Source organism: Blennius ocellaris (genome assembly GCF_963422515.1).
Source record: "Blennius ocellaris genome assembly, chromosome: 5".
In the NCBI taxonomy this organism is placed as follows: domain Eukaryota; kingdom Metazoa; phylum Chordata; class Actinopteri; order Blenniiformes; family Blenniidae; genus Blennius; species Blennius ocellaris.
This window is the reverse complement of record NC_137654.1, coordinates 1,847,029-1,919,117: the sequence shown is the minus strand read 5'-3', so window position 1 is coordinate 1,919,117 and position 72,089 is coordinate 1,847,029. Positions and strand designations below refer to the sequence as shown.

At 45.7% G+C, this 72,089-nt stretch overlaps 2 protein-coding genes across 3 annotated transcripts; both read left to right on the top strand.

Moving 5' to 3' along the window:
* Positions 1-20,487: 20,487 nt before the first annotated feature.
* foxp3b (forkhead box P3b) lies at positions 20,488-31,251 on the top strand (the record flags this gene model as incomplete). The annotated part of the gene is made up of 9 exons (XM_080496327.1): positions 20,488-20,577; positions 21,241-21,323; positions 25,163-25,250; positions 25,530-25,589; positions 25,713-25,815; positions 29,888-29,964; positions 30,107-30,208; positions 30,318-30,439; positions 31,152-31,251. The coding sequence occupies 9 exons, from the start codon at positions 20,488-20,490 to the stop codon at positions 31,249-31,251; spliced, it is 825 nt and encodes a 274-aa protein (XP_080352453.1).
* A 2,257-nt stretch (positions 31,252-33,508) lies between these two features.
* On the top strand, positions 33,509-49,054 carry trappc6b (trafficking protein particle complex subunit 6B). 2 transcript variants are annotated; one of them, XM_080497373.1, is made up of 6 exons: positions 33,509-33,640; positions 33,867-33,934; positions 36,893-37,010; positions 39,286-39,369; positions 43,896-43,989; positions 48,385-49,054. In XM_080497373.1, the coding sequence occupies exons 1-6, from the start codon at positions 33,560-33,562 to the stop codon at positions 48,414-48,416; spliced, it is 477 nt and encodes a 158-aa protein (XP_080353499.1). In that variant the 5' UTR covers positions 33,509-33,559; the 3' UTR covers positions 48,417-49,054. The 2 variants fall into 2 exon arrangements, with proteins under 2 accessions (XP_080353499.1, XP_080353498.1); XM_080497372.1 differs by having other exon boundaries at positions 39,286-39,402.
* Positions 49,055-72,089: the final 23,035 nt, after the last annotated feature.

Sequence of the window (72,089 nt, the reverse complement as noted above, 5' to 3'; positions counted from 1 at the left end):
AGCTGCAGCTGTAACTTCCGTGTAGGTCCTGAGAGAGCCAACGCTCTTTATAAGCGTTATATAACTCAGACGCGATGCAAAGACAGACCCGGCGCGGCGTGGCGTGGCGTTCCGCCTGCCGGGCGCACTGACGCTATGCTGCAAACAGAAAGCGCCGACGTGATGCAAAGTCCCGAGCCCCGGTCTCCTCTGCCTCACATCCGCTCTTTCATAACCAACATGAAAATCGAGCAGCAAAGAAAAGAAAAGAAAAGGAAAAGAAAACAAACCACCAGAGCAAAGCTGAGCACATTAACAGCAGAAGATTCATCCAGCTGACATATTAACATATTGTGTAGTGACTCACTGACCAATCAGCAGACGGCTCCTCAAACTCAGACCTGTTCCATGGTCCTGGTACCCTGATGGAGGGGGGGGGGGGGTGACGGCCTTTGGAGTGGTTGTTTCCGGAAAATCACAAATTCTTGCGGTGGAAACCTGAACCGGACCGGACCGTACCGTACCGGACTGTACCGGACCGGACCGGACCGGACCGTACCGTACCGGACCGTACCGTACCGGACTGTACCGGACCGGACCGGACTGTACCGGACCGGACCGTACCGGACTGTACCATACCAGACCATACCAGACCGTACCGTACCGGACTGTACCGGACCGGACCGTACCGGACTGTACCAGACTGTACCGGACCGTACCGTACCGGACCGTACCGTACCGGACTGTACCGGACCGGACCGGACTGTACCGGACCGGACCGTACCGTACCGGACTGTACCATACCAGACCATACCAGACCGTACCGTACCGGACTGTACCGGACCGGACCGTACCGGACTGTACCAGACTGTACCGGACCGTACGGGACCGGACTGTACCGGACCGGACCGGACCGGACCGTACCAGACTGTACCGGACCGTACCGGACTGTACCGGTCCATTCCCACACTTCTTGTGTGGTGGAAACGGGGCTGTACAGTCCAGTTTCATCCTGAGTTACCAGACTGGTGAAATATTGCCTTAATAACCTTTAAATGTACACTTCAAAGTTTTTCTTTGTTGTGGCCACAGTGGATGTGTCACGAATACGGACAGGACCCAAGTGCAGGACTCTGGAGGCAGGCTGGGTTCAAACAAGTCTTTTATTTGATGACATCACAGACCGATGAATCGCAGGATGCTCCTTGACATGAAGAGCACAGCAGACTTGATTCCAATGCCCTGGACAGACCGGACGAGACATGGATGACTAAACACTGGACCGGACGGACGGGACATCGATAACAAACAAACCAACACTGAACAAACACAGACAGGACATATATAGAGCAGGGTGATTACAGAAAGTGGCCACAGGTGAGGTGCTGGACCGCCCAGACCTATGGCCCGCCCACTCTTAATGGAGACCTCAGCCTACACCCTGACAGTATGGAATGAGATCAAACAGTTAGTACTGAAAATGATTAGAATCTCATAAAGTCAATTTTAATTAAACATTTTGATGCAAAATACAATGAAATGTCAAACAGTGAAGATGAATGCGACCTCTGGCGGTGGCTTTTGGCCCACGGGCCTCATGTTCCCTGCTGACTTTGTGGCGTCAAACTTGTCCTCTCCCCTGTGCGCTGGGCAGCGACTGGACATCCTCCTACTCTGGTCCAGCCTAGTGTTGTGGCCATGAAAGTGTCCCTTCAGCTTCAGTCCGTCGTCTGCGTTCTGCAGGTGCCCCCTCATCAATCAACAGTTCAATATGCGTCCGTGCACAGCGACGTGTCTGCTCAGTACAGGTTGTCACGGTTACCGTTTCCATTCCTCAGAGGGTGGACTGTACGACTGCAGCCTCTGACGATAGTAGAAGTAAATGCTACTGTAATGCTGGCAGTGTGCACGCAGGGACCAGGAGACTCTGGAAGGCCTTTATGTGCACCCCCTGGACATGGCCTGCTCTAAGGGGTGTGCTCCCCAGCCACCTCCCCCCGGCGCAGGGGGTCTCACACACAACGCACATATATCCCATGTCAGACACACAAATACACGAAGTGTAACTGACTGTAAGAAAAGACGCACAACTAAACAAACTATAACCGACTTTGACAGTAAAAGTAAAACACGTAACTAAGGCAACACATAGTTACAAGAAGCACGTCACATGGTCCTTTGCTCCCCCCCCCCCCCCCCCCCCCCACCCCCTTCACTTCACAGTGGTCACTACAATACCTTAAAATATATTCAGAGAAAATAGATCATCTTTATTCACACACATACTAACTTACTTCATATATTTAATTAACATGCCTAAGAAGGAGCAGGATGAAGTAAAACGTATCAAATACTCCATAGTTCTACTTTATGAAACACACACACACACACACACACACACACACACACACACACACACACACACACACACACACACACACACACACACACACACACACACACACACAGCCTCAGTGACGTGATTTTGGGAGTGTGTTGTATTGAAGCAGTTTCCTGCTGTCCTGTGGTTGAATGTGATCTCCAAACAGGAAGTGCTTCTACTCACACAGGTTGACTCGTAGAAAAGCTTCCACGGCGTCGCAGTGTGACGAATTGATGAAGCGGAGACGTTGAGAGATGCAATCAGAAGCCACAAGCACGTGGTGCTCTCACTTTCTCCTGAATTCCTGTTTCTGTGGTTGAGCAGCAACGTCTCTGCTTTCTGGTATTGATGCATGCAGCCTTCATACACACTAAGACATGGAAATGACTCACACTCGTCTTTCTACTTCATGTTCAGAGCGACTCTATGGTTCAGAGACAGCATATGGGATCACAACACACTCTGGACTTGAATCTTGTGACAAAGGCCAAATGAACAATACTGGCCTGAGGGTGATGAACTCAGAGACACGGGAGTTTATACAAAGTACTCTGTTCTCATTCTCACCTGTTGATGTGTTGTGGGAGTCTGTGGGCGGAGCTACGAGTCGATGACACACCGTAGAGGTCACAGAGTGCCAACTCAAGGAAAGCAGCATTTAAAAGCAATCAGGAGCTCAGCTGCTCCTCAAGCTCCTCATTTCACTAAAGAAGCTCTGAACCCTTCAAAGTGATGAACAACATGATGCCTGGAAAAACCCCGGGGGGGCGGAGCCTCACTGACTGTCCACTGGCATGGCTTTAGTTCAGTCAAAACACAAATCTAATCAAAATACACAGTCTTAGATAGATAGACAGACAGATAGATAGATAGATGATAGATAGATAGATAGATAGATAGATAGATAGATAGATAGATAGATAGATAGATAGATAGATGATAGACAGATAGACAGACAGATAGATAGATGATAGATAGATCGTGTCACTGGGACAATTCGTTCCATTACTTTGTTCAATTCAAGCTGCGTTTCGACATATATCCATCATGAAGTCTGATTAAAATCCTAAAACACCAAATAGTTCAGAAGATGGCCAATTTGAATGAATGCAGTCATATTTATGTATTACTACATAATTGGCTGAAGTTATTATTTTCAATTTCACTTCAACTTAAATACTGTTTAAACTCATTTAATTATTGGTACTCTGTTATTGACTGATTATTTTCACACTACTGACCAGTTAGGGATTCATTAACTTTGAATACATTGAAAAAGGCTGAACTGCAGACATTTTCTGTAGATATTACATCACTGGCCATTATGACATCACTGGCAGCTTCATCTGAAAAAAAAGTGCTTCATGAAACTGAACCATAAACACATTTGGGACAGCGAGACGTTAGACTTTAGACTTTAGACTTTAGACTTTAGACTTTAGATTTTAGACTTTAGACTTTAGACTTTAGACTTTAGACTTTTCACTTTACACATTACACTTTAGACTTTACACATTACACATTACACTTTAGACTTTACACATTACACATTACACTTTAGACTTTACACATTACACTTTAGACTTTACACATTACACATTACACTTTAGACTTTACACATTACACTTTAGACTTTACACATTACACTTTAGACTTTATACATTACACTTTACACATTACACTTTACACTTTAGACTTTACACATTACACTTTAGACTTTACACATTACACTTTAGACTTTATACATTACACTTTACACTTTACACATTACACTTTAGACTTTAGACTTTAGACTTTACACATTACACTTTACACTTTACACATTACACTTTAGACTTTATACATTACACTTTAGACTTTAGACTTTACACATTACACTTTAGACTTTAGACTTTACACATTACACTTTACACTTTACACTTTACACTTTAGACTTTACACTTTACACTTTACACATTACACTTTACACTTTAGACTTTACACATTACACTTTACACTTTAGACTTTAGACTTTAGACTTTAGACTTTACACTTTAGACTTTACACTTTACACATTACACTTTAGACTTTAGACTTTACACATTACACTTTACACTTTACACTTTAGACTTTACACATTACACATTACACTTTAGACTTTACACTTTACACATTACACTTTACACTTTACACATTACACATTACACATTACACATTACACTTTACACTTTACACATTACACTTTACACTTTACACATTACACATTACACATTACACTTTAGACTTTAGACTTTAGACATTACACTTTACACTTTACACTTTACACTTTACACATTACACATTACACTTTACACTTTACACTTTACACATTACACTTTACACTTTACACATTACACATTACACATTACACTTTAGACTTTAGACTTTAGACTTTAGATTTTAGACTTTAGACTTTAGACTTTAGACATTACACTTTAGATTTTAGATTTTAGACTTTAGATTTTAGACTTTCGACTTTCGACTTTCGACTTTACACTTTAGACTTTAGACTTTACACTTTAGATTTTAGATTTTAGACTTTAGATTTTAGACTTTAGACTTTAGATTTTAGACTTTAGACTTTAGATTTTAGACTTTAGACTTTAGATTTTAGACTTTAGACTTTTGATTTTAGACTTTAGATTTTAGACTTTAGACTTTAGATTTTAGACTTTAGACTTTAGACTTTAGATTTTAGACTTTAGAGTTTAGACTTAAGATTTTAGACTTTAGACTTTTCACTTTAGATTTTAGACTTTAGACTTTAGATTTTAGACTTTAGACTTTTGATTTTAGACTTTAGATTTTAGACTTTAGACTTTAGATTTTAGACTTTAGACTTTAGATTTTAGACTTTAGACTTTAGACTTTAGACTTTAGATTTTAGACTTTAGACTTTAGATTTTAGACTTTAGATTTTAGACTTTAGATTTTAGACTTTAGACTTTAGATTTTAGACTTTAGACTTTAGACTTTAGATTTTAGACTTTAGACTTTAGATTTTAGACTTTAGACTTTAGACTTTAGACTTTAGACTTTAGACTTTAGACTTTAGACATTAGACTTTGGACTTTAGATTTTAGAGGTTTCCTAAAAGGAAATTCCTTCCAAAAAAGTTCCAATCAGTTCCACAACATTTTTATCCAGATGAAGAAATATTTTAGATGTGAAACATCAATAATGGAGAAAGTCATATTATTTATTAGAAGGACAGTTTTGCACTTGACTTACATCATATTTGAGATCACTGTGGGGGCATTGGGAATATGAAGTCATGATTAGCTTAGCATGAAGCCTCAGTGCACAAAAACACTCACATGAAGAGTAAAAGCTTCACTAAAGCTTCAATAAACTCTAGAAATGGTGAATTGCACCGAGACATGCAGACGTCTGCACCTCAGAACAACGTTGTAGTGGGAGACGGACATTCCTTGACTTTCATGACTGTTTGTTCATCCTGGCAACACGTTTCAGTAGCAGGTCTGCTCTGGTGCCTCTGCAGCTGTTTGCCCCTGCTTACAGTCCGGCTGAAGTAATCAGGATACAATCACCTTCGGTGAAACTACTGCTTACAGTCCGGCTGAAGTAATCAGGATACAATCACCTCGTGTGAAACTACTGCTTACAGTCCGGCTGAAGTAATCAGGATACAATCACCTCATGTGAAACTACTGCTTACAGTCCGGCTGAAGTAATCAGGATACAATCACCTAGTGAGAAACTACTGCTTACAGTCCGGCTGAAGTAATCAGGATACAATCACCTAGTGAGAAACTACTGCTTACAGTCCGGCTGAAGTAATCAGGATACAATCACCTAGTGAGAAACTACTGCTTACAGTCCGGCTGAAGTAATCAGGATACAATCACCTCGTGTGAAACTACTGCGTACAGTCAGGCTGAAGTAATCAGGATACAATCACCTAGTGAGAAACTACTGCTTACAGTCCGGCTGAAGTAATCAGGATACAATCACCTAGTGAGAAACTACTGCTTACAGTCCGGCTGAAGTAATCAGGATACAATCACCTAGTGAGAAACTACTGCTTACAGTCCGGCTGAAGTAATCAGGATACAATCACCTAGTGAGAAACTACTGCTTACAGTCCGGCTGAAGTAATCAGGATACAATCACCTAGTGTGAAACTACTGCTTACAGTCCGGCTGAAGTAATCAGGATACAATCACCTCGTGTGAAACTACTGCTTACAGTCCGGCTGAAGTAATCAGGATACAATCACCTCGTGTGAAACTACTGCTTACAGTCCGGCTGAAGTAATCAGGATACAATCACCTCATGTGAAACTACTGCTTACAGTCCGGCTGAAGTAATCAGGATACAATCACCTAGTGAGAAACTACTGCTTACAGTCCGGCTGAAGTAATCAGGATACAATCACCTAGTGAGAAACTACTGCTTACAGTCCGGCTGAAGTAATCAGGATACAATCACCTCGTGTGAAACTACTGCGTACAGTCAGGCTGAAGTAATCAGGATACAATCACCTAGTGAGAAACTACTGCTTACAGTCCGGCTGAAGTAATCAGGATACAATCACCTAGTGAGAAACTACTGCTTACAGTCCGGCTGAAGTAATCAGGATACAATCACCTCGTGTGAAACTACTGCGTACAGTCAGGCTGAAGTAATCAGGATACAATCACCTAGTGAGAAACTACTGCGTACAGTCAGGCTGAAGTAATCAGGATACAATCACCTAGTGTGAAACTACTGCTTACAGTCAGGCTGAAGTAATCAGGATACAATCACCTAGTGAGAAACTACTGCTTACAGTCCGGCTGAAGTAATCAGGATACAATCACCTAGTGAGAAACTACTGCTTACAGTCCGGCTGAAGTAATCAGGATACAATCACCTAGTGTGAAACTACTGCTTACAGTCTGGCTGAAGTAATCAGGATACAATCACCTAGTGTGAAACTACTGCTTACAGTCAGGCTGAAGTAATCAGGATACAATCACCTAGTGAGAAACTACTGCGTACAGTCAGGCTGAAGTAATCAGGATACAATCACCTAGTGTGAAACTACTGCTTACAGTCAGGCTGAAGTAATCAGGATACAATCACCTAGTGAGAAACTACTGCTTACAGTCCGGCTGAAGTAATCAGGATACAATCACCTAGTGAGAAACTACTGCTTACAGTCCGGCTGAAGTAATCAGGATACAATCACCTAGTGTGAAACTACTGCTTACAGTCTGGCTGAAGTAATCAGGATACAATCACCTAGTGAGAAACTACTGCTTACAGTCCGGCTGAAGTAATCAGGATACAATCACCTCGTGTGAAACTACTGCGTACAGTCAGGCTGAAGTAATCAGGATACAATCACCTCGTGTGAAACTACTGCTTACAGTCAGGCTGAAATAATCAGGATACAATCACCTTATGTGAAACTACTGCTTACAGTCAGGCTGAAGTAATCAGGATACAATCACCTAGTGTGAAACTACTGCTTACAGTCAGGCTGAAGTAATCAGGATACAATCACCTCGTGTGAAACTACTGCTTACAGTCAGGCTGAAGTAATCAGGATACAATCACCTCGTGTGAAACTACTGCTTACAGTCAGGCTGAAGTAATCAGGATACAATCACCTAGTGTGAAACTACTGCTTACAGTCCGGCTGAAGTAATCAGGATACAATCACCTCGTGTGAAACTACTGCTTACAGTCCGGCTGAAGTAATCAGGATACCATCACCTAGTGTGAAACTACTGCTTACAGTCCGGCTGAAGTAATCAGGATACAATCACCTAGTGAGAAACTACTGCTTACAGTCCGGCTGAAGTAATCAGGATACAATCACCTCGTGTGAAACTACTGCGTACAGTCAGGCTGAAGTAATCAGGATACAATCACCTAGTGAGAAACTACTGCGTACAGTCAGGCTGAAGTAATCAGGATACAATCACCTAGTGTGAAACTACTGCTTACAGTCAGGCTGAAGTAATCAGGATACAATCACCTAGTGAGAAACTACTGCTTACAGTCCGGCTGAAGTAATCAGGATACAATCACCTAGTGAGAAACTACTGCTTACAGTCCGGCTGAAGTAATCAGGATACAATCACCTCGTGTGAAACTACTGCGTACAGTCAGGCTGAAGTAATCAGGATACAATCACCTAGTGAGAAACTACTGCTTACAGTCCGGCTGAAGTAATCAGGATACAATCACCTAGTGAGAAACTACTGCTTACAGTCCGGCTGAAGTAATCAGGATACAATCACCTCGTGTGAAACTACTGCGTACAGTCAGGCTGAAGTAATCAGGATACAATCACCTAGTGAGAAACTACTGCGTACAGTCAGGCTGAAGTAATCAGGATACAATCACCTAGTGTGAAACTACTGCTTACAGTCAGGCTGAAGTAATCAGGATACAATCACCTAGTGAGAAACTACTGCTTACAGTCCGGCTGAAGTAATCAGGATACAATCACCTAGTGAGAAACTACTGCTTACAGTCCGGCTGAAGTAATCAGGATACAATCACCTAGTGTGAAACTACTGCTTACAGTCTGGCTGAAGTAATCAGGATACAATCACCTAGTGTGAAACTACTGCTTACAGTCAGGCTGAAGTAATCAGGATACAATCACCTAGTGAGAAACTACTGCGTACAGTCAGGCTGAAGTAATCAGGATACAATCACCTAGTGTGAAACTACTGCTTACAGTCAGGCTGAAGTAATCAGGATACAATCACCTAGTGAGAAACTACTGCTTACAGTCCGGCTGAAGTAATCAGGATACAATCACCTAGTGAGAAACTACTGCTTACAGTCCGGCTGAAGTAATCAGGATACAATCACCTAGTGTGAAACTACTGCTTACAGTCTGGCTGAAGTAATCAGGATACAATCACCTAGTGAGAAACTACTGCTTACAGTCCGGCTGAAGTAATCAGGATACAATCACCTCGTGTGAAACTACTGCGTACAGTCAGGCTGAAGTAATCAGGATACAATCACCTCGTGTGAAACTACTGCTTACAGTCAGGCTGAAATAATCAGGATACAATCACCTTATGTGAAACTACTGCTTACAGTCAGGCTGAAGTAATCAGGATACAATCACCTAGTGTGAAACTACTGCTTACAGTCAGGCTGAAGTAATCAGGATACAATCACCTCGTGTGAAACTACTGCTTACAGTCAGGCTGAAGTAATCAGGATACAATCACCTCGTGTGAAACTACTGCTTACAGTCAGGCTGAAGTAATCAGGATACAATCACCTAGTGTGAAACTACTGCTTACAGTCCGGCTGAAGTAATCAGGATACAATCACCTCGTGTGAAACTACTGCTTACAGTCCGGCTGAAGTAATCAGGATACCATCACCTAGTGTGAAACTACTGCTTACAGTCCGGCTGAAGTAATCAGGATACAATCACCTAGTGAGAAACTACTGCTTACAGTCCGGCTGAAGTAATCAGGATACAATCACCTCGTGTGAAACTACTGCGTACAGTCAGGCTGAAGTAATCAGGATACAATCACCTAGTGAGAAACTACTGCGTACAGTCAGGCTGAAGTAATCAGGATACAATCACCTAGTGTGAAACTACTGCTTACAGTCAGGCTGAAGTAATCAGGATACAATCACCTAGTGAGAAACTACTGCTTACAGTCCGGCTGAAGTAATCAGGATACAATCACCTAGTGAGAAACTACTGCTTACAGTCCGGCTGAAGTAATCAGGATACAATCACCTCGTGTGAAACTACTGCTTACAGTCCGGCTGAAGTAATCAGGATACAATCACCTCGTGTGAAACTACTGCTTACAGTCCGGCTGAAGTAATCAGGATACAATCACCTCGTGTGAAACTACTGCTTACAGTCCGGCTGAAGTAATCAGGATACAATCACCTAGTGTGAAACTACTGCTTACAGTCTGGCTGAAGTAATCAGGATACAATCACCTCGTGAGAAACTACTGCTTACAGTCCGGCTGAAGTAATCAGGATACAATCACCTCGTGTGAAACTACTGCTTACAGTCAGGCTGAAGTAATCAGGATACAATCACCTCGTGTGAAACTACTGCTTACAGTCAGGCTGAAGTAATCAGGATACAATCACCTTAGTGTGAAACTACTGCTTACAGTCCGGCTGAAGTAATCAGGATACAATCACCTCGTGTGAAACTACTGCTTACAGTCAGGCTGAAGTAATCAGGATACAATCACCTCGTGTGAAACTACTGCTTACAGTCCGGCTGAAGTAATCAGGATACAATCACCTAGTGTGAAACTACTGCTTACAGTCCGGCTGAAGTAATCAGGATACAATCACCTAGTGTGAAACTACTGCTTACAGTTCGGCTGAAGTAATCAGGATACAATCACCTAGTGTGAAACTACTGCTTACAGTCCGGCTGAAGTAATCAGGATACAATCACCTCGTGTGAAACTACTGCTTACAGTCCGGCTGAAGTAATCAGGATACAATCACCTAGTGTGAAACTACTGCTTACAGTCCGGCTGAAGTAATCAGGATACAATCACCTCGTGTGAAACTACTGCTTACAGTCCGGCTAAAGTAATCAGGATACAATCACCTAGTGTGAAACTACTGCTTACAGTCCGGCTGAAGTAATCAGGATACAATCACCTCGTGTGAAACTACTGCTTACAGTCCGGCTGAAGTAATCAGGATACAATCACCTCGTGTGAAACTACTGCTTACAGTCAGGCTGAAGTAATCAGGATACAATCACCTAGTGTGAAACTACTGCTTACAGTCCGGCTGAAGTAATCAGGATACAATCACCTAGTGTGAAACTACTGCTTACAGTCCGGCTGAAGTAATCAGGATACAATCACCTCGTGTGAAACTACTGCTTACAGTCCGGCTAAAGTAATCAGGATACAATCACCTAGTGTGAAACTACTGCTTACAGTCCGGCTGAAGTAATCAGGATACAATCACCTCGTGTGAAACTACTGCTTACAGTCCGGCTGAAGTAATCAGGATACAATCACCTAGTGTGAAACTACTGCTTACAGTCAGGCTGAAGTAATCAGGATACAATCACCTCGTGTGAAACTACTGCTTACAGTCCGGCTGAAGTAATCAGGATACAATCACCTCGTGTGAAACTACTGCTTACAGTCCGGCTGAAGTAATCAGGATACAATCACCTCGTGTGAAACTACTGCTTACAGTCCGGCTGAAGTAATCAGGATACAATCGCCTCGTGTGAAACTACTGCTTACAGTCAGGCTGAAGTAATCAGGATACAATCACCTAGTGAGAAACTACTGCTTACAGTCCGGCTGAAGTAATCAGGATACAATCACCTAGTGTGAAACTACTGCTTACAGTCCGGCTGAAGTAATCAGGATACAATCACCTAGTGAGAAACTACTGCTTACAGTCCGGCTGAAGTAATCAGGATACAATCACCTAGTGTGAAACTACTGTGGAACAGACTAAACTTCATCCTGTAGAACGACTTCTTAGATTTTTCACGAGGTATTTTGAAAGAAACATCAATCACTGTTCTGTAATCTCAACCCAAAGCTCCTTTGTGTTTAATTATGCATGAATAAACAAATATAAATGTTGGTACAAGTTTATAAGCAGTCATATTGATTTTGCAGGTGTAATTGATATTGAATATTAATTTGAAGGAAAACGGTAAAGAAGCATCTTTCAGTCATAAAGCCTGTTTGGCCCAGATGTTTGTAAACACACATCGTGACCTGCAGCTGCACAACCAACTGAGTCAGTCTGCAGCAGCACTTTCTGATGTTTCCACACATATATGTTTCCACACATATATGTTTATAGACACATATGTTTCCACACATATATGTTTCTAGACATATATGTTTCTGGACATATATGTTTCTAGACAGACGGCTCAGACAGAAAACAGATGTGTTCCACAGATGGTGGTTGAGTTTTCTTTGGTTTGACAAACAGGCTGCAGGTGGAGCCGCTTCCTGCTGCCTCACTTACTGCTGACGCTATCAGGCTGTGGGGGGGGGGGGGGGGGGGGGGCGGCATACAGAGGGGGAGAGAGACAGAAACACACAGACAGAGAGAGAGAGAGAGAGAGAGAGAGAGAGAGAGAGACCAACAGAGAGAGAGAGAGAGAGAGAGAGAGAGATCTTCCATGGGGGGGGGGGGGGGTATGATCTGCAGACTGATTGGTTAAAGCAGGACTTTATATTTTGTTAAAACAAAAGAGAAAACAACAACAAAACGAGTGGTTAAACAATGCCGTGCATTTTACACTAGTTACTTCATTGTCAGTTTGCCTGACTGGTGCAAGTCTCCCATCACCTTCTCAGGTGGGCCGCCCCCCCCCCCCGTCTGGCCAGTCTGCTGCTCATCTATCTACCGGGGGAACTGAACCAGCTTCCAGACTCCCTCTTCTGTTGACAGCCTCCACCGGGAGAGTGGTGCCTCCACCCAGAGGTGGTGCATGATTTGGAGTCTTGCAGGGTTCCCCACATGGAAAGAACCTATATGAGGATATATGCACATATATGAAACCTATATGCAGCATATATGCACATATATGACAATATATATGCTGTATATATGCACATATATGCACATATATGACAATATATATGCTGCATATATGCAGCATTTATGCACATATATGCTGCATATATGCACATAAATGCTGCATATATGCACATATATGACAATGTATGGGCTGCATATATGCACATATATGACCATATATATGCTGCATATATGCACATATATGCACATATATGCAGCATATATGCACATAAATGCTGCATATATGCACATATATGACCATATATATGCAGCATATATGCACATAAATGCTGCATATATGCACATATATGACCATATATATGCTGCATATATGCACATATATGCACATATATGCTGCATATATGCACATAAATGCTGCATATATGCACATATATGACAATGTATGGGCTGCATATATGCACATATATGACCATATATATGCTGCATATATGCACATATATGCACATATATGCAGCATATATGCACATAAATGCTGCATATATGCACATATATGACAATATATATGCTGCATATATGGAAAGTCCCACATGGACAGAACCTATATAAACATATATGTTTTAATATAGGTTTTGATATAGGTTTTGAATATATGTGACATATATAAAATTGGCCATTTTCCTATATTTTATGCACATATATGGACCTATATGCACAGATAGGTACATGTTTTTATATATATATATATAGCTCAGGTGGCAAGGCAACGGACTGGTGCACGGGAGACTCTGGTTCGATTCCCGCTAGGGTCACTGAGCAAATAACAGCATCCAGTGTGGGCCCACATGGAAAGAACCTATATAAAGGTTAGGATATATGTGGCATATATAAAATTGGCCATTTTCCTATATTTTATGTACATATATGTGTGCATACATGGGCACATATAGGTGTGCATATATGCGCATATAGGTGTGCATATATGGGAACAAATAGGTGTGCATATATGGGCACATATAGGTGTGCATATATGGGCACATATAGGTTTGCATATATTGGAACATATAGGTGTGCGTATATGCGCATATAGGTTTGGAATATATGTGACATATATAAAATTGGCCGTTTTCCTATATGTTATGTACATATATGTACATATATGTGTGCATACATGCGCATATAGGTTTGGCATATATGTGACATATATAAAATTGGCCGTTTTCCTATATGTTATATACATATATGTGTGCATACATGCGCACATATATGTACATATATGTACATATATGTATATAACATATAGGAAAACGGCCAATTTTATATATGTCACATATATGCCAAACCTATATCAAAACCTACATTAAAACCTATATGTTTATATAGGTTCTTTCCATGTGGGTCAATCTGTTTGCCCCGAGGGAATCAACTGCCCCCTTCTGCCACTCAGAATCCTCATGTTCCCGCGAGAAGATTCTGTAGGAAACAAACCTCGGATGACACCGGAGCTTATTACCTTTCTTGTGTCAGTCCGGGGTCACAGGTGACATCGTTGGTCTGGATACTCCAACTGTGCATGCGTGAAGGGAACCTTCGGTGCTTTAAGCACCGCCTCTGGCAGTCATTCGGGATTCATAGAACCGTAGTTACAGTCGTAACTTTCGTTTTACAGTGTAGTCCTTCATTTCTCGAGCTTCTTTAGGCAGTAGCAGTAGGAGGTAAAAAACCTTGAACACAAACAATCAGTCAATTAAGCAACAGAAGTGTATTTCAAACATTTCTAAATTAAATTATACCCAGATACTTTTATTTAATACACAACAAAGGTGGCAGCACATATTGAGCACGCCACATTTGAAAGGTCCAGAGCGTCCCTGGATGCACCATCAGACCAACATTGTAGAGGTGAACAGAGTGTCTCATGGAGCTACTGGCTCTGACCGACGTGTCTCCTCAGGTCAATGAGTCTCTGTACTGAGGGAAAGTCTTCCCAACCTGGAGTTCAGTCTCGTCTGTCCTCTCCTGTCTGCACTCCTGCTGCTGTGAGCATGTCAACCAGTCAGATGCTCTGCTTGTTACCTTCATCATGAGCACCTGCTAAGCAGCACACATGCAGCAGAGGTGGGAGGGAGGCAACAGAACGCCCACCGTTTGAGACAACAGTGGATATTGAAAAGTTATAGAAATACCTGCATAAACTCTGATTTATCTTTTTCTCAAAAAAATTTCAAGTTTTGGTTACAATAACCTCTGACTGCTAAGTACCTGTAGAAGTCATAAAGTTGATTAAAGATGATCGGCTCAGAGGGAGAGAGATTCTGTGGAAAGATGAGTAATAGGCAGTTAAACAATTATTCCATGACGGCCCCATTTAATATCATTGTGGCAGAGAGGTGATGAAACCCCTGATGTGAGTCAGATGTGCTTCCTCACCTCTCTGCCCATAAAGGAGGACACAAGGGGTAACAGGTAGGAGACACAGATACAGCACGAGGTCCTGGAAGAGGCTGTGTGTCTGTTTGTCCGGTTTGTTTTATTTAATAAAAGAATTATGGTATTCCAAAGTCCTGACTCCGTGCCTCTGTGGGTGAACCCTACGGTGGCTTGCACTACTGCCACAATCATGAATTAATTATTGTTGTGTAAGGTCCAAAGACTTGGTTTTAATTGTGATTGACCATTGTTGTCACAGTGGAGCATCATGGAAGACACACACCAGAAGCAGCAGAGACCGTCGGTGCTGTGTCGTGTTTCCCAAACAGCTTCCAGACGACAACATGGTACAGAAAGGATTTCAAAGTCAAACTCATTGTCTGAGTGGTTTCTAATGCTAACATTAGCAGCATGCATTAATTTGACGAGGTGCACTCTTCCCATGTGTTTCAGAAAGTAGAGCAGCCAGCTTCATTTGCAAGAGAGAGGCGGATGCAGCTCAACTTCCCCACTTGTCTTCACCACAAAAAAGCTCTTCCTCACGAACAAGCCGTCTCCTCCTCCCCCTGAAGACGGATGAAGAGAGCTCCAGAGATTCCAACCTTCATGATGGGTAATGGTCTCACATGTTATGACTCACACAATTCACGGTTGAAGCAGAGTTTAAAGTCCTAGTGAAATGTAAAACACTACTTTGCAAAAAGCGATAGTTGTGGTACTACTTATAAGGTTCCTCCGACTCTGCCCCACCACTGTTGTCGCATAACAAAGTTATTTGAATTTTGAATCTCCAGCCGAGGAAGTCGGGGGAATCCTTCTTCGTGAGCGTGACGTCAAGAGTTGTGCAGATCTCCATCTGTTGTGTTTATATCGGCTTGTTTCCTCTTAAACATCCAAGTTTTTACAGTGTTTTGAAGTTATAGTCGGCGTTTTATGAGCCTTGACGAAAGATTGAGCCTGGAAGAGACCAGAGAGGAGAAAGGAGCACAGGCGGCGGGAGCGGCTAGCGGCTAGCGGGAGCCGCTAGTTCGGGTGGCTAGTGCCGTTTATCAGCTATTTTCTCGCAGATTGCCGTGTTTTAGCATTTTACCCTTCAGCCAGTTAGCAGGAAAACGTCCCGAGAAGCGACAGCCAGAGGGTTTTGGAGGTCGAATTTGTATTTCACTAGGACTTTAATGGAAAAGTCCAAAGTAGAGTTATCAAAGGTGTGATCCAGGTTGGTGGGCAAAGTGAGAGCAAAGATCAAAAATCCAAAGAAAGCAAGAGAAAAGACAAGAAAGACCTCATAAACACAAGGTACAATGAGGACCGGGCACTGAGACAGGAGCGAAGGGAGACACCAGTGAAACACTGACACAGATTGGAACACACAAAGGGGAACCAACATGAAGGACAAGGGCACAAAGACACAGACAAGACAAACAGGCAAGAGACATGGACTTGACTATAACACAGAAGGAGACTTGACACCTCATTACTGTGGTGTTCCTGCAATGCAATGTTCAAATAGATCCAAATGTACACTGCTGAATAACTGAAACACACTGTAAAGGCCCTGCAGACGCCCTTTTTGAAGCCATCAGAACAAGAATAAAGTTCAGCAGCGACGTCAACAAGCTGCCGAAAAAAACCTTTGTTCAGCAGGACTGTTCATACTCCACAACACGGTGCTGACCACTGTGGCTGACCAGTCCTAGACCTGGGGACAATGTGGCTGACCAGTCCTAGACCTGGGGACAATGTGGCTGACCAGTCCTAGACCTGGGGGACAATGTGGCTGACCAGTCCTAGACCTGGGGGACACTGTGGCTGACCAGTCCTAGACCTGGGGGACAATGTGGCTGACCAGTCCTAGACCTGGGGGACAATGTAGCTGACCAGTCCTAGACCTGCGGGGACAATGTTGCTGACCAGTCCTAGACCTGGGGACAATGTGGCTGACCAGTCCTAGACCTGGGGGACAATGTGGCTGACCAGTCCTAGACCTGGGGACAATGTGGCTGACCAGTCCTAGACCTGGGGACAATGTAGCTGACCAGTCCTAGACCTGGGGGACACTGTGGCTGACCAGTCCTAGACCTGGGGGACAATGTGGCTGACCAGTCCTAGACCTGGGGGACAATGTAGCTGACCAGTCCTAGACCTGGGGGACAATGTGGCTGACCAGTCCTAGACCTGGGGGACACTGTGGCTGACCAGTCCTAGACCTGGGGACAATGTGGCTGACCAGTCCTAGACCTGGGGGACAATGTGGCTGACCAGTCCTAGACCTGGGGGACACTGTGGCTGACCAGTCCTAGACCTGGGGGACAATGTGGCTGACCAGTCCTAGACCTGGGGACAATGTGGCTGACCAGTCCTAGACCTGGGGGACAATGTGGCTGACCAGTCCTAGACCTGGGGGACACTGTGGCTGACCAGTCCTAGACCTGGGGGACAATGTGGCTGACCAGTCCTAGACCTGGGGGACAATGTAGCTGACCAGTCCTAGACCTGGGGACAATGTGGCTGACCAGTCCTAGACCTGGGGATAATGTGGACGACCAGTCCTAGACCTGGGGACAATGTGGCTGACCAGTCGTAGACCTGGGGATAATGTGGCTGACCAGTCCTAGACCTGGGGACAATGTTGCTGACCAGTCCTAGACCTGGGGACAATGTTGCTGACCAGTCCTAGACCTGGGGGACAATGTGGCTGACCAGTCCTAGACCTGGGGGACAATGTGGCTGACCAGTCCTAGACCTGGGGACAATGTGGCTGACCAGTCCTAGACCTAGGGACAATGTGGCGGACCAGTCCTAGACCTGGGGACAATGTGGCTGACCAGTCCTAGACCTGGGGACAATGTTGCTGACCAGTCCTAGACCTGGGGGACAATGTGGCTGACCAGTCCTAGACCTGGGGGACAATGTGGCTGACCAGTCCTAGACCTGGGGGACACTGTGGCTGACCAGTCCTAGACCTGGGGGACAATGTAGATGACCAGTCCTAGACCTGGGGACAATGTGGCTGACCAGTCCTAGACCTGGGGATAATGTGGACGACCAGTCCTAGACCTGGGGACAATGTGGCTGACCAGTCCTAGACCTGGGGATAATGTGGCTGAACAGTCCTAGACCTGGGGACAATGTTGCTGACCAGTCCTAGACCTGGGGACAATGTTGCTGACCAGTCCTAGACCTGGGGGACAATGTGGCTGACCAGTCCTAGACCTGGGGGACAATGTGGCTGACCAGTCCTAGACCTGGGGACAATGTGGCTGACCAGTCCTAGACCTGGGGGACAATGTGGCTGACCAGTCCTAGACCTGGGGGACACTGTGGCTGACCAGTCCTAGACGTGGGGACAATGTGGCTGACCAGTCCTAGACCTGGGGGACAATGTGGCTGACCAGTCCTAGACCTGGGGGACACTGTGGCTGACCAGTCCTAGACCTGGGGGACAATGTGGCTGACCAGTCCTAGACCTGGGGGACAATGTAGCTGACCAGTCCTAGACCTGGGGACAATGTGGCTGACCAGTCCTAGACCTGGGGATAATGTGGACGACCAGTCCTAGACCTGGGGACAATGTGGCTGACCAGTCCTAGACCTGGGGACAATGTTGCTGACCAGTCCTAGACCTGGGGACAATGTTGCTGACCAGTCCTAGACCTGGGGACAATGTTGCTGACCAGTCCTAGACCTGGGGGACAATGTGGCTGACCAGTCCTAGACCTGGGGGACAATGTGGCTGACCAGTCCTAGACCTGGGGACAATGTGGCTGACCAGTCCTAGACCTGGGGGACAATGTGGCTGACCAGTCCTAGACCTGGGGACAATGTGGCTGACCAGTCCTAGACCTGGGGGACAATGTGGCTGACCAGTCCTAGACCTGGGGGACACTGTGGCTGACCAGTCCTAGACCTGGGGGACAATGTGGCTGACCAGTCCTAGACCTGGGGGACAAAGTAGCTGACCAGTCCTAGACCTGGGGACAATGTGGCTGACCAGTCATAGACCTGGGGATAATGTGGACAACCAGTCCTAGACCTGGGGACAATGTGGCTGACCAGTCCTAGACCTGGGGATAATGTGGACGACCAGTCCTAGACCTGGGGACAATGTGGCTGACCAGTCCTAGACCTAGGGATAATGTGGCTGACCAGTCCTAGACCTGGGGACAATGTTGCTGACCAGTCCTAGACCTGGGGACAATGTTGCTGACCAGTCCTAGACCTGGGGGACAATGTGGCTGACCAGTCCTAGACCTGGGGGACAATGTGGCTGACCAGTCCTAGACCTGGGGATAATGTGGACGACCAGTCCTAGACCTGGGGGACAATGTGGCTGACCAGTCCTAGACCTGGGGACAATGTGGCTGACCAGTCCTAGACCTGGGGATAATGTGGACGACCAGTCCTAGACCTGGGGACAATGTGGCTGACCAGTCCTAGACCTGGGGATAATGTGGCTGACCAGTCCTAGACTTGGGGACAATGTTGCTGACCAGTCCTAGACCTGGGGACAATGTTGCTGACCAGTCCTAGACCTGGGGGACACTGTGGCTGACCAGTCCTAGACCTGGGGGACAATGTGGCTGACCAGTCCTAGACCTGGGGACAATGTGGCTGACCAGTCCTAGACCTGGGGACAATGTGGCTGACCAGTCCTAGACCTGGGGGACACTGTGGCTGACCAGTCCTAGACCTGGGGGACAATGTGGCTGACCAGTCCTAGACCTGGGGACAATGTGGCTGACCAGTCCTAGACCTGGGGACAATGTGGTTGTTACGCTGCAGCCTAGGACCTCCTGAGTGCAACATTAAATTACCACCACTCCATTGGCCAAGCAGCCACAAACTACTTCTTAGTGCAGTAGTGGATTTATTTACAATGTGCTCTAGTGTACAACTTCTATACAAAACAACAAACCAAAAATCACCCTATTCGGTCAGGGGTCAAACTTACTGAACAAACAAAAGGAAAACAAACACAAAGTCTGGGAGTGCCTGGTGGCCGGGCCATTGCCCACGGGACCCGGCCGGGCTCCGCCCAAAGGGACGACGCAGGCCCCGCCTCCATTATACATTCTGTAATTCAATCTTCACAAAGGCTTTTGTGCGGGAATAAGTGACTTATTTGGTGACCAATCAGAAGGGAGGGAAATTCCAAGTGTGTCGATGCAATGCCCGCTCCCAAAGTGTCAAAACTCAACATTACCATGCACGGAGAGATCACAGAGATCACAGAGATCACAGAGATCACAGAGATCACAGCGAGCGCACAGATGGAGACAACGCGTGAACAGAAAGGCACCAGAAAGTGGTCTAGCTGTACACAAAATGACGCCATCCAGATGTTGCAACATGCACAGATTTGACATCATATCGTGTAATGTCAGTAAATTCAAGTAAAATATAAAGTTTATTATTCCATGGAAATGTACTGCAAGAAACCCCAAAGTGGGGTAGGCAATTCACAAATGACTATTGATTCCTAGGTAATACTAATCCCATGCCAATATAGGGCTTAACACAGTGTCTACTTAAAGCACAGGTCTCAAACTCAGATCCTGGACGTACAGCCCTGCAGGTTGTCCACGTCTCCTCCCCTGAATGTCCTGATGGTTCATCACCACCGTCACAAGGCCAGACAACGAGCTGCTCATTGCAATCAGCCATGGTGAAGCATGGAGACATGGAGACATGGACAACATGCAGGGCTGCGGCCCTCCTGCACCGGAGTTTGAGACCCCGGATTTAAAGGCGACATTAAGACTTCTTCCTGATAAAAGGTAGTATTTGGAAGTTTCTGTTTCTTTTTTATTATATCTGAATGTAAATAGTCATGAGATGGCCATGTTAAATTGTCATTATGCTGTATAATTGAAAACTATTATGTTGTATCTGATAATGATCCTTCCTCCAGCTTTCCTCAGGCGACGAGCTCTCTTTTTGTGAACGGTGTCTGCCGGTGGCCTGGCTGTGATGAGTTTTCTGAAGATTTTTCAACCTTCTTAAAGTGAGTAAACTTATCAACATTTCTTCAGTTACTTGTCTTATTCTGGGCACCACATATTTATATTTGTGTATATTTATATATATCATATTATGTGACGTCATTGGCCAGTTATTGGCTCCTGAGTTTTTGGTGAAATATTAAGGACTCTGACTTTATAATTAAGCATTTTACCTGGTTGTATCTAGGGTTGCAAAATACCGTGAAGTATCAAAGGTAGAAACTTTCCATGGGAATTAACAGGAATTTATGGAAATTAACAGGAATTTATGGGAATAAAACAGGACAGCTGTGGCTACATCGCACAATTATGAATATTACTACAACTACTGTCAGCAGCCCAGGACAGCTGTGGCTTCAGCGCAGTTTACCTCCACCTGTGTGACTGCTGGGAATGAATAATGCTTTCTGTACACGCTTTTAGTCACCTCAAAAAAAGGGTTTAGTTAGTAGCTTGCTTTACTGTAGGAGGAATCCTGATTAATGGTGAGATTAATATATATATTTATATATATATATATATATACCAGAGGCCTGGGAGCTTGAGGGTCCTGGTCCTCTACCAGAGGTTTTTCCAGGGATCTGCTGTATCCACTCCTCCAGTCTGGGGGTCACTGCCCCAAGGGCACTACTGTCACCTTCACCTTCCAGGCCTCTCCAGCTCCTCTCTGAGCCCCTGGTACTCCTTCTTTCTGATGTTCCATCACTTGGTATTGCTACATCCACCACCACGGCTTTCCTCTGCCCTTTATCAACCACCACGATGTCTGGTTGGTTCGCCATTACCATCCTGTCTGTCTGTATCTGGAAGTCCCACAGGATCTTCATCGGTCATTCTCCACCACCTTTGGGGGGTCTCCCACTGTGACCTTGGGGTTTCCAGACCATACTCCACACAGAGGGTACACTATGCCAGCCACTTGGTTATGGAGTTCCATGTATGCTTTCCCAGCCAGCATCTTGCACCCTGCAGTTATGTGCTGGATGGTCTCAGGTGCCTCTTTGCACAGTCTACACCTTGGGTCTTGTCTGGTGTGGTAGATCTGGGCTTCTATGGCTCTGGTGCTCAGAGCCTGCTCCTGTGCAGCCAGGATGAGGGCCTCTGTGCTGTCCTGTAGGCCAGCCCTCGCTAGCCATTGGTAGGACTTCTTGAGATCAGCCACTTCAGTTAAGTTCCGGTGGTTCATCCCATGTAGGGGCTTGTCCTCCCATGATGGTCCCTCTTCCAGCACCTCCTCATCTCGCCATTGTCTGAGACTTTCCTTGAGTATGTCATCCGTTGGAGCCCTGTCCTTGATGTACGTATGGAGCTTGGATGTTTCATCCTGGATAGTGGCTCTCACGCTCACTAGTCCTCGGCCTCCTTCCTTACGGCTAGCATACAGTCTCAAAGTGCTGGATTTGGGATGGAACCCACCATGCATGGTAACGAGCTTTCGTGTCTTAACATCCGTGGTCTGTATCTCTTCCTTTGGCCACCTTATTATACCCGCAGGGTACCTGATCACTGGCAGGGCGTAGCTGTTTATTGCCCTGGACTTGTTCTTGCCATTGAGCTGGCTTCTTAGGACTTGCCTCACTCGCTGGAGGTATTTGGCCGTTGCCGCTTTCCTTGTTGCCTGTTCAAGGTTGCCATTTGCCTGTGGTATTCCCAGGTACTTGTAACTGTCCTCAATGTCTGCTATTGTTCCTTCTGGGAGTGAGACCCCTTCAGTGTGGACTACCTTGCCTCGCTTTGTCACCATCCTACTACATTTCTCGAGCCCGAATGACATCCCAATGTCATTGCTGTAGATCCTGGTGGTGTGGATCAGGGAGTCTATGTCCCGTTCGCTCTTGGCGTACAGCTTGATGTCCTCCATGTAGAGGAGGTGACTGATCATGGCCCCATTCCTGAGGCGGTATCCGTAGCCTGTCTTGTTGATTATTTGGCTTTGGGGGTTCAGACCTATGCAGAACAGCAGTGGGGACAGAGCATCACCTTGGTATATGCCACATTTGATGGACACTTGTGCAAGTGGCTTACCATTGGCCTCGAGGGTGGTTCTCCACAACCTCATCGAGTTTGCAACGAACGCTCTTAGAGTCCTGTTGATGTTGTACAGCTCCAAGCATTCAGTGATCCATGTGTGTGGCATTGAGTCATAGGCTTTCTTGTAATCAATCCAGGCAGTGCACAGGTTGGTATTACGGGACCTGCAGTGTTGGGCAACTGTTCTGTCAACTAGGAGCTGGTGTTTGGCTCCTCTGGTATCTCTACCAATGCCCTTCTGTGCTTTGCTCATGTATTGATCCATGCGCCCGCTTATCTTAGCCGCGATGATGCCTGACATGAGCTTCCATGTTGTGGAGAGGCAGGTTATTGGCCGACAGTTGGATGGGACTGCACCTTTGGTGGGATCCTTCAGGATCAGGATGGTTAGCCATTCTGGGCGAGTCCCATCTCTGAGCAGCTGGTTCATTTGTGCTGCCAGGCGCTCATGGAGAGCTGTGAGTTTCTTTAGCCAGGAGGCCTGGATCATGTCAGAGCCTGGTGCTGGCCAGTTTGTTACGGCCGAGAGCCGGTGCGTTGGGCTTGAACCCAGAAGCAGACCAGGAAGCAGAGCAGGTGCAATTAGCAGTGGCTTTATTGTGAACCAGGACCTGGGAGAAGAGGAAGTGGAGACTCCAGGATGCAGAGTACGCAGGCGGAAGGACGGCAGCAGGGAGGTGCTGCACAGCGAGGAGGCTGGCCGAGGACGCTTGTAGAGGGAGTTGTGGAATGCCTTCACTCCTGTTACTCCTCCAAGAGACATAATCTTCTGGCACCGGACCCGCCTCCCTGCAGGGTTTAAGATGTGGGAGCAATCAATCAGTTGATTACCTGCAGGAGCGTCAATGAAGGCGGATCCGGTGCTGGAGCGAGGTGTGGATCCTCACACAGTTTTTCATACCTGAGACTCTTTCTTGGATGTCTGCCGCTGTGATGGTAACTGGATTCTGTTCAGGGATATATATATATATATATATATATATATATATATATATATATATATATATATATATATTCAAGTTACATTACAAGCCATTTACTTCCTCTGATCCCTGAAATTAATTACTACCAATCTATGTGTAGGAAATATGAATTATGAGTTAAAATTCAGTCTGTTGTTAAAACATGTGATCACCTGTCCTGCAGGCCTCAACACAGCAAGCTGCGCTTGATTGTCGTCTCATTAGTGACTTTTCAAACGTATTATTGAAACTACATTTGTGCTAAAGTCATTTTATTCAGGTGGCCACGTGCATCGTCCGCTCAGTGACACTGCTCAGTTCATTTATAGATACTTATTTAATTTGAAGCATTTCCAAAATTCCCCAGCTTAACTTCCCGTGGAAAGTTTCCAGAAATGTTCTGCCCCTTTGCAACCTGAGTTGTATCTAATAGTGACACTGTGGAAGTCACCAAAGCAGAGACAGATGAACGAGTTATGAGTCTTTAACACACACACACACACACACACACACACACACACACACACACACACACACACACACACACACACACACACACACACACACACCATCTTTCATGAATGAGATGTGCTGCCATTCTTCAAAATGTCCAAATCATTCACTTCTGTATCTGTCATTGTTCCTTTGCTTATTCATGTACTTCTTTGTTTATGACACCATGTTTATGTTTATGTCTGGAAAGTGCTGATCAGATGAGTTTTGTTGTACAACAGTTGCCTGTTAGAAGGTGTATGTGTGTGTGTGTGTGTGTGTGTGTGGGGGGGGCATGAGGACGCTGATGAAGATGATGAGGATGAAGATGATGATCTCTCCCTCTTTCTTTACAGACACCTCCATTCTGAACACGGCCCTGGTGACCGGAGCATTGCTCAGTGGAGGGTTCAGCAGGACATTGTTCAGTGCATGGAGAGTCAGGTCTGTGGTTCAAAGTGTTATGAATAAAAGAGATTTATGTGTTTGAAACTGGATCCAAAAAAATGCATCAAGGTCCTTGAGCAAGACCCTCACCCCCTCCCGGCTCCCGCGGAGCACCATGCTATGTTTCTGTCCACTGATGCGTCAGTTTGTTGAAGAAATTTCCCCCAGGGGGTTAATAAAGTGCCATCTTCTTCAACAGATAATAAACCTTACCCACAAAACTTTTGAACTGAGTCAGAATAAAAATAAGTCTTTATACTTATGTTTCTTTTTCAGCTCATTCAGGAAAAACAGAAGCTTACCGCAATGCAACTGCATCTCTCTGAACACAGTCTGGTAGGGACTGTTTAGATTCTTCATTCAAAGCTTTTCCGCCTGGAGAGGCTGTCACAATGCCGTCCATCGATGCATACAGACGCTGTTAAGATGCTGTTCAGCCTTCCTCTGGTCCTTCCACAGCCTCCAGTCACTGACGTTATCAGAGACCAGCGGGCCTCAACACATCTGGAAGAAATGGTCCATCAGGGCTACAGAGCTGCAGGTTCTGCACTTGTTCTGCCAGGTAACACACTCAGCCCATTTCAGTTCAATTTGATTAATGTGGTCTTGAGGGAAATTATGTATATTTATATTCATGGCACCAAAGAGATAACCTGATAACAGAGGGAACCGTCACATGATATTAAACAGAAGCTGTCAACTCAGTTCATACTTCAGATTGTGCTCAACCAAAGAGAAGCATGTTGAAAAGCTTGGGAGTGCAGTGGTCCCTCACTATAACGCGGTTCAACTTTCGCGGCCTTGCTGTTTCGCGGATTTTTTTGTGTGCAATTTTGCATGCTTTTTTTTAAAAAGGCGTATGAACGTGCACAGTGTTGCACAGTGTTCTGCATGCTGATTGGCTAAGGGAGAACCTGCATATTGTATTCTGTGTCCTGATTGGCTAAGGGACTGTAGACCCTTGTCAATGCTGTGTTTCGTGTAAAGGAATGCATTCGACTTGCATATACATATACATATTGCAAATACATCAATGTCTGATCGATAGTGTAACTCCGAAGTGCTGTATGTTTGCAAGTTTTGTTCCTGACAAACTCCACAATGTCAACAAAACATTCTGCACCAACAAAGACACCTGCGGTCGCAGCCAAAAGGCAGAGGAATGTTTCTGTTTTAAAATCTACAAAGGTTTCAACTTTGGGAGTTTAAACAAGAGAAATGTGAGAAAATGTTAATTCCTGTCTGCGAAAAGTGTATAAAGTGTGTGGTGACGGGGTTTTACAGCCTTAAAACATATACAGTATAATACTTGTAAAAAACAAAGTTAACTACTTTGCGGATTTGGCTTATTGCGGGTTATTGTTAGAACGTAACCCCCGCGATAAACGAGGGACCACTGTATTGAACTCTTTATCCATACAAGCTTCCAACACTTCAGAAAGCTTCATATACCCATCATTAGTTTGTACACAATGAAAGGACAGCCATGCCAAGAGTCCACTAATCCTTGTTCACCCTGCAGGGAAATGAGACCCAATTCAGATTTTTTGGCTCACAAGTGACTCATATCCGACCTGCTTTGTGGCCGTTTGGTATGAAAGCTGCAATTCAACTTTTTTTCCACACCAGACCCAAGTCTTGTTCATATGTGGTACCAATGTACTAATTCAAATATTTTTCTCCATGTGCCTGCTTCCTTATCATGGTTTCAGCCAGCCAGTCATCCAGCCGTTAATTGGACGGTCAGTTTTCTAGAATGACGGCAGAAAAAAACAGCAGACGCTCAAAGCATCTAAAATATGAGTATAAATTCTATCACTACTTGTCAGCGTCTAATTTTGTGTAAATTAATCTTTTTTCGCCAAAATATAGCAAATGATCAGCTCAAATGAACAACTCCAACTGTCTTCCTGTCTTGTATTACGCCCAGGAACAAGCAATGTGATTGGTCAATTGATACCATGTGGTCTATACCTTTTGGAAGGTGACCTCTGATTGGTTTGTAATTCTCTGACTCATCCTGATGCTGAAGCAGAGGGGAGGAATTTGGAGGAATTTTTTCCAAGATGTTGAGGAATTCTATTGGCAGAATCCATACAGGTGTTACTAATTCTATAGACCTATGATCGAAAACATTGAAACGTTTGGATAGCTGCACATGATTCACGCTTTTCATTGAAGAATAAAATATTCTTTGCTGTGAACATACTGATTTTCAGATAAGTATTCCCTCACCAGTATTCCATGTTCCCTCACCAGTTTAATTCAGTGTGACTATGACATTCTAAGGTCTTGGGACTGAGATCTAGGCGGCCCGCAGAGAACAAATGAGCATTCACTATTCAATTAAAAGCTCATTAGAAGAGAATAGAAACTACTTCACAAGGTAAAGTGTTGTATTGAGCTATAGGACGCCTGCAGAGAACTAATAAGATCCAATATTCTATTGAACACTAATAAGAGGAGCTTCCGGTTGGGCGACAAGATGGAGTAGTCGCATTTTTCCATGCTCCCGCGAAATTAACTCCTACTATTCTGTAAAGCTCGCCTGAGAGCATTAACTGCTGCTGACACTGAACAATATGAATAACTCCTCACGCTGAATGACAAAATGTCTAGCAGAGCCAAGAGAAAGGCGCAAAAGAATGAGGACCTGGCTGGGAGCGCCATTATGGCTACGCTAACAACAATGCTAGCGGTTCACAAGACGTCTCTCTCATCGGAATTTAACACCGCCTTCTCCAAACTGGAGAATAAGCTAGACAACATTCAGGCCACACTTCTGGATCACCAGAAGCGTCTCTCTTCGCTGGAGTTATCCGCCGATACAACAAGCCAAGATGTGCTAGCCATGGAAACCAAGCTAACATCCGGAGCCAAGGAGAAGGCTCGGCTAAAAGCTAAACTTATAGATTTAGAAAGTAGAAGCCGCCGGAACAACATAAGAATTGTTGGTTTACCTGAAAACATCGAAGGTCCACCTCCAACAATATTCTTCTCTCAACTCCTGGTCGAGGTTTTTGGTGAACATACGCTGACGTCGGCTGACGTTAATTGAAAAGACAGAGAAGGATTTTGCCCGCTGGTCTGGCTTACCACTATCTCTCACTGGTCGGGTTAACTTGATCAAGATGTTCACCCTTCCTAAATTTCTCTACCTTTTTCAGCATGTCCCCATATTTATCACAAAATCATTTTTCGATAAATTAGTCAAGTTAATATCCACATTCCTGTGGGGAGCTAAGCTGGCTGGAATACGCAAGTCAATCTTACGATCTCCCAAGTGTGAGGGAGGGCTTGCACTCCCCAATTTTAGGCGTTACTAACGTGCAGAAACTCCTATACGGGATGGAAGGAGGTAGGGTGAGGAGCTCAGTCACCCTTAGAGATAGGGTGAGGAGCTCAGTCACCCTTAGAGATAGGGGGAGGAGCTCAGTCACCCTTAGAGATAGGGTGAGGAGCTCAGTCACCCTTAGAGATAGGGTGAGGAGCTCAGTCACTCTTAGAGATAGGGGGAGGAGCTCAGTCACCCTTAGAGATAGGGTGAGGAGCTCAGTCACCCTTAGAGATAGGGTGAGGAGCTCAGTCACCCTTAGAGATAGGGTGAGGAGCTCAGTCACCCTTAGAGATAGGGGGAGGAGCTCAATCACCCTTAGAGATAGGGGGAGGAGCTCAGTCACCCTTAGAGATAGGGGGAGGAGCTCAGTCACGCTTAGAGATAGGGGGAGGAGCTCAGTCACCCTTAGAGATAGGGGGAGGAGCTCAGTCACCCTTAGAGATAGGGGGAGGAGCTCAGTCACCCTTAGAGATAGGGGGAGGAGCTCAGTCACCCTTAGAGATAGGGTGAGGAGCTCAGTCACTAGGGAGGAGCTCGGAGTAGAGCCGCTGCTCCTCCACATCCAGAGCAGCCAGATGAGGTGGCTCGGGCACCTGTTTCAGATGGACGCCTCCCCAGGGAGGTGTTCTGGGCATGTCCCTCCGGTAGGAGGCCTCAGGACAGACCCAGGACACCTGGAGGGACTATGTCTCTCTGGTAGGAGGCCTCGGGACAGACCTAGGACACCTGGAGGGACTATGTCTCTCTGGTAGGAGGCCTCGGACAGACCTAGGACACCTGGAGGGACTATGTCCCTCTGGTAGGAGGCCTCAGGACAGACCCAGGACACCTGGAGGGACTATGTCTCTCTGGTAGGAGGCCTCGGGACAGACCTAGGACACCTGGAGGGACTATGTCTCTCTGGTAGGAGGCCTCAGGACAGACCTAGGACACCTGGAGGGACTATGTCTCTCTATGGCCTGGGAACACCTTGGGGTTCCACCAGAAGAGCTGGAGGAAGAGTCTGGGGTGAGGGAAGTCTGGGCAACTCTGCTCAGACTGCTGCCTCCAGGACCCGGCCTGGATAAGCTGCAGACAATGGATGGATGGATGGATGGATGGATGGATGGATGGATGGATGGATGGATGGATGGATGGATTGTTCATAATGTGCTTTTTTGTTTTTTTGTTTTTTTCCCAAAATGTGTCATTTTAAATGTGTTAATCTGAAGTTAGATTGAGATAATAGTGGTGGTCAACTCAATAATGTCTTCATTAGAATCAGGCAGTTTGATGAAGTATGATCACTGTGTTACAGATTTGGTCTCCAACATTGATTGTTACAAACACCACAACATCAGACCACCGTACACCTACGCTCATCTCATCAGATGGGTGAGTCCCTTCAGTCCTGCTGGGCTACTGGACAGAACACTTCCTGAAAACCACGCAACATATTTAGTATATCTTTGTGTGTGTGTGTGTGTGTGTGTGTGTGTGTGTGTGTGTGTGTGTGTGTGTGTGTGTGTGTGTGCAGTCCATCCTGGAGTCTCCAGACAAGCAGCGCAGTCTGAATGAGATCTACACTTGGTTCTCCTCCAAGTTCTTCTACTTCAGACACAACACGGCCACCTGGAAGGTGGGCGTCGCCGCGCTGCGCCTCTCATGTCGCCACAGCTGAGATCTGCTGCAGCCGCATCACATCTCACACTTCACCACCATGAAACCATGTCTTTATCTCTACCCAGAATGCCGTGCGGCACAACCTCAGCCTCCACAAGTGTTTTGTGCGTGTTGAGGGGGGAAAAGGAGCCGTGTGGATAGTGGATGAGAGAGAGTACCAGAAGAGGAAGAGTCAGAAGTACTACAGGTATAAATACTCTGGGCCATTGTTCTGGCACTGTTGGATTGGTTTGGTTCCTTCCTGTATCCTGATGTCGTTGTATTTCATGCTGTTCTGGTTGCGTTTCATTTCTTTTTACCGACCTTCTTCAGGTCTTCTACTCCCCCCCTCTCATTACCCTTTTATTCTGTGTCTTGATTCTCTCCATGTGTCCGTGGTCTTCCCCAGGTTCTTCAACTTCATTTTTCAGTGTGTATCCTGTGTCCCTACTGTTTATCTTTTCCAGGTCGGTCTTCTATTGATCCACATGTTTTTGAATTAGTATGAGCTTCAGTTTTGGTTTTACCTTTCTCTTTTGTTTTTAATCCTAATTTTGCATCTTGATCCTCAGAGTTATCAACTGTCTCACACATTGAAAGAGGCACGGAGAGCTGCACAGTGTGTCTAAGAACCAATAGCTCCATTAACAACAAGTCATCTAAGTGAATTGATATCACGTAAAGACTCCTTATTAGCTTTATAGTATCTGCTTGAAATGACAATCTGATCAGTGGAGGTGGTGAAACCATGTTCACATTGTCGTCGGTATACTTCCTGCATATGAACCTCAAATCACTCAATTTATTCAGTGTATGCAATTTATGTGATTACTGGGGGTTCAGTGCGGTTGAGAAGAACGTGAGCATGAAGCTCCAGCAGCGTTGACCACATGTGTGCTGAAGCTGTGGTGTGTCTGCAGGGACTGTCCTGTGAAGTGGCTGGCTCCACACTCCCACCACTACCATAGAGGCCCGTCACCAGCAGCAGGCCGACGCTTCGCCTCTTGTGGATGGTCATAGAGGCGATGGAGAGATCCAGAGTCTGTTCAAACATGTACTTTCTGTTCAAGAAAACTATTTTCTTACGTCAAGGTCTTCTGTACTGACACCAGGTAACTGTTAACGTGTCACCGATTTGATGTCAAATTAAAGAAAGTACAATTTTTGTGACTTTTGTCATCATCCTGACATAAAGCCACTCCCACTGTCCAGCTTGTTCTTCAGTTTGTTGTTCTGGCATCAGTGCTTCCCACCAAGTTGTGAAATAATTTGAGCGACACACACCTCATTTGCCGTCTTTATACATCAAGCAGATATAATCCAATAAAGTCCCAAAAGGAAACCACTACGAGTGAAACATGACAGTTTCTTTTTCCACACACAAAGTCTTTTCATCTGCCACACATTCAACCGTCCAGTGTTTGGTATGACAGAACAGTGTATGTTGGAATGACAGCAAATCTGTGGGTTTCATTTCAGATGAGGAGTTTAGGATGAGGCCTGGATCTAGATTGGGAGTTTGAGTTCGCTGTTCTGGTGAGAGAACATGACCTCAAAGCTGCTCCACATAAAACGTCAGGGGAACCGAGAAAGGTCAGAGGTCAGGGCCATCCTCAACTTACAAAAGAGCCATACTGTTACACACCACAGTGGCCTGTGTGTGTGTGTGTGTGTGTGATGACAGTGTGACGTATAACCATTGTAAAATGTTACTGTTGTTTGTAGATGAAAGCCCGCACTCCCAGAGGATCCTGGGTAATGTAGTTGTGTTAATAAAGCCAGATCCTAAGGCGCACAGTAGTCATCCCTCTGATTCATACACAATGTTGGCAATGAGGATGGAGTTTTTTCAAGTTTCCCCCCGTTCTTTGTTCCTTGGAACCGGGACGGGACCCGGACGGGGACTTCTTGGAACCGGGACGGGACCCGGACGGGGACTTCTTGGAACCGGGAGTCGGAACAGGAACGGGAACCACCCCGGGGAGGACACTCACTCCCCGGGGAGGACAACACCGACTCACCTGCGGGGGCAACCCACAGGAGACTCTCCACACGGACTAGGAATAGACAATTCTCTGGCCCCGGACCCCCCTCACTGCAGGGCTTAAGACTGCATGGCAATCAATCAGCTGATTGCCTGCAGGAGTGCCAGAGAGGATCCGGTGCCGGAGGAGGTGTGTGACTCCTGACAAATGATCCTGCTGGGTCTGGTGATTTTCAGAATTAAATTATAACTGTGCATTTTATCTATGAAATATTCTGTCTTTTGTTGTTTGTTTAGATTTAACAAATCAATGCTTAAATCACCACAGACAAATACAACTTTTTGATTTAGCGACTTCTGAAATCTATTCTTCCATCCAGTCATTCATTAAGTCTATGTTTGAGATTGGGGCTCTTTATGCAACTCACTATGACATTTCTCTTTTTCCTTCATCAATATTTCTAGAGTTAGAAATTCAAAGACACTGATGTTTTTTCTTTCCCATCACCTTAAATGGAAGCTTCCTGATGCAGATGAATAACCCTATCAATGTAATTGTCTATGTTATGTGAATGATGTTCAGCTGGAGATCATTGTATTCCTGACGACTTTGTAAAGGTCGACTGAGTTTGTTGCAACTCTTGTTCATGTTGTTGACTGAAATATGTTCAGACCTGCATTTTGTTTCTGAGCAGTCCCCCTGCCGCTTGGTCTCGTTCAGCATGATGAAGCCTTGGCTCTGTTCTGTCCACGTTAACATGGTTGGGTTGTGCATCGTCAGGATGCCTCACAATGTCAGCATTCTTCTTTAAATGCTCATTTCTAGACACGTTTGTTCCTTTGCAGTTTCTTTCTGTTTGAGTAGTGCCTGTTGATGCTTTATGTTTACAACTGGAATGATCAGGACCGGTTTATCATTTTGGTTTTTCTGAGGGAGCGGGTGACATGCTTCAATGTTGCTTCAATACTTCAATGTTGCTTCAATGTTGCCTCAATGTTGCCTCAATGTTGCTTCAATGTTGCCTCAATGTTGCCTCAATGTTGCTTCAATGTTGCCTCAATGTTGCCTCAATGTTGCTTCAATGTTGCCTCAATGTTGCTTCAATGTTGCCTCAATGTTGCTTCAATGTTACTACTGTCCTTGTCAAAAATTAAAACATCCCAAGAAGATCTATTGGTCTCGTTGTTGTGTAATTAGGCCTCCGGCCAGGAGGAGGCGCTGAAGCCGCAGTGCAGCACGCCGTGACCCCCCCCCCCCCCCCCCCCCCCCCGAGCAGGACGTGTCTGTTGTCAGCGTGTGTGTGTCTGGGCGGTTGACTGAAGTTCAGAGGAAACATAACAACGATGGCAGACGAAGCTCCGTTCCAGTTCCTCCACAGCGAAGTGATTCACTACATCTGTAAGACCGGGGACGGCGGGGACACGGTGAGTGTGTGTGTGTGTGTGTGTGTGTGTGTGAGAATGTGAGTGTGTGTGTGTTTATGAGAGTGTGTGCGTGAGTGTGTGTGTGTATGTGAGTGTGTGTGTGTGTGTGTGTGTTTATGTGTGTGTTTATGTGAGTGTGTTTATGTGAGTGTGTGTGTATGTGAGTGTGTGTGTGTGTGAGTGTGTGTGAGTGAGTGTGCGTGTTTATGTGTGTGTGTGTCTCCAGGAGAATGGGAGAAACATCACCAAACTGGAGAACATGGGCTTCCGGGTCGGTCAAGGACTAATGGAGAGGTAACTACTGTGTAAAGTAACTACTGTGTAAAGTAACTACTGTGTAAAGTAACTACTGTGTAAAGTAACTACTGTGTAAAGTAACTACTGTGTAAAGTAACTCCTGTTTAAAGTAACTCCTGTTTAAAGTAACTCCTGTTTAAAGTAACTCCCGTTTAAAGTAACTCCCGTTTAAAGTAACTCTCGTTTAACGTAACTCCCATTTAACGTAGCTCCCGTTTAACGAAACTCCCGTTTAAGGTAACTCCCGGTTAACGTAGCTCCCGTTTAAAGTAGCTCCCGTTTAACGTAACTCCCGTTTAACGTAACTCGCGTTTAACGTAACTCGCGTTTAACGTAACTCCCGTTTAACGAAACTCCCATTTAACGTAGCTCCCGTTTAACGCAACTACCGTTTAACGTAACTCCCGTTTAACGAAACTCCCGTTTAAGGTAGCTCCCGTTTAACGAAACTCCCGTTTAAGGTAGCTCCCGTTTAACGTAGCTCCCGTTTAACGCAACTACCGTTTAACGTAACTCCCGTTTAACGAAACTCCCGTTTAAGGTAGCTCCCGTTTAAGGTAGCTCCCGTTTAACGTAGCTCCCGTTTAAGGTAACTCCCGTTTAACGTAGCTCCCGTTTAAGGTAACTCCCGTTTAACGAAACTCCCGTTTAAGGTAGCTCCCGTTTAAGGTAACTCCCGTTTAACGTAGCTCCCGTTTAAAGTAGCTCCCGTTTAAGGTAGCTCCCGTTTAAGGTAGCTCCCGTTTAACGTAGCTCCCGTTTAACGTAGCTCCCGTTTAACGTAGCTCCCGTTTAACGAAACTCCCGTTTAACGTAGCTCCCGTTTAACGTAGCTCCCGTTTAACGTAGCTCCCGTTTAACGTAGCTCCCGTTTAACGTAGCTCCCGTTTAACGTAGCTCCCGTTTAACGTAGCTCCCGTTTAACGTAGCTCCCGTTTAACGTAGCTCCCATCACGTCACTGAACGGTTCATGTAAATCCTGAGAGAAGTGATAGAAACCTTCATTTCCCTTCCCAGTCCGTCTTCTTCACTGCGTCAAGCCAGCGAGCCGCTCTGAGATTGTTCTGGTCGCTCTATTGTCACTTTACGGTAACGTGTTGGCTCAGTCAAGCTCTCGGTTTTCAAAATAAAGGACATTTTGAACCGATATGGTTCTCACGTTGTTTGTCCAACATGGACTGATTAGAATTGTCTTCACCAGCCTGTGTAGATATTTAGGAGACTTATGATCCATCCCAGATTTGCAAACTGTTACCTGCGAGTTATTGAGCTTCAATAAAGTTGTTTTTTTAATATGTGAATATTATAAAAAACAACCATTAAATGTGCATAGAAAGAGCTGTGCCTTCATCGGCGTATATACCGTACTTATGGGATCCCATACAGACTTGGAGTTAGCTGTTGAGCAAAATTATAGTAATTTTCATATAAATTGTAATATTTTTTATAAAAGCCATTAAACACTTGCATCTCATCAATCATAAGTAGTTATATGATCCAACACTGAATTGGAGTCTATAGGTCACATGACCTGGAAGCTATTGAGCAAGATTGCAGTATTTTTCAGAACAATTGGAATATTTTTCATAAAAAGCTGCTAAACAGTAAATGAAAGAGGTGTGTATGAACAATCATGACTAATGACACCAACCAACACTGATTTCAAGTCAATAGGTCACATGACCTTGAAGCATTTGAGAATAATTGCAGTAATTGTAAGAAAAATGTGAATATTTTTGTGACCTATTGACTCGAGTTTATATTGGATAAACAACGTGAAGACCATATCGGTTCAAAATGTCCTTTATTTTGAAAACCGAGAGCTTGACTCTGCAAGACGTTACCGTAAAGTTCCCAATAGAGCGACCAGAACAATCTGGGAGCGGCTGTTCTTCTGCTGGCGTTCAACATGTTTTTCTTTGGTTCAGGACTTCCATTGTGGTCAAACGCCTCGTCTGACACATTCACGATCAGTCAGTCATCTTCCACATGGTTCCAGACTCATATTTATCAAGCGCTGTTGAAGACGTGATGCAGGATGTAGAACAGGGGGTCAAACTGGTTTCAGTTGAGGATCCACATCCACCTGACCTATTTTTATTAAGGATTAAAACAATTTGTCATCATCTGGAAATTTGTTGGAGTTTACGTGTCTAAAGTATCACTTCACATAAGTTGGACTCATTGTTTTATTGTGAAAGGCGTTGCGTCATGTGACCTCCACAGGTGCATTAATGTCGGGGGTCAAATTCTGACCAAGGGAGGTTTTGAACATCATTTTTGCCGATCTGGTGTTTTTAGATCCGCCTCTGTCAGTTTTCATTTTGATACTTTAAAGTAAAATCCCATGGCGGCCGGATTAGATCCTCTGGCGGGCCGCTTCTGGTCCCCGGGCCGCTTCTGGACCCCGGGCCGGTTCTGGTCCCCGGGCCGGTTCTGGACCCCGGGCCGGTTCTGGTCCCCGGGCCGGTTCTGGCCCCCGGGCCGCATGTTGGACACCCCTGCTTTAGAAATAAGTGAAGCTTGAGTTGATGGAAATTAAAACTACTTCTAATAATCACACAGACATATTTTGGACAAGGTTGAGCTTTAAATGTGGAAAATGTTCAGTGATAATATTAAATACTGAATTGTGTCTACTGTTATTTTTCTTCCCAATAAGACGTTGAAATTGTGGATCTGGAGTTTATATTTGGTATAATTGTTTTAATACACATTTATATTGTATAAAAATGCTTTTGTTAACTTATGCACTCTGAAACTGATTTTATTCAATATGTATAACCTGAACTATAATCTTAACTCACTCTGGAAAATTGTAATATTGAAAAGAACATATACATATAAAATTAGCCCCCATTATCACTCCACAGTTACGTTTTTCGTCTCAGCAGTATTTCATTTAGTGCCCAGTGCAGGGAGGATGATTAATGGAGTCATGCTTCCCTGTTGCAGACTGACCAAGGACACGGCGCGGTTCAAAGACGAGTTGGACGTCATGAAGTTCATCTGTAAAGACTTCTGGACGTGCGTGTTCAAGAAGCAGATCGACAATCTGCGAACCAATCATCAGGTACCACCACACTGAACAGAGTTTAGTTTTAAAGTAGCTAATGTTTCTCATTTAGTCATGAGGTCCAGTGTTTTACTGAGACAAACCACACCTGAAGCCATGCGTCAGTAAAACGTGTGCATCTCAATGATGAAGAAGCATCAGCATCAAAACCTGCTGAAGGCTGGAACAATGCCGAGGATTGAGTACTTTTACTTTTACTTTACATTTGACTCTCCTGTACCAGAAGATCCGGCTCAAAGTGGGATTAGATTTTGACAGGAAGTGTTCTGGCTGCTAAAGCAAGTGTAACAGCAGCAGCAGCTGTTTTAGGCCGAGCGCCTCCACACGTCGTTTGGACGTCACATTTTGAAAGAGACGTCTGAAAAAAAGTCTACCGTATTTTCTGCCCTATAAGGCGCACCGGACTATAAGGCGCACCTACATTAATTGACATAATTTACAACTTTGTTCATATATAAGGCGCACCGCTCTATAAGGTGCATGGAATAGACCAGTGGTCAGCAACATTTATAGCTCAAAGCCATTAAGTTACATTTTCCACTGATTCTAACACCCAGAGAGGTGCACACGCCTTATTTTGATAGTCCTACCTGCAGCCTATGCCAGGAGGACACTACACACAAAACCTTCTTCACTGCTGGTTGACAACTTACAACTACCAGTAATAATAATGATAATAAACTAAACTACGTGAAGTAAGCAACAAAAACACAACACAACACAATTATTACCGACACCACAAACCAAATAGAACCCCCAATAATTGCATTTAAAACACCACAAACAGCTGCAATGAATTATGGGAGTTTCTATCGGCTGCACCGAGGAGCTCAGGTTGAATTTGTCGCTGCAAGGCATGATGTCCCATCATGCCTTGCAGCGACAAATTCATGTTTTGTGTTGTTGGAGGTTATTGTGGGTTGTTGTTGGGCTTGGTGTTGTGTTGATTGTGTTTATGTGTTTTTGTTCCCCAGTTTAGGGAGTCATTATTTCATCTAGTTTATTTTGGTTTGTTAGAATGTTGGTGTGCAACCATGAGTGATGAAGGTGTTGTGTGGAGTGTCGTCCGCTCTGAAGCTCCGGTAGCAAAGTTAGAGTTGTCAAAATAAAAGCTTCTGGTTGTTCAGCTGTCAAATAGCAGTCTGGAGTAGAACAATCGTCCATATATAAGGCGCACCGGGTTATAAGGCGCACTGGCAGCTTTGGAGAAAATTTGAGGTATTTAGGTGCCTTATAGGGCGGAAAATACGGTAGTTTATGTGTGCAGTACAACCTGGGACCCGGTGAGCCGGTAAGAACAGACAACTAGTGTTAACGCACCTTAATTAGGGACGGCTTCCAGCAGGGGGCGCTGCTGTGACGTTTACTTCAGACAAACATGAGGCCTGGGGACCAAAACTGGCCTCAGAAACCACCCAGCAGGTGGTCATATAGGATCTCTTCTTTTATACACTTCACTGCAATTTACAGCAGATTGCTTCATTAAAATGGACTTTATGTTGAGATTGTTGTTGTTTTTAGTAGTAATTGTGTTATCTTGCAAAGATCACACAATTCGGGGGGGGGGGGGGGGGGGATCCGCTGCTGAAATGCATCCGAGAGGAAACAGTGGATGTAGGGAAACACCGATCCAGCTTTTTTCACTTCTGGTCCGATACCTGGATTTGGATATCTGCTGACACCAGAGCTCTGTTTGCTTTAGTCTTATTATTATCATTATTGTTGATGGCTGTGATAAACTTCGCTACAGTAAAGCATGAAAAGTACAAATGTTTGCATGTTTTGTCTCTACAGACAACTTGAGGTTTGTAGAAGGTCCGAAAAGGAAACAGTACAAAGTACTTTAGTTCCATGTGGACAATGTGAGAGTCTGTGTGACGTCATCCTCTCATAATAAACTAGTTCTGTCTTTAAAACCTCACAATCACTTCTGGAGAGAAATTCTTCATCAAGCAGCACCAACAGAATGTTTCCGCTCTAAGCAGCTCCACCCATTGGGACTATTCCAGGGAGATTAGTGTGGAGGAGGACGCAGCGCCACAGAGATGTTTTGGTCCAGCAGGTGGTCCTGGTCCAGCAGGTGGTCCTGGTCCAGCAGGTGGTCCTGGTCCAGCAGGTGGTCCGGCCCGGTTCTAATAGGGAATTCCTGTCATGCTGTTATTTTCCTGTTTGACTGAAAAGAGTTCCCTCCTGCCATGCAGAGAAAAGCCTTGCCACATGTGAACTCTCTCTGTGTGTCTGTCAGTGTTGATTGTGTGGTTGTGTGTTTCAGGGCATCTATGTTCTCCAGGACAACAAGTTCAGACTACTGGGTAGTCTGTCCGCTGGAAAGCAGTACCTGGAACACGCCCCCAAGGTGCCTGCGGTTTCATCTACCTTGTCCACACTGGTATGAAGAGGTTGAGTTAGTGGTGCCGCCTGGTGCCAGTTAGTGGTGCCGCCTAGTGCCAGTTAGTGGTGCCGCCTGGTGCCAGTTAGTGGTGCCGCCTGGCGCCAGTTAGTGGTGCCGCCTGGTGCCAGTTAGTGGTGCAGCATGGCGCCAGTTAGTGGTGCAGCCTGGTGCCAGTTAGTGGTGCAGCATGGCGCCAGTTAGTGGTGCAGCCTGGCGCCAGTTAGTGGTGCAGCCTGGCGCCAGTTAGTGGTGCAGCCTGGTGCCAGTTAGTGGTGCAGCATGGCGCCAGTTAGTGGTGCAGCCTGGCGCCAGTTAGTGGTGCCGCCTGGTGCCAGTTAGTGGTGCCGCCTGGTGCCAGTTAGTGGTGCCGCCTGGCGCCAGTTAGTGGTGCCGCCTGGTGCCAGTTAGTGGTGCAGCATGGCGCCAGTTAGTGGTGCAGCCTGGTGCCAGTTAGTGGTGCCGCCTGGCGCCAGTTAGTGGTGCCGCCTGGTGCCAGTTAGTGGTGCAGCATGGCGCCAGTTAGTGGTGCAGCCTGGTGCCAGTTAGTGGTGCAGCATGGCGCCAGTTAGTGGTGCAGCCTGGCGCCAGTTAGTGGTGCAGCCTGGCGCCAGTTAGTGGTGCAGCCTGGTGCCAGTTAGTGGTGCAGCATGGCGCCAGTTAGTGGTGCAGCCTGGCGCCAGTTAGTGGTGCCGCCTGGTGCCAGTTAGTGGTGCCGCCTGGTGCCAGTTAGTGGTGCCGCCTGGCGCCAGTTAGTGGTGCAGCATGGCGCCAGTTAGTGGTGCAGCCTGGTGCCAGTTAGTGGTGCAGCATGGCGCCAGTTAGTGGTGCAGCCTGGTGCCAGTTAGTGGTGCAGCATGGCGCCAGTTAGTGGTGCAGCCTGGCGCCAGTTAGTGGTGCAGCCTGGCGCCAGTTAGTGGTGCAGCCTGGCGCCAGTTAGTGGTGCAGCATGGCGCCAGTTAGTGGTGCAGCCTGGCGCCAGTTAGTGGTGCCGCCTGGTGCCAGTTAGTGGTGCCGCCTGGTGCCAGTTAGTGGTGCCGCCTGGTGCCAGTTAGTGGTGCCGCCTGGCGCCAGTTAGTGGTGCCGCCTGGCGCCAGTTAGTGGTGCAGCATGGCGCCAGTTAGTGGTGCAGCATGGCGCCAGTTAGTGGTGCAGCATGGCGCCAGTTAGTGGTGCAGCCTGGCGCCAGTTAGTGGTGCAGCCTGGCGCCAGTTAGTGGTGCAGCCTGGTCCCAGTTAGTGGTGCAGCATGGCGCCAGTTAGTGGTGCAGCATGGCGCCAGTTAGTGGTGCAGCCTGGCGCCAGTTAGTGGTGCCGCCTGGTGCCAGTTAGTGGTGCCACCTGGCGCCAGTTAGTGGTGCAGCCTGGCGCCAGTTAGTGGTGCAGCCTGGCGCCAGTTAGTGGTGCCACCTGGCGCCAGTTAGTGGTGCAGCATGGCGCCAGTTAGTGGTGCCGCCTGGCGCCAGTTAGTGGTGCCGCCTGGCGCCAGTTAGTGGTGCCGCCTGGCGCCAGTTAGTGGTGCCGCCTGGCGCCAGTTAGTGGTGCCGCCTGGCGCCAGTTAGTGGTGCCGCATGGCGCCAGTTAGTGGTGCCGCCTGGCGCCAGTTAGTGGTGCAGCCTGGCGCCAGTTAGTGGTGCCGCCTGGCGCCAGTTAGTGGTGCCGCCTGGCGCCAGTTAGTGGTGCAGCCTGGCGCCAGTTAGTGGTGCAGCCTGGCGCCAGTTAGTGGTGCCGCCTGGTGAACATGTGGTGAACATGAGTTGAACATGTGGTGAACATGAGTTGAACGTGTGGTGAACATGAGTTGAACGTGTGGTGAACATGAGTTGAACGTGTGGTGAACATGAGTTGAACGTGTGGTGAACATGAGTTGAACGTGTGGTGAACATGAGTTGAACGTGTGGTGAACATGAGTTGAACGTGTGGTGAACGTGTGGTGAACATGAGTTGAACGTGTGGTGAACATGAGTTGAACATGAGTTGAACGTGTGGTGAACGTGTGGTGAACGTGTGGTGAACGTGTGGTGAACGTGTGGTGAACGTGTGGTGAACGTGTGGTGAACATGAGTTGAACATGAGTTGAACATGTGGTGAACGTGAGTTGAACGTGAGTTGAACGTGAGTTGAACATGTGGTGAACATGTGGTGAACATGAGTTGAACATGTGGTGAACGTGAGTTGAACGTGAGTTGAACATGTGGTGAACATGTGGTGAACATGAGTTGAACGTGTGGTGAACATGTGGTGAACATGTGTTGAACATGAGTTGAACATGAGTTGAACATGAGGTGAACATGTGTTGAACATGTGGTGAACATGTGAACATGAGGTGAACATGTGGTGAACATGTGGTGAACATGTGGTGAACATGTGGTGAACATGTGGTGAACATGTGTTGAACATGTGTTGAACATGAGGTGAACATGTGAACATGTGGTGAACATGTGAACATGTGGTGAACATGTGGTGAACATGTGGTGAACATGTGGTGAACATGTGGTGAACATGAGTTGAACATGTGGTGAACATGTGGTGAACATGTGGTGAACATGAGTTGAACATGAGTTGAACATGAGGTGAACATGAGGTGAACATGAGGTGAACATGTGTTGAACATGAGGTGAACATGTGTTGAACATGAGTTGAACATGAGTTGAACATGTGGTGAACATGAGTTGAACATGAGTTGAACATGTGGTGAACATGAGTTGAACGTGTGGTGAACATGAGTTGAACGTGTGGTGAACATGAGTTGAACGTGTGGTGAACGTGTGGTGAACGTGTGGTGAACGTGTGGTGAACGTGTGGTGAACGTGTGGTGAACGTGTGGTGAACGTGTGTTGAACGTGAGTTGAACGTGAGTTGAACGTGTGGTGAACATGTGTTGAACGTGTGGTGAACATGTGTTGAACGTGTGGTGAACGTGTGTTGAACGTGTGGTGAACATGTGGTGAACATGTGGTGAACATGAGTTGAACGTGTGGTGAACATGAGTTGAACATGTGTTGAACATGAGTTGAACATGAGTTGAACATGAGTTGAACATGTGGTGAACATGTGGTGAACATGTGGTGAACATGTGGTGAACATGAGGTGAACATGTGGTGAACATGTGGTGAACATGAGTTGAACATGAGTTGAACATGTGGTGAACATGTGGTGAACATGAGTTGAACATGAGTTGAACATGTGGTGAACATGTGGTGAACATGAGTTGAACATGAGTTGAACATGTGGTGAACATGTGGTGAACATGTGGTGAACATGAGGTGAACATGAGTTGAACATGAGTTGAACATGAGTTGAACGTGTGGTGAACATGAGTTGAACATGAGTTGAACGTGTGGTGAACGTGTGGTGAACATGAGTTGAACATGAGTTGAACGTGTGGTGAACGTGTGGTGAACATGAGTTGAACGTGTGGTGAACGTGTGGTGAACGTGTGGTGAACATGAGTTGAACATGAGTTGAACATGAGTTGAACATGAGTTGAACATGAGTTGAACATGTGGTGAACGTGAGTTGAACGTGAGTTGAACATGAGTTGAACATGAGTTGAACATGAGTTGAACGTGTGGTGAACGTGTGGTGAACGTGTGGTGAACGTGAGTTGAACGTGTGGTGAACATGTGGTGAACATGTGGTGAACATGAGTTGAACATGAGTTGAACATGAGTTGAACATGAGTTGAACATGAGTTGAACATGAGTTGAACATGTGTTGAACATGTGTTGAACATGTGTTGAACATGTGTTGAACATGTGTTGAACATGTGGTGAACATGTGGTGAACATGTGGTGAACATGTGGTGAACATGTGTTGAACATGTGTTGAACATGTGTTGAACATGTGTTGAACATGTGTTGAACATGTGGTGAACATGTGGTGAACATGAGTTGAACGTGTGGTGAACGTGTGGTGAACGTGTGGTGAACATGAGTTGAACGTGTGGTGAACATGAGTTGAACGTGTGGTGAACGTGTGGTGAACGTGTGGTGAACGTGTGGTGAACGTGTGGTGAACGTGTGGTGAACATGAGTTGAACGTGTGGTGAACATGTGGTGAACGTGAGTTGAACGTGAGTTGAACGTGAGTTGAACGTGAGTTGAACATGTGGTGAACATGTGGTGAACATGTTGTGAACATGTGGTGAACATGTGGTGAACATGAGTTGAACATGTGAACATGAGGTGAACATGTGGTGAACATGAGGTGAACATGAGGTGAACATGAGTTGAACATGTGGTGAACATGTGGTGAACATGAGTTGAACATGTGGTGAACATGTGGTGAACATGTGGTGAACATGTGGTGAACATGTGGTGAACATGTGGTGAACATGAGTTGAACATGAGTTGAACATGTGGTGAACATGAGTTGAACATGAGTTGAACATGAGTTGAACATGTGGTGAACATGAGTTGAACATGAGTTGAACATGTGGTGAACATGTGGTGAACATGTGGTGAACATGTGGTGAACATGTGTCCCCTGCAGTTCCTGGCCTTCACCTGCGGCCTGGTGAGAGGAGGTCTGTCCAGCCTGGGAGTGAAGAGCCTGGTCACTGCCGAGGCGGCCGTCATGCCTGCATGTAAGACATTCCGTCACCCAGGAGAACCTCAGAGAACCTCAGAGAACGTGCTTCATCCCAGATATCAACCTGGTGGACCTTCTTCACTGCTGGTCAACAAGTGGAAACAAAACCTCATTAATATTGACAGAAAGGTTCCAATAAGGGCTTATTTTCAATGATGGCAACAGGTTCTGCCTCTGGGCCCAGACAGAGAGAGAAAGTTCCACCTGAAACATTTGAGGAACAGACGACTGATAGTTCAGTTCCTTTTCAACAGAAACATTTGAGGGAACAGACGACTAATAGTTCAGTTCCTTTTCAACAGAAACATTTGAGGAACAGACGACTGATAGTTCAGTTCCTTTTCAACAGATCAGTAGAACAAGAGTATTTTAGTAGAAGCTGAGCCTGGAGCACCAAACACCTGTTTTATATGTTTGTGCAGTTTTACACGATGCAAACCGGCTGGGTGTCACTCAGGCCACAGACAGAACCGTGAAAAGGCCACAGACAGAACAGTGAAAAGGCCACAGACAGAACCGTGAAAAGGCCACAGACAGAACAGTGAAAAGGCCACAGACAGAACAGTGAAAAGGCCACAGACAGAACCGTGAAAAGGCCACAGACAGAACCGTGAAAAGGCCACAGACAGGAAGGTGCTCCCAGTGAGTAGGGACGTATTCACACCCTCTGAAGGGTTTCCAACTCTGTCTCGCTGCAACGTTTGCTCAAATCATTCCACTTCTTATTCCCCTTATTGATCCTTCCACTTCTTATTCTCCTTATTGATCCTTCCACTTCTTATTCCCCTTATTGATCCTTCCACTTCTTATTCTCCTTATTGATCGACACACAGCCCAAATAGACAAAAGATGAAATTGTCGACATTTTTGCATATTTTTCAAAAAATATAAAAGCTGACGCATCGTATCCAAGCCACATCTCTGGTCAAGGTACAAACACTTCTGCTGTGCTTAAGGTCATGAAGACCACAATCCTGTTCTGCTCCTTTCTACTGGCCTACTGGTCTACTGGTCTACTGGCCTACTGGCCTACTGGTCTACTGGTCTACTGGTCTACTGGCCTACTGGTCTACTGGTCTACTGGTCTACTGGCCTACTGGCCTACTGGTCTACTGGCCTACTGGCCTACTGGTCTACTGGCCTACTGGTCTACTGGTCTACTGGCCTACTGGTCTACTGGCCTACTGGTCTACTGGCCTACTGGTCTACTGGTCTACTGGCCTACTGGCCTACTGTCCTACTGGTCTACTGGCCTACTGGCCCCAAGGAGGGATTTACAGGTTTGTTTTTTAATTTCACTGTATTTTGCAGTAGTCTTTCATTAAAATTGACTTTATGTTGAGAGACACTCGTCCTCATGAGACACTGGTCCTCATGAGACACTCATCCTCATGAGAGACACTGGTCCTCATGAGACACTCGTCCACCAGGTACATCAGTGGATTCCTGGGACCAGTTGACCAGTGGACCAGCCTCTCAGTGGTGAAGGACCTGGTTCTGACCTCCGTCTCTCACCTTGAGCCTCGCTACGTCCTACTTGGAGTAAACATTACACTGACGTAGTTCTACCAGAGCTCCACACAGTGTACTGACGTAGTCCTACCAGAGCTCCACACAGTGTACTGACGTAGTCCTGTTAGAGCTCCACACAGTGTACTGACGTAGTTCTACCAGAGCTCCACACAGTGTACTGACGTAGTCCTGTTAGAGCTCCACACAGTGTACTGACGTAGTCCTGTTAGAGCTCCACACAGTGTACTGACGTAGTTCTACCAGAGCTCCATACAGTGTACTGACGTAGCCCCGCCAGAGCTCCACACAGTGTACTGACGTAGTTCTACCAGAGCTCCATACAGTGTACTGACGTAGCCCCGCCAGAGCTCCACACAGTGTACTGACGTAGTTCTACCAGAGCTCCACACAGTGTACTGACGTAGCCCTACCAGAGCTCCACACAGTGTACTGACGTAGTCCTGTTAGAGCTCCATACAGTGTACTGACGTAGTTCTACCAGAGCTCCACACAGTGTACTGACGTAGTTCTACCAGAGCTCCATACAGTGTACTGACGTAGTCCTGTTAGAGCTCCACACAGTGTACTGACGTAGTCCTGTTAGAGCTCCACACAGTGTACTGACGTAGTTCTACCAGAGCTCCACACAGTGTACTGACGTAGTCCTGTTAGAGCTCCACACAGTGTACTGACGTAGTTCTACCAGAGCTCCATACAGTGTACTGACGTAGCCCCGCCAGAGCTCCACACAGTGTACTGACGTAGTTCTACCAGAGCTCCATACAGTGTACTGACGTAGCCCCGCCAGAGCTCCACACAGTGTACTGACGTAGTTCTACCAGAGCTCCACACAGTGTACTGACGTAGTTCTACCAGAGCTCCACACAGTGTACTGACGTAGCCCCGCCAGAGCTCCACACAGTGTACTGACGTAGCCCTACCAGAGCTCCACACAGTGTACTGACGTAGTCCTGTTAGAGCTCCATACAGTGTACTGACGTAGTTCTACCAGAGCTCCACACAGTGTACTGACGTAGTTCTACCAGAGCTCCATACAGTGTACTGACGTAGCCCCGCCAGAGCTCCACACAGTGTACTGACGTAGCCCTACCAGAGCTCCACACAGTGTACTGACGTAGTCCTGTTAGAGCTCCATACAGTGTACTGACGTAGTTCTACCAGAGCTCCACACAGTGTACTGACGTAGTCCTTTTAGAGCTCCACACAGTGTACTGACGTAGCCCCGCCAGAGCTCCACACAGTGTACTGACGTAGTTCTACCAGAGCTCCACACAGTGTACTGACGTAGTCCTGTTAGAGCTCCATACAGTGTACTGACGTAGTCCTGTTCGAGCTCCACACAGTGTACTGACGTAGTTCTACCAGAGCTCCACACAGTGTAGTGACGTAGTCCTGTTAGAGCTCCATACAGTGTACTGACGTAGTTCTACCAGAGCTCCACACAGTGTACTGACGTAGTCCTTTTAGAGCTCCACACAGTGTACTGACGTAGCCCCGCCAGAGCTCCACACAGTGTACTGACGTAGTTCTACCAGAGCTCCACACAGTGTACTGACGTAGTCCTGTTAGAGCTCCATACAGTGTACTGACGTAGTCCTGTTCGAGCTCCACACAGTGTACTGACGTAGTTCTACCAGAGCTCCACACAGTGTAGTGACGTAGTCCTGTTAGAGCTCCATACAGTGTACTGACGTAGTTCTACCAGAGCTCCATACAGTGTACTGACGTAGCCCCGCCAGAGCTCCACACAGTGTACTGACGTAGTCTTGTTAGAGCTCCATACAGTGTACTGACGTAGCCCCGCCAGAGCTCCACACAGTGTACTGACGTAGTCTTGTTAGAGCTCCATACAGTGTACTGACGTAGTTCTGGAAGTGTCACCACTGGTTCATGGAGCAATGTTGAGTTCAACAGTCACTGGATTGATGCACATTTAGATATTTCTTTCTAAAATGAGAACAAAGGTAAGATGAAGGTGTTTTTATTTGATTTAGACGTGTGGTGATCAAAGGGCAACGTGGCTCCTTTGTCTCTATAGACTGGAAAACTGAACCCATTGGTCTAGAAACCGGTTTGGGGCCATTATATAATACTGTCATTGAACGGAGTATCTCCTCGCCCAAACTTGTTCGAAGAGGAAAAATAAGATTGTTGACGTTTTGTCCTTTCTATTCTCGTGTGGAATGTTCTTTTTGTTGCTGTTGAGTTTGGGGGCGGAGCTCATTAGCGTCTTGCTTCAGCCCACTGCTTTTGAGCAGAATGTGTACTGCTCAAATAAATCAATAAATAATAATAAAAACAATAATTACAATCTCCAGCAGGGGTGTCCGAACTGGTCCTGGAGGACCGGTGTCCTGCAGGTTTTAGTCTCCCTGCTTCAGCAGACCTGAATCTATTGATGATGTCATCAGCAAGGTTGAGAAAAAGCCCAACAATGAGCCCTTCATTGCAATCAGGTGTGCTGCACCCTGGAGGAGCTCCACCCTGCAGGACAGCGGCCCTCCAGGACCGAGCCTGGACCAGGCTGAAGGACCAAGAAGGACCAGGTCCTCCTTCCACACTCACAGATGCTTCTTGTCCTGATTCTAAAGAGCTGGGCCTGACCAGGAGGCGGAGCAATCCACACAATGATCAGGATCCATTAAACAAACAAACAAAACAATGATTGTAATTCATATTTTGTGTCATTACATTTCTACCAATTTCAAAGAAAATGTATAATCTCAGTTGGCTCCAACAAAAATTGTATTATACATTCAGGTTGCTGGTCATTTCAACAAATGCTCTTAAATGGTTTAAACTGTGTGTTGTTGTTGTTTTTAAGTCAACTTATATTATTCTGTTCCTTCATCAACAGGTAAATTCCAGGTGATGATCCAGAAATGCTAGCTTTGCTGACTCAGCACTTGTTGGCCTTCATCCAGATGATATATAGCAGCGGATACATTAGATTCTAACACGCAATCATTTTGTGCTTCATTTGATAAACATGTAGCCTTTTTTTTGGTGTTTGAGACAGAAATCAATATTTTAAGACATTGATAATGATTACCAGCTCTGCTTGTTTGATTTAATGTTCCTGTCACTGTTTAAGCACTTTTCAAAAAATCATTATACAACTTAAGATCTAATGCAAAAATTAGAGTAAACAAGATCAGATGTAACATAAAAATAAGAATTTTGACTTAATTCAGCAGCAGATCTTATTTCTCCTGAAGATGGGCTAGAGATATCAGAATATGTTGGTTGTAAATATTTCAAGACACTGTTTTCAAAACTGCTCTGATGTGACCAAGTCTGATGAAAAGAATGAAATAAATGTGACAGTTTATCTGAGCGAGTGAAGAAATATAACAATAAAGGTCGAAGCATGAAAATGTCTTTATTTTTTGGGGGTGTCTTAAACTATTGCCCTCACAGGAGAATCGCCAGGTGATCATTTTCACTGCAACTCAACCTAAAAATCTCGTCTTTTCCATTCCATGTGTCATATTTATCAAAACTGTCTGTTCACGTTTTGCCAATAAACTGAGATGAGAAATCAGTGTCTGTTTCTAACATCAATTGTTCTTAACAACTCACCCTATCTCTAAGGGCGACTGAGCTCCTCCCCCTATCTCTAAGGGTGGCTGAGCTCCTCCCCCTATCTCTAAGGGTGACTGAGCTCCTCCCCCTATCTCTAAGGGTGACTGAGCTCCTCCCCCTATCTCTAAGGGTGGCTGAGCTCCTCACCCTATCTCTAAGGGTGACTGAGCTCCTCCCCCTATCTCTAAGGGTGACTGAGCTCCTCCCCCTATCTCTAAGAGTGACTGAGCTCCTCACCCTATCTCTAAGGGTGACTGAGCTCCTCACCCTATCTCTAAGGGTGACTGAGCTCCTCACCCTATCTCTAAGGGTGACTGAGCTCCCCCTATCTCTAAGGGTGACTGAGCTCCTCCCCCTATCTCTAAGGGTGGCTGAGCTCCTCCCCCTATCTCTAAGGGTGACTGAGCTCCTCCCCCTATCTCTAAGGGTGGCTGAGCTCCTCCCCCTATCTCTAAGGGTGACTGAGCTCCTCACCCTATCTCTAAGGGTGACTGAGCTCCCCCTATCTCTAAGGGTGGCTGAGCTCCTCCCCCTATCTCTAAGGGTGACTGAGCTCCTCCCCCTATCTCTAAGGGTGGCTGAGCTCCTCCCCCTATCTCTAAGGGTGACTGAGCTCCTCACCCTATCTCTAAGGGTGACTGAGCTCCCCCTATCTCTAAGGGTGACTGAGCTCCTCCCCCTATCTCTAAGGGTGGCTGAGCTCCTCCCCCTATCTCTAAGGGGGACTGAGCTCCTCACCCTATCTCTAAGGGTGACTGAGCTCCTCCCCCTATCTCTAAGGGTGACTGAGCTCCTCACCCTATCTCTAAGGGTGTGCCCAGCCACCCTACGGAGGAAGCTCATTTCAGCCGCTTGTATCCGGGATCTGGTTCTTTCGGTCATGACCCATAGTTCATGACCATAGGTGAGGGTAGGAACGAAGATCGACCGGTAAATCGAGAGCTTCGCTTTTTGGCTCAGCTCCTTCTTCACCACGACGGACCGATACAACGTCCACATTACTGCAGACGCTGCACCGATCCGCCTGTCGATCTCACGCTCCATCTTTCCCCCACTGAACAAGACCCCAAGATACTTGAACTCCTCCACCTGGGACAAGGGCACTCCACCGACCTGGAGGGGGCAAGACACCTTTTTCCGGTCGAGAACCATGGCCTCGGATTTAGAGGTGCTGATCTTCATCCCAGCTGCTTCACACTCGGCTGCGAACCGTGTCAGTGCACGCTGAAGGTCCAGGTTCGATGGAGCCAACAGAACCACATCATCCGCAAATAGCAGAGATGAGATCCTGTGGTCCCCAAACTGGACCCCCTCTGGCCCCCGGCTGTGCCTAGAAATTCTGTCCATATATATGATAAACAGAACCGGTGACAAAGGACACCCCTGCTGGAGACCAACGTGCACAGGGAACAGGTCCGACTTACTGCCGGCAATGTGAACCAGACTCCTGCTCCGGGAATACAAAGACCGAACAGCCCTCAACAAGGGACCCCGGACTCCGTACTCCCGGAGCACCCCCCCACAGGACATCTCGGGGGACGCGGTCGAACGCCTTCTCTAGATCCACAAAACACATGTGGACTGGTTGGGCGAACTCCCACGAAGCCTCAAGCACCTGGTGGAGGGTATAGAGCTGGTCCAGTGTTCCACCACCAGGAGAACCTGGTGGAGGGTATAGAGCTGGTCCAGTGTTCCACCATCAGGAGAACCTGGTGGAGGGTATAGAGCTGGTCCAGTGTTCCACCATCAGGAGAACCTGGTGGAGGGTATAGAGCTGGTCCAGTGTTCCACCATCAGGAGAACCTGGTGGAGGGTATAGAGCTGGTCCAGTGTTCCACCATCAGGAGAACCTGGTGGAGGGTATAGAGCTGGTCCAGTGTTCCACCATCAGGAGAACCTGGTGGAGGGTATAGAGCTGGTCCAGTGTTCCACCATCAGGAGAACCTGGTGGAGGGTATAGAGCTGGTCCAGTGTTCCACCACCAGGAGAACCTGGTGGAGGGTATAGAGCTGGTCCAGTGTTCCACCATCAGGAGAACCTGGTGGAGGGTATAGAGCTGGTCCAGTGTTCCACCATCAGGAGCACCTGGTGGAGGGTATAGAGCTGGTCCAGTGTTCCACCATCAGGAGAACCTGGTGGAGGGTATAGAGCTGGTCCAGTGTTCCACCATCAGGAGAACCTGGTGGAGGGTATAGAGCTGGTCCAGTGTTCCACCATCAGGAGAGCCTGGTGGAGGGTCTAGAGCTGGTCCAGTGTTCCACCATCAGGAGAACCTGGTGGAGAGTATAGAGCTGATCCAGTGTTCCACCATCAGGAGAACCTGGTGGAGGGTATAGAGCTGGTCCAGTGTTCCACCACCAGGAGAACCTGGTGGAGGGTATAGAGCTGGTCCAGTGTTCCACCATCAGGAGAACCTGGTGGAGGGTATAGAGTTGGTCCAGTGTTCCACCATCAGGAGAACCTGGTGGAGGGTATAGAGCTGGTCCAGTGTTCCACCATCAGGAGAACCTGGTGGAGGGTATAGAGCTGGTCCAGTGTTCCACCACCAGGAGAACCTGGTGGAGGGTCTAGAGCTGGTCCAGTGTTCCACCATCAGGAGAACCTGGTGGAGGGTATAGAGCTGGTCCAGTGTTCCACCATCAGGAGAACCTGGTGGAGGGTATAGAGCTGGTCCAGTGTTCCACCATCAGGAGAACCTGGTGGAGGGTATAGAGCTGGTCCAGTGTTCCACCATCAGGAGAACCTGGTGGAGGGTATAGAGCTGGTCCAGTGTTCCACCATCAGGAGAGCCTGGTGGAGGGTCTAGAGCTGGTCCAGTGTTCCACCATCAGGAGAACCTGGTGGAGAGTATAGAGCTGGTCCAGTGTTCCACCATCAGGAGAACCTGGTGGAGGGTATAGAGCTGGTCCAGTGTTCCACCATCAGGAGAGCCTGGTGGAGGGTCTAGAGCTGGTCCAGTGTTCCACCATCAGGAGAACCTGGTGGAGAGTATAGAGCTGGTCCAGTGTTCCACCATCAGGAGAGCCTGGTGGAGGGTATAGAGCTGGTCCAGTGTTCCACCATCAGGAGAACCTGGTGGAGGGTATAGAGCTGGTCCAGTGTTCCACCATCAGGAGAACCTGGTGGAGGGTATAGAGCTGGTCCAGTGTTCCACCATCAGGAGAGCCTGGTGGAGGGTCTAGAGCTGGTCCAGTGTTCCACCAGCAGGAGCACCTGGTGCAGGGTCTAGAGCTGGTCCAGTGTTCCACCATCAGGAGAACCTGGTGGAGGGTATAGAGCTGGTCCAGTGTTCCACCACCAGGAGAACCTGGTGGAGGGTCTAGAGCTGGTCCAGTGTTCCACCAGCAGGAGCACCTGGTGCAGGGTCTAGAGCTGGTCCAGTGTTCCACGATGTTGGAGCCAAAGTCCAGTGGTCACTCAACCTCATGGAAGGGGGGAGAGGAGACCACGTTTTAAGAACAAAGAGACCACATGCTCAGGCCTGGAAAAATTTGCCATTGGTCACGTAACCCTCCCCCCGGGTCTTCCCCCCGGGTCTTCCCCCCGGGTCTTCCCCCCCAGCACGGTGCAGCACTGCAAGTCATCGGCAGGGGGATCCAAAACCTCCCTCACCAGCCGGAACCTCCGGGGTGGGCCCCGTCAGGATTGGTCCACGTCGCCCTGAGCGCAGCGGAACCCGGAACACAACACTGGGGTATAAAATCCAGCCCATGAAGGGAAATGGGTCTTTCCAAGTCGGACCTGCGTCTGGACACGACGTACCTCTTCGCACGGTGACAAAGGACCACATGTTAACACGCCGATCGGCCCGGAGGTTCTTCACCTCGCTGGACGAGCCGAGAACAAACCATGGAATTACTTTTCTTTCTTCACCTGGATCCTGAGTACGCGCTGCGACCGGCCACTCCCCCGCATGCCGACCTGAACCCCCCCCCCCCCCCCCCCCCCTCGCTAGATTGATCACCCCTGGGATCATCCTGTAGACTTTTCCCGTGTTCACAGATCAGTTCAGGTTATTTCTCTGGGACGCCAGAGAAACTCGCCGCGGCCGTAAATCGACGGACTTCAACTGGCCACAGAAGCACGTTCACCCTCGTCCAACTAAGTAAGGCTGAGAGTCTGGGCAGGCAATTAGATTAACGTGATTTCAATATTGCTGTGTGTTTCATTGTTGTGCTTGAACTCGGGGACGTCAATCCCGTGTTTCCAAGCAGTTTGTGTCTGCGCGTTGGATTCATATCCACGTGAACCTCCGCACTGTGTAGCTCTCTCTCTCTCTCTCTCTCTCTCTCTCTCTCTCTCTCTCAGCTTACCCCTCTGCTCCTAGAGTCTAAGGGCCAATCCCAATTCTATTTTTACCCCTACGCCTACCCCTTAGCCCTCCGCCTACCCCTTAGCCCTCCGCCTCCAAAACGAGGGCAAAGGTAGTTTCAGCCCTTACATTTGGGACACCCCTCTCCCTCTGCTCACCCCGGCCCCTCTCCCTCTGCTCAGCCCCACCCCTCTCCCTCTGCTCAGCCCCGCCCCTCTCCCTCTGCTAAGCCCCGCCCCTCTCCCTCTGCTCACCCCGACCCCTCTCCCTCTGCTCAGCCCCGCCCCTCTCCCTCTGCTCAGCCCCCCCTCCCTCTGCTCAGCCCCGCCCCTCTCCCTCTGCTCAGCCCCCCCCTCCCTCTGCTCAGCCCCCCCCTCTCCTCTGCTCAGCCCCGCCCCTCCCTCTGCTCAGCCCCGCCCCTCTCCCTCTGCTCACCCCGGCCCTCTCCCTCTGCTCAGCCCCGCCCCTCTCCCTCTGCTCACCCCGGCCCTCTCCCTCTGCTCACCCCGGCCCTCTCCCTCTGCTCAGCCCCGCCCCTCTCCCTCTGCTCACCCCGGCCCTCTCCCTCTGCTCAGCCCCGCCCCTCTCGCTCCGTCTCACAGTTATGACATCATAATACGGCGCCGTTACATCAGCAGCGCTGAGCCACGTATGTCAGTAGATTGTCCAGCAGGAGCGTCGTCCTGCCGTCCAGAATTCCCCGTGTTGCAGCAGCTCGGCTGCTTTGTTTCACATCAAGGTGAAGTTGAGTACAGTGTAATAATAATGTTATAAACAGTCTCTACCAAACAAAGACACACGGAAGCTACAGACGGCGGCGCTACTGCTGCTCTTACTAGTATAAAACACAACAGGTTTATATAACTTTAGAAGCGTATAGATGTGAATCTTACTAGTATAAAACACAACAGGTTTATATAACTTTAGAAGCGTATAGATGTGAATCTTGCTAGTATAAAACACAACAGGTTTATATACTTTAGAAGCGTATAGATGTGAATCTTACTAGTATAAAACACAACAGGTTTATATAACTTTAGAAGCGTATAGATGTGAATCTTACTAGTATAAAACACAACAGGTTTATATAACTTTAGAAGCGTATAGATGTGAATCTTACTAGTATAAAACACAACAGGTTTATATAACTTTAGAAGCGCATAGATGTGAATCTTACTAGTATAAAACACAACAGGTTTATATACTTTAGAAGCGTATATATGTGAATCTTACTAGTATAAAACACAACAGATTTATATAACTTTAGAAGCGTATAGATGTGAATCTTACTAGTATAAAACACAACAGGTTTATATAACTTTAGAAGCGTATAGATGTGAATCTTACTAGTATAAAACACAACAGGTTTATATAACTTTAGAAGCGTATAGATGTGAATCTTACTAGTATAAAACACAACAGGTTTATATAACTTTAGAAGCGTATAGATGTGAATCTTACTAGTATAAAACACAACAGGTTTATATAACTTTAGAAGCGTATAGATGTGAATCTTACTAGTATAAAACACAACAGGTTTATATAACTTTAGAAGCGTATAGATGTGAATCTTACTAGTGTAAAACACAACAGATTTATATAACTTTAGAAGCGTATAGATGTGAATCTTACTAGTGTAAAACACAACAGGTTTATATAACTTTAGAAGTGTATAGATGTGAATCTTACTAGTATAAAACACAACAGGTTTATATAACTTTAGAAGCGTATAGATGTGAATCTTACTAGTATAAAACACAACAGGTTTATATAACTTTAGAAGCGTATAGATGTGAATCTTACTAGTATAAAACACAACAGGTTTATATAACTTTAGAAGTGTATATATGTGAATCTTACTAGTATAAAACACAACAGGTTTATATAACTTTAGAAGCGTATAGATGTGAATCTTACTAGTATAAAACACAACAGGTTTATATAACTTTAGAAGCGTATAGATGTGAATCTTACTAGTATAAAACACAACAGGTTTATATAACTTTAGAAGCGTATAGATGTGAATCTTACTAGTATAAAACACAACAGGTTTATATAACTTTAGAAGCGTATATATGTGAATCTTACTAGTATAAAACACAACAGGTTTATATAACTTTAGAAGCGTATAGATGTGAATCTTACTAGTATAAAACACAACAGGTTTATATAACTTTAGAAGCATATAGATGTGAATCTTACTAGTATAAAACACAACAGGTTTATATAACTTTAGAAGCGTATAGATGTGAATCTTACTAGTATAAAACACAACAGGTTTATATAACTTTAGAAGCGTATAGATGTGAATCTTACTAGTGTAAAACACAACAGGTTTATATAACTTTAGAAGCGTATAGATGTGAATCTTACTAGTATAAAACACAACAGGTTTATATAACTTTAGAAGCGTATAGATGTGAATCTTACTAGTGTAAAACACAACAGGTTTATAGAACTTTAGAAGCGTATAGATGTGAATCTTACTAGTATAAAACACAACAGGTTTATAGAACTTTAGAAGCGTATAGATGTGAATCTTACTAGTATAAAACACAACAGGTTTATATAACTTTAGAAGCGTATAGATGTGAATCTTACTAGTATAAAACACAACAGGTTTATAGAACTTTAGAAGCGTATATATGTGAATCTTACTAGTATAAAACACAACAGGTTTATATACTTTAGAAGCGTATAGATGTGAATCTTACTAGTATAAAACACAACAGGTTTATATACTTTAGAAGCGTATAGATGTGAATCTTACTAGTATAAAACACAACAGGTTTATATAACTTTAGAAGCGTATAGATGTGAATCTTACTAGTATAAAACACAACAGGTTTATATAACTTTAGAAGCGTATAGATGTGAATCTTACTAGTATAAAACACAACAGGTTTATATAACTTTAGAAGCGTATATATGTGAATCTTACTAGTATAAAACACAACAGGTTTATATAACTTTAGAAGCGTATAGATGTGAATCTTACTAGTATAAAACACAACAGGTTTATATAACTTTAGAAGCATATAGATGTGAATCTTACTAGTATAAAACACAACAGGTTTATATAACTTTAGAAGCGTATAGATGTGAATCTTCCATCCATCCATCCATTGGCTACCGCTTTATCCGGGGCCGGGTCGCGGAGGCAGCAGTCTGAGCAGAGTTGCCCAGACTTCCCTCGCCCCAGACACTTCCTCCAGCTCCTCCGGTGGCACCCCAAGGCGTTCCCAGGCCAGCCGAGAGACATAGTCCCTCCAGCGTGTCCTGGGTCTGCCCCGAGGCCTCCTACCGGAGGGACATGCCCGAAACACCTCCCTCGGGAGGCGTCCGGGGGGCATCCGAAATAGATGCCCGAGCCACCTCAGCTGGCTCCTCTCGATGTGGAGGAGCAGCGGCTCTACTCCGAGCTCCTCCCTGGTGACTGAGCTCCTCACCCTATCTCTAAGGGTACGCCCAGCCACCCTACGGAGGAAGCTCATTTCAGCCGCTTGTATCCGGGATCTCGTTCTTTCGGTCATGACCCATAGTTCATGACCATAGGTGAGGGTAGGAACGAAGATCGACCGGTAAATCGAGAGCTTCGCTTTTTGGCTCAGCTCCTTCTTCACCACGACGGACCGATACAACGTCCGCATAACTGCAGACGCTGCACCGATCCGCCTGTCGATCTCACGCTCCATCTTTCCCCCACTCGTGAACAAGACCCCAAGATACTTAAACTCCTCCACTTGGGACAAGGGCACTCCACCGACCTGGAGGGGGCAAGCCACCTTTTTCCGGTCGAGAACCATGGCCTCGGATTTAGAGGTGCTGATCCTCATCCCAGCTGCTTCACACTCGGCTGCGAACCGTGTCAGTGCACGCTGGAGATCCAGGCTTGATGGGGCCAACAGAACCACATCATCCGCAAATAGCAGAGATGAGATTCTGTGGTCCCCAAGCCGGACCCCCTCCGGCCCCCGGCTGTGCCTAGAAATTCTGTCCATATATATGATGAACAGAACCGGTGACAAAGGACACCCCTGCCGGAGGCCAACGTGCACAGGGAACAGGTCCGACTTACTGCCGGCAATGCGAACCAGACTCCTGCTCCGGGAATACAAGGACCGAACAGCCCTCAGCAAGGGACCCCGGACTCCGTACTCCCGGAGCACCCCCCACAGGACATCTCGGGGGACGCGGTCGAACGCCTTCTCCAGATCCACAAAACACATGTGGACTGGTTGGGCGAACTCCCACGAACCCTCAAGCACCTGGCGGAGGGTATAGAGCTGGTCCAGTGTTCCACGACCAGGACGAAAACCGCATTGTTCCTCTTGGATCCGAGGTTCGACTAACGGCCGGACCCTCCTCTCCAGTACCCTGGAATAGACTTTCCCGGGGAGGCTGAGGAGTGTGATCCCTCTGTAGTTGGAACACACCCTCCGATCCCCCTTCTTAAAGAGAGGGACCACCACCCCGGTCTGCCAGTCCAGAGGTACTGTCCCCGCCCGCCACGCGATGTTGCAGAGACGAGTCAGCCACGACAGTCCCTGCACATCCAGAGACTTAAGGAACTCTGGGCGAATCTCATCCACTCCCGGTGCCTTGCCACCGAGGAGCTTCACAACAACCTCGGTGACTTCAGCTTGGGAGATGGACGAGTCCACCTCTGAGAACCCAGTCTCTGCTTCCTCAATGGAAGACGTGGTGGTGGGATTGAGGAGGTCCTCGAAGTATTCCTTCCACCGCCCAACAATGTCCCCAGTTGAGGTCAACAGCTCCCCACTTCCACTGTAAACAGTGTTGGTGGAGAACTGCTTCCCCCGCCTGAGGCGCCGGACGGTTTGCCAGAATTTCCTCGAGGCCGACCGAAAGTCCTCCTCCATGGCCTCTCCGAACTCCTCCCAGGCCCGAGTTTTTGCCTCCACCACAGCCCGGGCTGCGGCTCGCTTGGCCTGCCGGTACCTGTCGATTGCCTCGGGAGTCCTATGAGCTAACAGTGCCCGGTAGGACTCCTTCTTCAGCTTGACGGCATCCCCTACTTCCGGTGTCCACCACCGGGTTCGGGGATTGCCGCCACGACAGGCGCCAGAGACCCTGCGGCCACAGCTCCGAGCAGCAGCTTCGACAATGGAAGTGGAGAACATGGTCCACTCGGACTCAATGTCTCCAACCTCCCTCGGGATCTGTGAGAAGCTCTCCCGGAGGTGGGAGTTGAAGGCTGCGTGGACGGAGGGCTCGGCCAGATGTTCCCAGCAGACCCTCACAACACGTTTGGGCCTGCCGAGTCTATCCGGCCTCCTCCCAGTCCAGCGCATCCAACTCACCACCAGGTGGTGATCAGTTGACAGCTCTGCCCCTCTCTTTACCCGAGTGTCCAAGACACGCGGCCAGAGATCAGATGACACGACCACAAAGTCTATCATTGACCTCCGGCCTAGGGTGTCCTGGTGCCATGTGCACTTATGGACACCCCTGTGCTCGAACATGGTGTTCGTTATGGACAAACTGTGACTGGCACAGAAGTCCAATAACAGAACACCACTCGGGTTCAGATCGGGGAGGCCGTTCCTCCCAATCACCCCCTTCCAAGTCTCGCTGTCATTACCCACGTGTGCGTTGAAGTCCCCCAGGAGAACAATGGAGTCCCCAGTTGGGGCACTATCCAGCACCCCTCCCAGGGACTCCAAGAAGGTTGGGTACTCTGAGCTGCTGTTCGGTGCATAGGCCGAGACAACAGTCAGAGACCTGTCCCCTACTTGTAGGCGTAGGGACGCAACCCTCTCGTTCACCGGGGTGAACTCCAACACATGGCGGCTGAGCTGTGGGGCAATAAGCAAGCCCACTCCAGCCCGCCGCCTTACACCGCGGGCAACTCCAGAAAAGTGGAGTATCCAGCCCCTGTCGAGGAGCTGGGTTCCAGAGTCCAAGCTGTGAGTGGAGGTGAGCCCGACTATATCTAGCCGGTATCTCTCAACCTCCCTCACAAGCTCGGGCTCCTTCCCCCCCAGCGAGGTCACATTCCATGTCCCAAAAGCTAGAGTCCGTGTCCGGGGATCGGGTCGTCGAGGCCCCTGCCGTCGACTGCCACCCAATCCACACTGCACCCGACCCCTACGGCAGCCTCTGTGGGTGGTGGGTCCACAGGAGGATGAGGAAGAGGGGCCCGCGTCGTCCCTTCGGGCTGAGCCCGGCCGAGTCCCGCGGGCGAGAACGCGGCCACCAGGCGCTCGCGTGCGAGCCTCCACCCCGGGCCTGGCTCCAGGGTGTGGCCCCGGCTGCGCCAAACCGGGCGACGTCACCTTGCTCCTCTTGCGTGTATCCATGGGGGTTTTGTGAACTGCTTTTAGTCTGACCCGTCGCCTCGGACCTGTTTGCCTTGGGAGACCCTACTGGGGGGGCAAGCCCCCCGACAACATAGCTCCGAGGGTCATTCGGGTGCTCAAACTCCCCCACCACGATAAGGTTGCAGTTCAAGGGGGAGCTTGTGAGTAGGGGGTAGATGTGAATCTTACTAGTATAAAACACAACAGGTTTATATAACTTTAGAAGCGTATAGATGTGAATCTTACTAGTATAAAACACAACAGGTTTATAGAACTTTAGAAGCGTATAGATGTGAATCTTACTAGTATAAAACACAACAGGTTTATATACTTTAGAAGCGTATAGATGTGAATCTTACTAGTATAAAACACAACAGGTTTATATAACTTTAGAAGCGTATAGATGTGAATCTTACTAGTATAAAACACAACAGGTTTATATAACTTTAGAAGCGTATAGATGTGAATCTTACTAGTATAAAACACAACAGGTTTATAGAACTTTAGAAGCGTATAGATGTGAATCTTACTAGTATAAAACACAACAGGTTTATATAACTTTAGAAGCGTATAGATGTGAATCTTACTAGTATAAAACACAACAGGTTTATAGAACTTTAGAAGCGTATATATGTGAATCTTACTAGTATAAAACACAACAGGTTTATATACTTTAGAAGCGTATAGATGTGAATCTTACTAGTATAAAACACAACAGGTTTATATACTTTAGAAGCGTATAGATGTGAATCTTACTAGTATAAAACACAACAGGTTTATATAACTTTAGAAGCGTATAGATGTGAATCTTACTAGTATAAAACACAACAGGTTTATATAACTTTAGAAGCGTATAGATGTGAATCTTACTAGTATAAAACACAACAGGTTTATATAACTTTAGAAGCGTATATATGTGAATCTTACTAGTATAAAACACAACAGGTTTATATAACTTTAGAAGCGTATAGATGTGAATCTTACTAGTATAAAACACAACAGGTTTATATAACTTTAGAAGCATATAGATGTGAATCTTACTAGTATAAAACACAACAGGTTTATATAACTTTAGAAGCGTATAGATGTGAATCTTCCATCCATCCATCCATTGGCTACCGCTTTATCCGGGGCCGGGTCGCGGAGGCAGCAGTCTGAGCAGAGTTGCCCAGACTTCCCTCGCCCCAGACACTTCCTCCAGCTCCTCCGGTGGCACCCCAAGGCGTTCCCAGGCCAGCCGAGAGACATAGTCCCTCCAGCGTGTCCTGGGTCTGCCCCGAGGCCTCCTACCGGAGGGACATGCCCGAAACACCTCCCTCGGGAGGCGTCCGGGGGGCATCCGAAATAGATGCCCGAGCCACCTCAGCTGGCTCCTCTCGATGTGGAGGAGCAGCGGCTCTACTCCGAGCTCCTCCCTGGTGACTGAGCTCCTCACCCTATCTCTAAGGGTACGCCCAGCCACCCTACGGAGGAAGCTCATTTCAGCCGCTTGTATCCGGGATCTCGTTCTTTCGGTCATGACCCATAGTTCATGACCATAGGTGAGGGTAGGAACGAAGATCGACCGGTAAATCGAGAGCTTCGCTTTTTGGCTCAGCTCCTTCTTCACCACGACGGACCGATACAACGTCCGCATAACTGCAGACGCTGCACCGATCCGCCTGTCGATCTCACGCTCCATCTTTCCCCCACTCGTGAACAAGACCCCAAGATACTTAAACTCCTCCACTTGGGACAAGGGCACTCCACCGACCTGGAGGGGGCAAGCCACCTTTTTCCGGTCGAGAACCATGGCCTCGGATTTAGAGGTGCTGATCCTCATCCCAGCTGCTTCACACTCGGCTGCGAACCGTGTCAGTGCACGCTGGAGATCCAGGCTTGATGGGGCCAACAGAACCACATCATCCGCAAATAGCAGAGATGAGATTCTGTGGTCCCCAAGCCGGACCCCCTCCGGCCCCCGGCTGTGCCTAGAAATTCTGTCCATATATATGATGAACAGAACCGGTGACAAAGGACACCCCTGCCGGAGGCCAACGTGCACAGGGAACAGGTCCGACTTACTGCCGGCAATGCGAACCAGACTCCTGCTCCGGGAATACAAGGACCGAACAGCCCTCAGCAAGGGACCCCGGACTCCGTACTCCCGGAGCACCCCCCACAGGACATCTCGGGGGACGCGGTCGAACGCCTTCTCCAGATCCACAAAACACATGTGGACTGGTTGGGCGAACTCCCACGAACCCTCAAGCACCTGGCGGAGGGTATAGAGCTGGTCCAGTGTTCCACGACCAGGACGAAAACCGCATTGTTCCTCTTGGATCCGAGGTTCGACTAACGGCCGGACCCTCCTCTCCAGTACCCTGGAATAGACTTTCCCGGGGAGGCTGAGGAGTGTGATCCCTCTGTAGTTGGAACACACCCTCCGATCCCCCTTCTTAAAGAGAGGGACCACCACCCCGGTCTGCCAGTCCAGAGGTACTGTCCCCGCCCGCCACGCGATGTTGCAGAGACGAGTCAGCCACGACAGTCCCTGCACATCCAGAGACTTAAGGAACTCTGGGCGAATCTCATCCACTCCCGGTGCCTTGCCACCGAGGAGCTTCACAACAACCTCGGTGACTTCAGCTTGGGAGATGGACGAGTCCACCTCTGAGAACCCAGTCTCTGCTTCCTCAATGGAAGACGTGGTGGTGGGATTGAGGAGGTCCTCGAAGTATTCCTTCCACCGCCCAACAATGTCCCCAGTTGAGGTCAACAGCTCCCCACTTCCACTGTAAACAGTGTTGGTGGAGAACTGCTTCCCCCGCCTGAGGCGCCGGACGGTTTGCCAGAATTTCCTCGAGGCCGACCGAAAGTCCTCCTCCATGGCCTCTCCGAACTCCTCCCAGGCCCGAGTTTTTGCCTCCACCACAGCCCGGGCTGCGGCTCGCTTGGCCTGCCGGTACCTGTCGATTGCCTCGGGAGTCCTATGAGCTAACAGTGCCCGGTAGGACTCCTTCTTCAGCTTGACGGCATCCCCTACTTCCGGTGTCCACCACCGGGTTCGGGGATTGCCGCCACGACAGGCGCCAGAGACCCTGCGGCCACAGCTCCGAGCAGCAGCTTCGACAATGGAAGTGGAGAACATGGTCCACTCGGACTCAATGTCTCCAACCTCCCTCGGGATCTGTGAGAAGCTCTCCCGGAGGTGGGAGTTGAAGGCTGCGCGGACGGAGGGCTCGGCCAGATGTTCCCAGCAGACCCTCACAACACGTTTGGGCCTGCCGAGTCTATCCGGCCTCCTCCCAGTCCAGCGCATCCAACTCACCACCAGGTGGTGATCAGTTGACAGCTCTGCCCCTCTCTTTACCCGAGTGTCCAAGACACGCGGCCAGAGATCAGATGACACGACCACAAAGTCTATCATTGACCTCCGGCCTAGGGTGTCCTGGTGCCATGTGCACTTATGGACACCCCTGTGCTCGAACATGGTGTTCGTTATGGACAAACTGTGACTGGCACAGAAGTCCAATAACAGAACACCACTCGGGTTCAGATCGGGGAGGCCGTTCCTCCCAATCACCCCCTTCCAAGTCTCGCTGTCATTACCCACGTGTGCGTTGAAGTCCCCCAGGAGAACAATGGAGTCCCCAGTTGGGGCACTATCCAGCACCCCTCCCAGGGACTCCAAGAAGGTTGGGTACTCTGAGCTGCTGTTCGGTGCATAGGCCGAGACAACAGTCAGAGACCTGTCCCCTACTTGTAGGCGTAGGGACGCAACCCTCTCGTTCACCGGGGTGAACTCCAACACATGGCGGCTGAGCTGTGGGGCAATAAGCAAGCCCACTCCAGCCCGCCGCCTTACACCGCGGGCAACTCCAGAAAAGTGGAGTATCCAGCCCCTGTCGAGGAGCTGGGTTCCAGAGTCCAAGCTGTGAGTGGAGGTGAGCCCGACTATATCTAGCCGGTATCTCTCAACCTCCCTCACAAGCTCGGGCTCCTTCCCCCCCAGCGAGGTCACATTCCATGTCCCAAAAGCTAGAGTCCGTGTCCGGGGATCGGGTCGTCGAGGCCCCTGCCGTCGACTGCCACCCAATCCACACTGCACCCGACCCCTACGGCAGCCTCTGTGGGTGGTGGGTCCACAGGAGGATGAGGAAGAGGGGCCCGCGTCGTCCCTTCGGGCTGAGCCCGGCCGAGTCCCGCGGGCGAGAACGCGGCCACCAGGCGCTCGCGTGCGAGCCTCCACCCCGGGCCTGGCTCCAGGGTGTGGCCCCGGCTGCGCCAAACCGGGCGACGTCACCTTGCTCCTCTTGCGTGTATCCATGGGGGTTTTGTGAACTGCTTTTAGTCTGACCCGTCGCCTCGGACCTGTTTGCCTTGGGAGACCCTACTGGGGGGGCAAGCCCCCCGACAACATAGCTCCGAGGGTCATTCGGGTGCTCAAACTCCCCCACCACGATAAGGTTGCAGTTCAAGGGGGAGCTTGTGAGTAGGGGGTAGATGTGAATCTTACTAGTATAAAACACAACAGGTTTATATAACTTTAGAAGCGTATAGATGTGAATCTTACTAGTATAAAACACAACAGGTTTATAGAACTTTAGAAGCGTATAGATGTGAATCTTACTAGTATAAAACACAACAGGTTTATATAACTTTAGAAGCGTATAGATGTGAATCTTACTAGTATAAAACACAACAGGTTTATATAACTTTAGAAGCGTATAGATGTGAATCTTACTAGTATAAAACACAACAGGTTTATATACTTTAGAAGCGTATAGATGTGAATCTTACTAGTATAAAACACAACAGGTTTATATAACTTTAGAAGCGTATAGATGTGAATCTTACTAGTATAAAACACAACAGGTTTATATAACTTTAGAAGCGTATAGATGTGAATCTTACTAGTATAAAACACAACAGGTTTATATAACTTTAGAAGCGTATATATGTGAATCTTACTAGTATAAAACACAACAGGTTTATATAACTTTAGAAGCGTATAGATGTGAATCTTACTAGTATAAAACACAACAGGTTTATATACTTTAGAAGCGTATAGATGTGAATCTTACTAGTATAAAACACAACAGGTTTATATACTTTAGAAGCGTATATATGTGAATCTTACTAGTATAAAACACAACAGGTTTATATACTTTAGAAGCGTATAGATGTGAATCTTACTAGTATAAAACACAACAGGTTTATATACTTTAGAAGCGTATATATGTGAATCTTACTAGTATAAAACACAACAGGTTTATATAACTTTAGAAGCGTATAGATGTGAATCTTACTAGTATAAAACACAACAGGTTTATATAACTTTAGAAGCGTATAGATGTGAATCTTACTAGTATAAAACACAACAGGTTTATATAACTTTAGAAGCGCATAGATGTGAATCTTACTAGTATAAAACACAACAGGTTTATATACTTTAGAAGCGTATAGATGTGAATCTTACTAGTATAAAACACAACAGGTTTATATACTTTAGAAGCGTATATATGTGAATCTTACTAGTATAAAACACAACAGGTTTATATAACTTTAGAAGCGTATAGATGTGAATCTTACTAGTATAAAACACAACAGGTTTATATAACTTTAGAAGCGCATAGATGTGAATCTTACTAGTATAAAACACAACAGGTTTATATAACTTTAGAAGTGTATAGATGTGAATCTTACTAGTATAAAACACAACAGGTTTATATAACTTTAGAAGCGTATAGATGTGAATCTTACTAGTATAAAACACAACAGGTTTATATAACTTTAGAAGCATATAGATGTGAATCTTACTAGTATAAAACACAACAGGTTTATATAACTTTAGAAGCGTATATATGTGAATCTTACTAGTATAAAACACAACAGGTTTATATAACTTTAGAAGCGTATAGATGTGAATCTTACTAGTATAAAACACAACAGGTTTATATAACTTTAGAAGCGTATAGATGTGAATCTTACTAGTATAAAACACAACAGGTTTATAGAACTTTAGAAGCGTATAGATGTGAATCTTACTAGTATAAAACACAACAGGTTTATATAACTTTAGAAGCGTATAGATGTGAATCTTACTAGTATAAAACACAACAGGTTTATATAACTTTAGAAGCGTATATATGTGAATCTTACTAGTATAAAACACAACAGGTTTATATAACTTTAGAAGCGTATAGATGTGAATCTTACTAGTATAAAAACAACAGGTTTATATACTTTAGAAGCGTATAGATGTGAATCTTACTAGTATAAAACACAACAGGTTTATATACTTTAGAAGCGTATATATGTGAATCTTACTAGTATAAAACACAACAGGTTTATATACTTTAGAAGCGTATAGATGTGAATCTTACTAGTATAAAACACAACAGGTTTATATACTTTAGAAGCGTATAGATGTGAATCTTACTAGTATAAAACACAACAGGTTTATATACTTTAGAAGCGTATATATGTGAATCTTACTAGTGTAAAACACAACAGGTTTATATAACTTTAGAAGCGTATAGATGTGAATCTTACTAGTATAAAACACAACAGGTTTATATAACTTTAGAAGCGTATATATGTGAATCTTGCCAGTATAAAACACAACAGGCTTATATAACTTTAGAAGCGTATAGATGTGAATCTTACTAGTATAAAACACAACAGGTTTATATAACTTTAGAAGCGTATAGATGTGAATCTTACTAGTATAAAACACAACAGGTTTATATAACTTTAGAAGCGTATAGATGTGAATCTTACTAGTATAAAACACAACAGGTTTATATAACTTTAGAAGCGCATAGATGTGAATCTTGCTAGTATAAAACACAACAGGTTTATATAACTTTAGAAGCGTATAGATGTGAATCTTGCCAGTATAAAACACAACAGGTTTATATAACTTTAGAAGCGTATATATGTGAATCTTACTAGTGTAAAACACAACAGGTTTATATAACTTTAGAAGCGTATAGATGTGAATCTTACTAGTATAAAACACAACAGGTTTATATAACTTTAGAAGCGTAATGATGTGAATCTTACTAGTGTAAAACACAACAGGTTTATATAACTTTAGAAGCGTGTATATGTGAATCTTACTAGTATAAAACACAACAGGTTTATATACTTTAGAAGCGTATAGATGTGAATCTTACTAGTATAAAACACAACAGGTTTATATAACTTTAGAAGCGTATAGATGTGAATCTTACTAGTATAAAACACAACAGGTTTATATAACTTTAGAAGCGTAATGATGTGAATCTTACTAGTGTAAAACACAACAGGTTTATATAACTTTAGAAGCGTGTATATGTGAATCTTACTAGTATAAAACACAACAGGTTTATATACTTTAGAAGCGTATAGATGTGAATCTTACTAGTATAAAACACAACAGGTTTATATAACTTTAGAAGCGTATAGATGTGAATCTTACTAGTATAAAACACAACAGGTTTATATAACTTTAGAAGCGTATAGATGTGAATCTTACTAGTATAAAACACAACAGGTTTATATAACTTTAGAAGCGTATAGATGTGAATCTTACTAGTGTAAAACACAACAGGTTTATATACTTTAGAAGCGTATAGATGTGAATCTTACTAGTATAAAACACAACAGGTTTATATAACTTTAGAAGCGTATAGATGTGAATCTTACTAGTATAAAACACAACAGGTTTATATAACTTTAGAAGCGTATAGATGTGAATCTTACTAGTATAAAACACAACAGGTTTATATAACTTTAGAAGCGTATAGATGTGAATCTTACTAGTATAAAACACAACAGGTTTATATAACTTTAGAAGCGTATAGATGTGAATCTTACTAGTATATAACACAACAGGTTTATATAACTTTAGAAGCGTATAGATGTGAATCTTACTAGTATAAAACACAACAGGTTTATATAACTTTAGAAGCGTATAGATGTGAATCTTACTAGTATAAAACACAACAGGTTTATATAACTTTAGAAGCGTATAGATGTGAATCTTACTAGTATAAAACACAACAGGTTTATATAACTTTAGAAGCGTATAGATGTGAATCTTACTAGTATAAAACACAACAGGTTTATATAACTTTAGAAGCGTATAGATGTGAATCTTACTAGTATAAAACACAACAGGTTTATATAACTTTAGAAGCGTATAGATGTGAATCTTACTAGTATAAAACACAACAGGTTTATATAACTTTAGAAGCGTATAGATGTGAATCTTACTAGTATATAACACAACAGGTTTATATAACTTTAGAAGCGTATAGATGTGAATCTTACTAGTATAAAACACAACAGGTTTATATAACTTTAGAAGCGTATAGATGTGAATCTTACTAGTATAAAACACAACAGGTTTATATACTTTAGAAGCGTATAGATGTGAATCTTACTAGTATAAAACACAACAGATTTATATAACTTTAGAAGCGTATATATGTGAATCTTACTAGTATAAAACACAACAGGTTTATATAATTTTAGAAGCGTATAGATGTGAATCTTACTAGTATAAAACACAACAGATTTATATAACTTTAGAAGCGTATAGATGTGAATCTTACTAGTATAAAACACAACAGGTTTATATAATTTTAGAAGCGTATAGATGTGAATCTTACTAGTATAAAACACAACAGGTTTATATAACTTTAGAAGCGTATAGATGTGAATCTTACTAGTATAAAACACAACAGGTTTATATAACTTTAGAAGCGTATAGATGTGAATCTTACTAGTATAAAACACAACAGGTTTATATAACTTTAGAAGCGTATAGATGTGAATCTTGCTAGTATAAAACACAACAGGTTTATATAACTTTAGAAGCGTATAGATGTGAATCTTACTAGTATAAAACACAACAGATTTATATAACTTTAGAAGCGTATATATGTGAATCTTACTAGTATAAAACACAACAGGTTTATATAACTTTAGAAGCGTATAGATGTGAATCTTACTAGTATAAAACACAACAGGTTTATATAACTTTAGAAGCGTATAGATGTGAATCTTACTAGTATAAAACACAACAGATTTATATAACTTTAGAAGCGTATAGATGTGAATCTTACTAGTATAAAACACAACAGGTTTATATAACTTTAGAAGCGTATAGATGTGAATCTTACTAGTATAAAACACAACAGGTTTATATAACTTTAGAAGCGTATAAATGTGAATCTTGCTAGTATAAAACACAACAGGTTTATATAACTTTAGAAGCGTATAGATGTGAATCTTACTAGTATAAAACACAACAGGTTTATATAACTTTAGAAGCGTATATATGTGAATCTTACTAGTATAAAACACAACAGGTTTATATAACTTTAGAAGCGTATAGATGTGAATCTTACTAGTATAAAACACAACAGATTTATATAACTTTAGAAGCGTATATATGTGAATCTTACTAGTATAAAACACAACAGGCTTATATAACTTTAGAAGCGTATAAATGTGAATCTTGCTAGTATAAAACACAACAGGTTTATATAACTTTAGAAGCGTATAAATGTGAATCTTGCTAGTATAAAACACAACAGGTTTATATAACTTTAGAAGCGTATAGATGTGAATCTTACTAGTATAAAACACAACAGGTTTATATAACTTTAGAAGCGTATAAATGTGAATCTTACTAGTATAAAACACAACAGGTTTATATAACTTTAGAAGCGTATAAATGTGAATCTTGCTAGTATAAAACACAACAGGTTTATATAACTTTAGAAGTGTTTAGATGTGAAATGCGAGTCCTTCAGCGCCATGTCCTCCTACCCCTCTGTTTAAAGTGTGCATCTGGAAACGCTTCGTTTAGAGGGGTGAATAGCCCTTCCCCTCACCCCTCCGTCTCTGAACAATAGTGAAATTGGACACCCCTCAGACTCTCTGAACGTGCATTTCAAAGGGGGAGGGGTAAGATGAAGGGCTAAGGGGGAGAATTGGGATGCAGCCTAAGCCTGCCCAACTCACAGATCTGGACTCTGTGCAAGCTGAACACGACTTCTCCAGTTGAGGTCAACAGCTCCCCACGTCCACTGTAAACAGTGTTGGTGGAGAACTGCTTCCTCCGCCTATGGCGCCGGACGGCTTGCTAGAATTTCCTCGATAGTCCTCCTCCATGGCCTACCCGAAGCCTTTGTTGGTCTGAGTTAGTTCATCATTTCTGGTGTCGGTCTTCTTCTACTCACAATTGAAAAAGTCCCTGAAGCAGGTCCTCTATCGTATCATCAATCTTGCTGTTAAATCAGCCTCCATCACTCCAGAGTAGCAGATAATAACAGAGTCATCACCACCTGCCCATGGGCATAGTGGTGGACTCGCTCATCCCTAATTGCTAACCCCTGATGGAAGCTGGACCTGCTATTGGGTTAAAATGTTGAGTGACAGGACCATCAGCCAATCAGATTCTGATGTGTTATTGACGGACCTCCTCAGGACCAGCAGAGTTTGTAGTGCCGGTCTGGGTGTGGTCGTTGAAATGAGCTTGACTGATTGGCTCATGGGCTCATGGGCAGCTGGTGATGACTCTGTTCTGATGTGCTCCTCTGGAGTGATGGAGGCTGATTGAACACCGAGTTGGAGGACCTGCTTCAGGACCTTTTTCAACTGTGAGTAGAAGAAGAAGAAGACGACACCAGAACTGATGAGGAACTCAGACCAACAAAGGCTTCGTCAGCATTTTACAGCAGGAGGATTTAATCTACAATACTACTTTACTTTCTCTGGATTCGATTGGAGCTGCTGTTGGCATTTGGTGCAGTTTTTGACTGTAAAGTGGTGTTTCCATACAATCCTGCACACAGACAGACGAGCAGGCAAGACAGTAGTGACTGTTGGAAGCACTGGAAGGTGATGTGATGTGAAGCTGCTCAGTGTCTTGATGTGTTGTTGATCAGCTGTCATGTTGGTGTGGATTAAGTCCTGATGCATAGTCCTGGCCTTACAGTGGATTGGGATTGTGTATTTACTGTAGGACATACGGGCGGGGTGGTTTAACTGCTGGCCCTCAATAAAACACCACTGCACGCTACTGCCTAGTACAGTGTTTTTCATCTCCACCTCCTGCTACCATCCAGTATCAAAGTACTGTGTCAGTGACAGTGATGGAGAAGTTTTTGAAAACCAGGATCTCAGCTCTTCATCCATCAGGTCCAGGTTTCACACTGAGGGAGTCACTATTAAAAAAAGTCCTTGGCTTCTGGATTTACTGGATTCCTGTTGATAAAACTTTGATGAGAAAGACTTTATATTGTTAATAGAGGCTACACAGTTTAACATTTTAAAATCTTCAGGTGGAGGTGTGCCTCCAGAGTTTTACAAAGACAAAAGTGTGCCTTGGCTCAAAAAAGGTTAAAAACCTTTTAGCCTAGTAGTAGCAATGAAGTTACTTTTTAATTGCTGCCCTGGACTGCACACCACTGACTTGTTTTTAAATTATTTGAATATAATATATTTGCAATTTCTATACACAGGTCGATGAAGATTTTTAAACGTACTCAATAGCTTCAGAATAATGTGAAAGAGATTATGCTCACTGGTTTAACATAATTTTAAATAACTATTACTAATATTAATATTAATAATAGATTGTCTTCTCTCGAAAGGTCTGGACAATAGCGATTTATTTTGAAAGCGCCTCCCGGAAGTTGTAAGCGTGATCGCTGTGGACTAGTGATGAGAAACCCGACTCCTCGAACGGACTCACGGGTTTTTGAGTCGTTCACCCAAGTGAATCGGTCATTTGAGTCATTTGAGTCATTTGATTCAGTTGCGCATGCGCACTATTTCCACCCGCTCCAGGACCTGGAGGCTGAACTGCGACATGAACCAGGGGGAGAATCATGTATTCATAGTAAAATGATGAAACACTTCTGAGGAAAATAAACAATAAGTACACATTAGTTTTTAGTGATCCTGGTCTCCTTATTCTAGATTATGTGTGTTGTTTTTGAGGTTTAGTTGAATCAGAAAATAAATTAGATAAATGATTAAACTGAATAAATACCTGGCATCCAGAATGGCAGATATACAGTATATATTAATGTATACATATGTTTTTATAGTTTTTTTTTCTTCCAACATTCTGATTTTCTTTTTTTACTAGTATCTAATAAATAATCTAATAATAAATAATGTGACGTTCATAGGGCAGAACTAATTATAGGGGACAATATTAAATGTAACACAATACACGCTACAGTGGTATTTTAACATTGTTTATTGTGTATTTAGCCATGTATTATTCATGTATTTATCTCTACAAGCTTTGTGAAACAAACAATGTATTATTTTTTTCTCCGCCGTCACTTG

Excerpts from the sequence above, each read along its gene's own strand:
- trappc6b (XM_080497372.1), top strand. The coding sequence starts at position 33,560 with ATGGCAGACGAAGCTCCGTTCCAGTTCCTCCACAGCGAAGTGATTCAC. Across the intron at positions 37,011-39,285 it reads ATCTGCGAACCAATCATCAG|GGCATCTATGTTCTCCAGGA; the intron begins GTACCACCACAC and ends TGTGTGTTTCAG. Across the intron at positions 43,990-48,384 it reads GGCGGCCGTCATGCCTGCAT|GTAAATTCCAGGTGATGATC; the intron begins GTAAGACATTCC and ends CTTCATCAACAG.